A 72,089-nucleotide genomic window follows, 5' to 3' on the forward strand; every position below is an offset into this window, starting at 1 on the left:
TGGGGTTACAGAGAATCAGATATGACTGAACAACAACTGTTTGTTGATGGTGTTTTTGACATTGTCAACTTGGAAAAACACAGAACCACTAATTTGTCATAAAAATAAAATCTTTAATCACGATCAGAGACAAGTCCTTAATAACCAGCTGCCACACAGAGCCAAGTGCTAAATACCACACAGAGCCAGAGCCCTGGGACTCTGGAGACAGTGTCCCTGGGAAAATTCACTGCCAAAGATGATTTTCCAAAGAATAATAGAACATATGGGTTTTATATACCTTTTGAGGAACTAAGGACAGGGACATATGCTTATTGGAAAGGCTTCTAGCTTATCTCCTTTACAGATAAGTGGTTGTTGATGGTTTTAGATAGATGCTATTTATTCCACTGTCATCTTAATATATCCTAATAATACTCAAAGGCTGTTCAGAGTAGGGCTGACTCCCAGAGAGAAATAAGAAATTCCCTAGAGGATTCTGAACTGGGGGGATTTTATTCTTGGGTTGGGAGGAGAACTGGCTTGCAGCTGTTAGATTCAGCCTAGTTTAACAAAGATCTATTAGGCATTGCTATATGCAACTGACACATAGGCTTTGCTCTGGGGACATTATGTCACCTTGTGTATCCCAACCAGGCACGTAATTTCTGTAGATAAATTGCCAATTTCTTCATTGTTTCCCCACCTTGAAAGGAAACAGTAGATGCAGGAAAGAGTTGAGAAGTTTGCCTGGGCCTATTGCCCCCTTTACTTCAACTGAATTTAACAAATTCTTTTCAAAGAACAACTATGCTATTGTGTAAGGATTTATAATGAAATCTTTTAGTGCCTGAACTCTCTCGACTCAGGGTGGAAAGAGCACTGGCCAGAAAGAGAGGAGACTGGGTTGTAGTCTTGCAAAATAACTGTGGGAAGATCACTTCTTCACGAAACTCTCATTTTCCTCATCTATAAACTACTACAGCAATTGGATTAGATGATCTCTAACATTCTATGAGTCTTTGATTCTGAAAATATATCTAATATTAATTAATGTTAATATTGGTCACAATTAATATTAACATTAATCCAATAATCTCTTGATTCTATAGCAAGCTCCAAACTCCTAATTCAAAAAGTGCAGAAAAGGTTTCCAGATAACCAGAGTTGATGGAATTTGTTGTAGGATTTTCCCCGAGTCTCTTGTTTGGAGTTGCAAAGAATGAATACACCTGTTCACCCACTCCTAATGATTTGGTGAGTCCCAATGTAGGCAGCTCTTCATCTGGCATTCCGGAGAGAGGAAGAAAAGGACAAAAACTCAAATCACCCCATGTTCCTTGTAAGCTTCGTCCCAAACAGCTTTTCTCTAGCCTCCTCATATTTGAAAGAACCTTAAGAAACCACTAACGATGTTCCTCTCAGTTGTCTGCAGGACTGCTGTCATCTTTCCCTTCAGCCAGCTGAACAAAGATTCCTGCTCTCAGAAAAGGCTAAAAGCAATCATTAAAAGAAAAATCATGTTTTTGCTAGAGCCCAAGTTCCCCAGGCTCCTCTGATATGACAGGATGACAGCAAAGGGATTTCAACAAACCAAGTTCTGGGAAGCGCTAATGAGATGGAGAAAGGCCAAGCTGTGCCCCCACAGGAATCTAGAAACATGACCACCTGTTCTTCCCACTCCTGCCTGTCCAGCTGCTGGCACCAGAATGTTTTGGCATGAGACACGGTGTGGTGAACATCTCAGAAAGGACAGCTGTGATGGAAAGGACTGATGAGAGCCAAGGCTGACCTTACTAGCTAGAGACCAGAAGGGAAATCATCTCTCTTGATCTCTGTGTTTACCAGACAGCCAGTGACAGAGAATCAGTCACTGAGAAGATGTTGGCCAAACTGCCCTTAGGTGTATCTAAGAGGCAGTCATATAATATAATATTCAGGGATCTTGAAACATCTCTTGAACCGTTTGATTCTAATGTTGTTGAATTTTTTATAGGTTTTTATCTTAAGTCTTATTTCTCCATGATTGTTAGCTCCCACTTTAGACATTTATGAAGCCTGTTTAGAGCCTGGTAGAGTGCTTTTGCAGGATGGAAGCCCTCAGTGCTTGTTCAATGAATTTCCTTCTATGGCAATATTGAAAATCCTAATGCTTCTGTTTGTAATGTACTTTCACACATACACGTTACCTCATTTGAGCATGACAAGATGAAGGAGGGAAGTTAGAGGAAATAGAGAAGGACTAATAGGACTTGGATAAAATAAGGTCTAGAACTTTGGGAAGCTGAGTCAGTCTGACAGCAACAGTAAAGACTGGAGCCTTAAAAAAAATGCATGTTTTCTTTTGTAGTGATGGATTATCTTTACTGGGACTAGGGCTCATAAAGACAATTTAGCCTTGCTGGTAGTCTAGGAATAGAAGTTGATCACTGACTCCTTTCTGATGAGAGTATACAAATTACTCTGTTTTTTGTTTTAGAAATGGGGCACATCCAAGATTGAGTTGATCTGGGAAAAATCCTAACTGAAATATATGCAGAGCAGGGTTCTTTATATGAAGAAATTTATGATTAGCACAAATATTTTTAGTTCCATTTTACAAGTGAGGAAACCGAGGCTCAGGGAAGTTAAGAGACTTCCCCAAGATAATATAGCTAGTAGCAGAACTAGGCATCTAATGCAGTTCTCTGGACTTCAGGCTTTTCCTAAGGACAATACATACTGTCCTAAAGGCCTCCAGTGGAAGCTTATGACATGGATGACTTTAGGAGGTTTTGGCTTACAAGGCTAGCTCTCTGGAGCCTGCTTATTTTTGGCAGTCAGTCAACAAGTATATAGTAAGCAAACATGAGATGTGTGAATTTAGAGACATTTCCATTTCAAATGTCCCTGTGGACTATTTGTGCCCAACTTGGCAGAGAGCTTTCCAAGCTTGTATTGGTTTGATCAGCTACAGTTGAACACATTGTACATTGACCCCAACCTTTTGGACCTCTTCGATTATGAAGGACAAGAACCATCACATTAAGTACCCACAGTGTGCCAAACACTATGCTTGGCCCTGGAGATACGAAATCAGAAATGAATAGTCCCTCTCCTCAAGGAGCTTACATTCTCTTTGAGACCGTATGAATGAGATAAATTCTGATGAAGGATGTAACAGCAGTGGGAAACAGAAAAGACTTCATTTGGAAGGTAATAGTAAGTGGCATTTTGAAGGAAATAAGGGAAATAAGAGGCAAAAAGGAAGAGTCAAGCAAAAATTTGGAGATGGGAGCTGGAGTTCCATGGCAAGAAGGCCAGTCTAGTGGGTCCACAATGTACAGAGAAGGGAAGAGTGTTTAAAAAGTTGGAAAGGTAGATTGGAGCTAAGTTGTTAAGGCTTTTAAGAACTGAACAGGAAAGTTTCTATTTGATCCAAAAGGAAATAATTAGAAATAAGTTGATAAGTTCATGATCAGACCTACATTTTAGGGAAATCGTTTCATTTTATTTTACTTTTTAAAAATTTATTTAAGTATTTTTCCATGGTTACATGATTCTTGTCTCCTTCCCTTCTTCCCTCCCCACCTCCCAGAGCTGACAAGCAATTCCACTGGGCTATACATGTATTATCACTCAATACCTATTTAGGAAAATCATTTTAGCAGCTGTGTGGAGGATGATTTGGAATTTGGGCAAGATTTAAGGCAGGGAGACCAATTTGGAGGCCACTGATTTGGAATTGTACAGGAGAGAGGCAATGAAGGTGTGATCTAGGTTGGTGGCCATGGTTGTGGAAAGGGACAGAAGATATGGAGGCAGAAATACCAAGATTTTTCAAGTAGTCAAGTATGTGTGGTTGAGGAGAGTGAGGAGTGGAAGACAGATAAAAGCAATTTTAATGGGGATACAAAACAACCAAGAAAACCAAGATCTTGCAATCCAATACAGGAATTACTTTTAGCTAATATTGAAGATCTTTTTGACACTAATGCTTTACAATGCTCCCTGCCCCCTCCAAATTTCCCTTAATAACAAAGAATACCTACCTTTTAGGGTTGTGGAAATCAAATGAGATAATATTTTTAAGCGCACAGTAATCACTTAATAGATTCTTATTTCCTGTCCCCTGCCCTCAAGTTTTAAGAGCTATGTGATCTCCAGTCAGTAGCGATTTTGTGCTGAGCCCTGGACTTCTTTCCTTATCACTGTATACAGAGGCTGAGGTTAGCGGAGAGTGATGACCCCAAATGTCTGACTCATCCTGAGTTGAGTCCTTTAGAACAAGCTATGTTGGAATTAGTCAGGGGCAAAGGTGAAACTGGCCTGCATGCCTGAGTGGAATGGGGCAGAGTTGCCCTTGTCCAAATTCCTCAAAGGCAACAACCACATCTCTTTTTCTTGCATCCTTCCATAGCATTTAGCACAGATGCATAGTAGGTACCCAGTCCATATTACTGGTTGGCAAGAGGTTTGGTAATTTTTGTTTTCCTGCTTTTGTGAGATGAGGGGAGGATGGGAGAATGGTAGGGAATGAGGTTATTTTCTCAAGTTTGTGTCAATTAATCTGGGAAGAAGAGCAAGGTAAAGTGGGAAGGAAGTGATGCCTTCAGGAACCGATGTAGGGAGCAGAATTCTTGGATGGGTCTCTGCTCAGGCAAGCTCCATATCAGTGCCCATTTTGCTTCCCACATGTGGAGGAATAACTAGGGCAACGTCTCCAAAGAAGGAGCTCTCCTCAGCTTCTAGTAGTGAATTTTGGGCTTGTCTCTAATGCAACTACATTGCCCTCTTCAGTGCTACCCTGCTCTGTCTCACCCATTATTGTTCTTTCTTGGTTGCACAAGATGAGGGTCCTTCAAGACGATGAAAGCTTAATGACCCAGGACCCACACTGAATGTGAAGGCAAAATCCTCACCTTATCCCATTCCCTTCATTCTCCTCTTTCACTTCATGGTGCTTATAGGCACACTTCAGTAGCAAGCTCTTTGATCCAGGTTGCTCAGTGACAAATCCTCCCTTCCATTACCCTCCTTTCTCCTCACTCACTTTTCATTGTTTGATGGGAAAGAGTGATCAGCCTGGATGGGAGGGGATCGCATTATCTTTCTTTCCAAACTACCTTTTCCCCAATTCTATTTCCATTAAGTGAATCACCATCATTCCTGTCTCTCCCACTTCTTAATCTTTTCATTATTCTTGACTCTTCACTCATCTGAAATTACTCTCTGCAAAGTCACCAATGATCTCTTAAGTGTTAGCTCTGATGGCATTTCCTCAGCCTTCATCTTTCTTGATATCTCTACAGGGACACTGCTGAGCTCTCTGTGATGCCATGACCCTCTCTCCTCTCTGTTTTCTCTTGGTTCTTGTCTTGTCCATCAACTCTGCTGTTCCAGCCTCTACCTCATCCCCTCACTAGGTGTACAGCCCAAAGCTCTGTCCTGTGACCTCTTATTTCTCCACCCTCTCTTTCAGTAGAGTTTCCTTATTATCTCTATGTAGATGAGATGGCTCCCAGTCTCCTGAGCTCCCAGAATCCAAGACAGTGTCTTCATGAATGAGCCACTCTTCCTAGGTGGGCAATGTGCCATTGACAAGAAATTCCTATGGCAATTTCTCACTTTCTTTGTGTCAAAGGAGGTCAATCCACCTCCTTGGCCTCACTGAGGGTTAAGGTAGCTAACCAGAAAGAAGGAGTACAAGTTGTAAGCCAGTAGGTGAGCTTGAGTAGCAGAACTTTTCCATTTTATTATTTGTAAACTCTTCTTTGGTAAACAATAAGACAAGAAATCAAAACCAAAAAAAGGGAAAAACCAAAATGGAAAAGGCAAGGCAGGTCACGTTCGCACCACGATCAGAAACTGGAAGAAGAAACTAATTATGCCACCAGCTAGAGGAGTTGGATGAGACTTAGGGAACCAGTTAGAAGAGGGACACAAGGGGAGCAAGATAGACTGTCACCCTATTGGACGCAGTAGCCTAAATCATACAACAGATGAGCTCATGCATCACAGCAAAGAGAACTAGGGCTCCTCTCCCCTAATCCAAGTCACAAGCAGAGTGCAGCAAGGCTAGCTGGGGGTAGGGAGGTGCAGGGTTGGGGCATAAGTGATGTGGGACAGAAGGCCCAGTGGACATCCATCAGCTGTTGCTCCTTCCTTCCTCTCTTGCTCTCTGAGTGTGCTGTGCTGGGTAGCAAGGGGTGTTCAGGGGCCTCATCATCTCTAGGTCTCAGTGGAAGCAGCAGGGTAGAAGGGAGAGGAGAATTTGGAGGAGAGAAGGGGACTAGCCCCCCACTTTTTACATGGGGGGCTCACTACAGAGCACAATCTCCAGGTCCTTGCGGTAGAGCTTCCCAGCTTCAGCCAAAGACATAACACTCTTTCTGTAGCTTGTGAGGTTCTGGATATTCATTTCCTGGGAGACCAGAGGAGAGGGAGAGAATGGGAGAGGAGTCAAGAAAATTGGCCACTTAGGAACGCAGGACGATAACACCTTCCACCTCCCCTTCCTCACTGCTCATAGTTGAACCCTTTCTACAGCTAGAACCACTCCAGAAGAATACAAAAGGCTGACCTGAAACACCACTTGAATATCCCACTGAACTCGGGAATCTGAGTCTTTGCTTGGACTCTGATCCACAATCTAATCCTAGCCCTAATCTTGATTTTTGAAACAAATCCCTTTCACTCAGTCTCCTCCTCCAGACAAACAATCCATGCCCCTGAAGGTCTTGGAATATTTGATAGGGTCAGTGGCAATCTGAGACATATCCCACCATCCTTAGATCTAGGGGGATCAAACTTTCAAAGGACTCTGCTGAAGGAAGCTGTTAGGGCAAACAGAGGTGCTTAGATATTTGCCTCTCCTGCAGTGGAGACTAAAGCCCCATATCATATCACCCAATAGCTTCTCTTGGAATGGGAACAAATGTTTAAGTTGATTACACTTGTATGTGGAACCTGTCTAAATACCAGCCTCTTTAAAATGGGTTAAGTCCATGTTAAATGGAGGTCAATTTTAAATGGGCCATCTGGACCAATTTATACTTTTGCAGTATTGTTTTGTAAAGCTAAATTAGGGAAAGAGTCCAAAGTTCAGAATAGCCACTGGGACAGAAACCCATCAGCAAACAGTATTAGAATATTGTGTAATTCATTTTTTAGAAGTATTTCAGACAGGGGCAGCTGAGTAGCTCAGTAGATTGAGAGTCAGACCTAGAGACGGGAGGTCCTAGGTGCAAATCCAGCCTCAGACACTTCCAAGCTGTGTGACCCTGGGCAAGTCACTTGACCCCCATTGCCCACCCTTCTTACCACTCTTCCACCTAGGAGCCAATACACAGAAGTTAAGGGTTTAAAAAAAACAACAAAAAAAAATTTCAGACATCACTTGGTATGTGTGCTTGGTCACCATGGTGGCCAGCAATAGAGACATTGGATAATTCCTGGAAGCTAAATACTTAGTAGTTACCCTATTTGTCTAGTAGATTCATGTGATTACCCTCATTTTGCTGAAAACAGTACCAAAGAGGTGACTGACTGAAGGACCAAGCCTATTTATCACTGTGCGTTTCTTCGGTTCCCTGAGCTCTGCTGCCCGCCATATTGTTTTATGGCAGCGACCTCTAGCATCTTTTCTCTGTGGTTCCAACGTGAACCACTTGGTTTATTTGAGACTTGCCCTCTTCATCTTCCTGCTTCCCTGCTCTTCTCTAGCTTTTTGGCAAAAGGTGGCCTGCAAACATTCGAACACTTCTAAGGCCATCTTTTTGAAAAACTGTGAGCTGGGAAGTCAAAGTCAGCATCTCCTAGTGCAAGACCCTGCTCTAAGCCTGGGAGAGCCACCATTTAATTAGGACAGTACTCTTTTCAGTCTGTCCTGTGCCAATTGGAAGGCAAAGAAAAAAGTGAGGGAAAAGCAGGTATCCTGTGCTTGAGACCCTGAGCTTTTTACAAGTCCACACTGCAGGGAAATAAGAAAGTGTGAGGACTGGGCATTGAGGTGAACCTAGAAGCAGGGAGCTGCTTTTCTGGGTGTTTTACACAGAGCTGGCCAAGGATCCATTTGGATGCTCTCTTTGTGGGACTTCTTGGGAAAGGAGATAGATGGCTTGATAAAGCTGTTTCTAGAGGCCCCAAACATGTATAAGAACTCCACAGTTTCCATCTCCTGGCTTCTCTGGCTTCCTTCAGCTCCCATCTAAAATCCAACCCTAGGAAGCTTTTTTCAATCTCTCTTAATTAATAGAGATTGTCTTGTCTCTCTCTATGTTACCAACACAGCATAATGCCTGGCAAAATACAGGCACTTAATGTTTATTAACAAAATCCCAAGAGCTCCCACCAAAATGACTCACGTCTTTGAAGCATAAGGATCCACCATAATTGCCTCTCCTTTCCCCAGACTGGGTTCTAGCTCTATAAATAATTGCCCCTAGTCTGTACCATCTTCTCCCTTTAAACGACCAAACATCAAGCCTGCAGAGTGGTTGTGGTGGAAGGTTCTTCAGGTGAGATGATAGCATTAATGTCCTGTGCTCCCTAACTGTGGGTCAAAAATCAAATGTTCCTTGGAAAGTGGTACTGGATGGAAGCAACCACTCAAAACTGAGAACATAGCTCCAGGATGTGTGTATCATGCTCCCCATTAAAGCTTAGGACTGATCGCTTCACACATCTGAGTCTAAACCTTTTAGCTATTTTTCATGCTATAAGTTACTAGGAAGGTGGAAGTATTTACAATAACATTTGTGTTTTTGTGGGTATTTGGAGGACTGTTGCGCCCACTCCCATAAGCATATTCTCCATTTTTATCCCAGTTCACACTCCTTTTCTTTTTCCTTTTTAAGCCTTTACTATTGCTTTCTTAGAATCAATGTAAGTATTGGTTCCAAGGCAGAAAGAGCAGTAAGGGCTAGGCAACTGGGGTCAAGTGACTTATGTAGGGTCATATAGCTAGGAAGTGACTGAGGCAAGATTAGTACCCAGATCCTCCTGATTTCAGTTCTGAGCCACCCAGCCGCCCCGGTTCTCCTTTTTAAAAAATAGAATTTGTTGGGGATAGTGAGGTGGCTCAGTGGATAGAGAGCTAGGCCTGGAGGCAGGAGGTCCTGGGTTCAAATGTGGTCTCAGACACTTCCTAGCTGTGTGACCCTAGATAATTTACTTAACCCCCATTGCCTAAAGCCTTTACTGCTCTTTTGCCTTAAAACCAATAAATAATATTAATTCTAGGACAGAAGGCAATGGTTATTATTATTTAAAGAAAATTGTTGACATTTTAACTTTTCCCTCATTCAGATTTGAACCAAGTCTATTGTTTCCCCCTACTTCTCCAAGATATTTTTTATTCGCCCTCAGAAGTAACCCTCTAGTTCACATCTTAGTCCTACTTAGACTTTGTGAATCTTGGCTCTCTAGTGGCTTCCCCAGCTCTTGCCATCCCACCGGGTTCAAAATACTGCCACAGATTTGGGTTTCTCTGGCAGTGACTTTAATTATTTTGCTTCCTCGCTTGTTTGGAATTACCAGACCATTGGCCAACCCATCCTCACCCTCTGCTCTCTCCCCTACGCCATCTAGAAACATACCCACATATTCACACTACTTAGAGAGGCATTCTTGGGAGTTTTAATTCTTTCTAAGCTTTTTTTTCCCCCACACCCCATACCAGTTCAGAGCTATGAAAAGAGTTAGTTAGAAAGGCAACATAATTATGGGAGGGCCATACTTGAATTTAGGGGTTCTCATCTGCTCCAGGAAAATAAACTTGCTGGTGTCCCCTTTTTTCTTACTTGGCCTCTCCTTGAGCTTATCCTGTTGGCTGTTTCCCACTTCACATCTGTCCCTTCCATCCAAATCCCCTTTCACCTAGGAAGCTTGCTCAGATTAGACAATTTGGCTGGTATAAATCCTCAGATTTCTATGGGATAGGCTGTCAGAATTGGGGTTCCTAGTACCACCCCTGAAAAAGCTCCCCCAAAGACTTCCTCCTCACCTTCTTGTTTTTCTCATACAGATCCTTCAGAAGGGCGTCCAGTTCATTCTCGTCAATGTAGCCACTCCCGTCCTGTGCAAGGAGTGCAGATGCTTGTCAGGGGATCTCTAATAATTCCCTCATCCCGCACCCATCCTTGTTCCAACTCAAGCTCTAGGAACCTCATCTTCCCATAACTCACCACAAGGGGAGGAAATGAATGTTAAACCAACTAGCCAGTCTAGTCAGTTCAGTCAAATAACAATTTTAATGGGGAAAAAAGTCAGTCATTCAGTTATTTAAACTGGCCATCTATTTTCCTCAAAACAGTTCTTCTGACACATGGATTACTTTATTCTCCTGTTATTATTCTCTAGGACCGAACAGATCGCAGAGTAAAAAAAGGTTCAGAGCACTTCCTGGATGCCATTCTTGAGATGGGGTTTTAAGAGAAAGTTAAAGATGCCAAGAGCACGTATTCAGTTTCCTGAGACAGGTGTGAGGGCTGCTACCACCATGTCCCATGAAAGATGTCCTTGTGTCAAGGAAAATGATCAATGGAGTTGATTAGTCTATGGGGAGCTAGATGAGAGCAAGACAGCCTAAACCTGACAGGATATTTCTGATCGTTTTTCTTCTGCTCTGGGGGTTCAGATCCCCTGTCTCTGGTGTTCCCCCACTAGATATAGCACCTTGATTGCTTTTATGCATTCTGGCTTTCTTTTTTACCTTGTCATAAAATGTGAAGATCGCATTGAACTCTTCTGAAGTCAGCTTCATGCCCTGTAAGGATCAAATATGAATGACTGAATAAATACAAATAAATTTAAAAGGCAGGGGAGCCTCGTGGAAGCAAATTTCAGTAAGAAGAGGAAAACAGACACTGAAAAGGGAAAGAAAAAAGAACTGTTTTACCTGAAATTTAAGGAGAAAATTTTCCTGTACAGGCAACAGTCTGGAAGGAAAATGTTAGAGTGTAGATTAGACAATAGACAAGAGAAACTGAGGTAGGGCAAAGGATTCTGGGAGAGGGTTAGTCTCTACAGAGAAGTTTGAAAAGTCCAAATATAGGAGAAAACAAATGAAATGACTTGGTGGAGATCATGTAGCACTATTTAGTTTTCTCATTTCTGGGAAATCTCATCCAGTCTTTTTTTTTTTTTTTAACCCTTACTTTCTGTCTTAGTAATAATTCTAAGACAGAAGGGCAAAGTCTAGGCAAACAAGGTTAACTGACTTGTCCAGAATCACACAGCTAGGAAGTATCTGAGGTCAAATTTGAACCCAGGTCTTCTTGACTCCAGGCTTGGTGCTCTATCCACTGTGCCACTTAGTTGCCCCCAATCTCATCCCCTCTTGTGACTTCCTTTATCATTTAGTTTAAGGCCAAATTTATATCCCAAGCAAAAATTCTTATTTCTGAATTTCAGTTCTGCATTTCCAGGTTCCTGCTAGATATCTCTATCTTTTCAACATTCTCTTTGGAAACATTTCAAATATAACACATCCACAGCAGAACTCATCCAGTTTTCTTATTAAACTCATTCTTCCTCCTATGTTCCCCATTTGTAGTGGATGCTACTGCTACCCTCGTACTCATACGGGCTCAAAATGTTAGCATCATCCTTGATTTTTTTTTTTTTAAACCCTTACCTTCCATCTTGGAATCAATACTAAGTATTGGTTCTATGGCAGAAGGGCGGTAAGGGCTAAGCAATGGGGGTTGAAGTGACTTGCCCAGGATCACAAATCTAGGAAGTGGCTAAGGTCAGGCCTGGCTCTCAATCCACAGAGCTCCCCAGCTGCCCCAACATACTCGATTCTTCCCTCTCCCTCATCCCAAATATCCAATCAATTGTCAAGTGCTATTGATCCTACCTGTGAAATATCTCTTATCATAGGTACCCTTTTTCCATTCACATTCATCACTCTTATCTCAAGCCTTTCTCAACTCTTTCCTGGATTATTAATATAGCCTCCTAACTGGACTCTCAGCTTCTATTCTTCCCCTCTTTCTTTCATATTGCTGCCCAAGTAATCTTTCCAATGTATAGTTTAATCACATAATACCTCTCAATTAAGAAAACTGCAGTATTTCCTCATGGTCAATGGGATAAAACAGAAATTCTTTGGCCAGGCATTTGAGTCCCTTTAGCTTTAATTTCTCCTTCTAGCCTTATTTCGTGGCATTCCCATTCAAATGTTCTATGTTTCAGTAGAACTGGACCATATATTTTCCCTAATTTCTTGATGCTCTCTCTTATCTCTGTCTATCCACACAATATCTCCAATTCCATGAACTCCCCTCCCTCCATTATTCCTCTTCCCATTCTTCTCCTCTGGCAAGATCTACTTCAGGAAGCATCTCATTCATGAAACCTTCCCTGAGCCTTCCAGATAGAAAATATCCCTCCTTCCATGAACTTCTTAGGCCAGTCGTGATTTCTCTTATGCACATTATAATTTTCTAATTTATCTTATAGTAATTTATATCCCTGCCTCTTCCTTTCCCCCTGTTCCTCATGGTTGGAAGCTCCTTGTGTTATTTTTCATCTTTGTATTATTAGCCCCTAGCACATAGTAGGGACATAATGAATATTTCTTGAATTTGGCTAGAAGATGCCTTTCTTTTTGGTTGGCCAGAAGTGATGAGATCACAGCCACAGGCAGCAGAGCTGAGGACTTGTAGGACACTTGTCATAATGACATTGGAGGTATGAGGTGGTTCTTACCGGGACATCTCTGAGAGGCCCAATTTACCATCTCCATTTAAGTCAAACATACGCAGCTGTTGAGAAAAGAAAGATATTTGGGTTACTGGTTGGCAAGCCAACTGGCTAGCCCCCTTCATGTATGCATTCGAATCTGGCAAAGATCCATCTGACACTGAGTCTTTCAAACTTCGGCCATTTTCCAGCTACCTCCTGTTTAACAGATATTTTCCAGGTTTTGTTGGAAAAGAAAAGGAAGGGGATGATGTGCAGAAATGCCCTGAGATTGCTTACTTCCTTCTGAGGCTGGGTGGAGGTCAGGAACATCATCAACATCACTTAGAAATGGTGCCCAAGTGAGAGCAGGGAGCCTACAAAAGCTCCGTCCTCTCCTTTCTTCCTATAGTAGAGAAGCTAAGAAACCTGTTTCTCATCTCTCAGTAAGCTATAATTGGCTTATTTTCAGAGTCTTGCCTAGCTCTCTTCCCTCATCTCTTCCTTGCTGGAGCAGCTGTGGTTGCTATGGAAATGGCCAGTCCCCAAAGTCTCCTGCTGGCTTTGGGGTTTAGACGGGTTTAGATTTTTCAGCTGGTTCTTGAAAGGATGAAGCTTGGAGGGTGGGGAGCAGCAATTGGATGTCACAGGCATGGCTGAAGTAAGGGTTCTTGGGTCTTACATAACTGGTATTCTAGAACTCACTGAGGGACCAGAGCCCCATCAGCTTGGGACAAAGACTGTGTTCCAGTTTAATTCTTCTATCCTAGGAGGAAGCTTTGTACTTACTATGGTCTGTGTATACTCTTGGAGCTTGGGCTCATCATAGGGCCGGTTAGCTTTCTTCAGCAGATCTGACAGGAATCCCTGAAAACACAGAAGGAATCAGTGACCCAGAAAGCCTACAGTGACATTGGTGGGATTAAGTAATAGTCCTGAAGACAACTGGCCTGTCTAAGGCACGGGTAGGAGAGCAAGAAGAAAGAAGAAATGTGATAAAGAGGATAGAGATAGGTAGAGGAGGTCGTGGAAGGCTATCAATGATTTCCTCAGGTTGTCTTTGCTTTAGTCAATGATTGAGAATTTGCTCTGGTCAGGGACATGCCTGCCCTGCATATCTGGTCCAAAGGGAAGGGCATGTCTGGTTGGGTTACATTCCCAGTCTCTCATTTCTTCTCCCAGTTTCGGAGTGGCAGGGAAGGGGGCCAGTCACACTCAAATTTGGTACCCAATCATTACACCTGGAAATTAGAAACCCCAACTCAGGAAAGCTCCCATCCCAGAAGAACATCGCCTCTCCAACACACACCGTGGGTGTGAGCACACTGCTCCTTCACCCCGTCACCCAGAGGATGCGTCATCTCACACCTAACTCTGTGCCTGGCCTAGAGCTGAGAAAACTGAGAAGTGTCTTGGCTTTCCAGGTGGGAATCTTCTAATTACCCTTTTCACAAGATGTGCAGTGGAGGGATCAAACCTGTTTATATTCTTTTCAAGTCTTGTCCCTCCTTCTTCCTACTTTCACCCCACAGGCAACCTTCTTCCCCAGACTCCTACATCTTGTGAATATAGTAAGATGAACAATAATACATTACCCAGGAACATCCAGGCTTACAGGCGCCATCTTTTCATTTTCCATTGCAACTTACCTTGAGTTCATTGGCTTCGATGTAGCCACTTCTGTCAGTGTCATATTTCCGCCAAGCCTGCAAAGGAATTATTGGACCGTTAGCAAAGAGAGCCCCATATGGCCATCAGTATGCCCACTCTTTTGTGTTTATTGTTTCACCACACTGGGTACAGGGCATCTTATCACACAATGTCAGCATTGGTTGGAAGAGAGAAAAGACCTTTGAGAACCCAATCAGTTCTTTAGACTTTCAGGCTCCATTTTTTGACTTATCCTCTCAAATATTTGTCTCCCTTTCTTTCTCTAGGCTATCTCTTTCTCACCTTTGCCTACACCCTCTAGGCCTTAGCCTCTCAAGCCAGCCTCCCAATCCCAGTTCCCTGGAATTTTGTAAACATTTTTGCTGCCTCAACCCTATTCGGAAAAATAGATCGACACTGGGGATAAGCAGACAAAATGAACACACTCCTGGCCTTTCAGGAATTTATATTATCTTGGGATGAGGAGGGTGAGAGTAGGGCAGGTCCAGGATAAATGTACAGGTTTAAAAGACAGATGCAAAGTATATGAGCAATGACTGAGTAGGTCAGTCAGAAGGCATTGGGAGAGGAGGTGATACCTGAGCTGATAGTCGAAGGAAGACAAGAGTTGGGGATGAGGGAGAAAAGCCATTCCTGGCATGTTTGGGAAAATACTTCTTCATGGAGAGTGAATTTAGAATGGAGAGTCTGGGGAACAGGAGGCTGCAGTGGTTTGCCTGTAATACAGAAGGAATGAAATAAAGCTGGAAAACCAGGCTGGAGTTAGATGGTGAAGGACCTTAATTGACATGCTGGGGAGTTTATATTTTATTCTAGAGACACTAGGGAACCATGGAAGATTTGTGAGCAGGAGATTGACATGATCAGACCTATTCCTTAGGTCACTTTGGTAGCTGAGTGCAGGATTGAAGAAGGTAGAGCCTAGGGCCACAGAAACTATTTGTTGTTATTCAGTTATGTTTGATCCTTTGTGACTCCATTTAGGGTTTTCTTGACAAAAATACTGGAGTGGTTTGCCATTTCCTTCACCAGCTCATTTTACAGATGAGGAAAATGAGGCAAGGAGGGTTTAGTGATTTGCCCAGGGTCATATGGCTGATAAGTGTCTGAGACCATATTTGAACTCTGGTCTTCCTGATAACCAGGTCTGGTGCTCTATCCACTGTCACTTCATTGCCCAGGGAGAGAGATTAGTTAGACTATTAGAATAATCTTCGTGAGGGTCTTGAAGGGTATCTGTATGTGTGTGTGTGTGTGTGTGTGTGTGTGTGTGTGTGTTGGCCATGTAATTTGGAGGGAAAGGGTGGATTTGAGAGGAATGTGAAGGTAGACTGACACAGACCCACAAGCACTGTATATAGTATGAATGAGGGGTGAAGGAAAAGGAAGAAATAAGGATGACTGAGGATATGAACAAGGGAATTAAGGGAGGAAGATGAATATGATTTTGGACAGGCTGAGTTTAAAATACTGATAAACTCTGGAGATAGAGATAACCAACTTGAAGCTGGATATGTAGGACTAGAATTTAGGTCTTCCTTCCTTCCTTCCTTCCTTTCCTCCCTCCCTCCCTTCCTTCCTTCCTTCTTTCCTTCCTTTCCTTCTTTCCTTCCTTTCCTCCCTCCCTTCCTTCCTTCCTTTCCTTCCTTTCCTTCCTTCCTTCCTTCCTTCCTTCCTTCCTTCCTTCCTTCCTTCCTTCCTTCCTTCCTTCCTTCCTTCCTTCCTTCCTTCCTTCCTTNTGCAAGTACATTCATAAATAAGTCACTTTAATTCAACTCAGAAACTTCTAATAGGTCACATCACAGAAGTCTTCAAATAAAATTTGATTATTTCTTGGAGAAAGGATACAAGACTTTGTGCAGATTAAACTAGATGATCTCCAATGATCCTTTTCTTCCTTCCTTCCTTCCTTCCTTCCTTCCTTCCTTCCTTCCTTCCTTCCTTCCTTCCTTCCTTTCCTCCCTCTCACTTTCCCTTCTTCCCTTCCTTTTTCTCTCCCTCCCTTTCTCCTTCCTTCCTTCCCTTCCTTCTAAACACTCTTAGCTTCTGTCTTAGAATCAATGCAAAGTATTGATTCCAAGGCAGAAGAGTGATAAGGGCTAGGCAATGGGGAGTTAAGTGACTTGCCCAAGATCATACAGCTAGGAAATGTCTGAGGCCACATTTGAATCCAGAAGCTCTTGTATCCAGGCTTAGCTCTCTACCACTGAATCACCTTGTTGCCCCAGCCAAGTACTTTCTTCATAACAATGTTGTAAATTAAAAAAAATCTTTTTTTTTCTTTCAATGTGGCTAATGTGGAAATATGTTTTGTGAGACTTCACAAGTGTAATCGAGTATCATATTCCTTGACTTCTCAATGGATGGGGGAGGAGACAGAGGGAGGAAAAGAATTTGGAACTCAAGAAAAAGAATTTAAAAAGAAAACCCCAATTCTGTAAGGTAGTTGGTGCCCCCATTTTAAAGATGAGGACAAATGACTTATCTGTAAGTCCCATATCTAGCAAGAGTTGAGAACTGGGATTTGAGCCCACCTCTTTTCCCCCTCTTAAAGTTACTGCTTTTTCTACTGAGCAGAAAAACAAAGCCTAGTAAATAGCTTCAGTTCTGTGTTGCAGCAAACTAATTGGAGGATATCTGTTTGGGAGAACGCCTCCTTTCTTCAAGAAAACCCTCACACCCAACTCCATTGGATGATTCCTGGGTGGAGGAAGAATGGATAAATGCTTCCTTTAAAGGATGGAAAAGGGACATCCACACCTTTTTTTTTCTGGTGAAAGAAGCCAGTGACAGGAGACAGAAGTGGGAGGGGGGCTAGCTGGCTGCTGGAGAGAGGACCGCTCAGACCCCAGGCTGCTCAGAGAGTGAAGTGTCTGCACCAGATTTTGAAATGAGATCATTCCAAGTCCCAACTTTTCCTTCCTTCCTTCCCTCCCTCTCTCGCTGGTCTTCGCTGGCTCTCATCCTTTAGCATAATGCCATTGGATCATTATTCTTTTGTCATTGGAGATAAAGAGTGAGCCCGGAGGCTTTTGAAATTCCAAAGGAGTCCTGATGCTGGGCTAAAATTAGAGAGAGCCTCAGCGCCCTGAGCAGGTGGGATTCATGTTCTCTGAGAGCACAAACCTTTCAGTGCTTTGGAGCAAACCTATTTCATGTTTTTGGCTGATAAAAGCTGAAAGGGGGAAAGACTCCGGAGGGGCGGGACCTCAGGAGGCTATTATCCCGGGACATCTGCCTTTTAGCTATTGTGCCGCTCCGGAGGGCTGAAGCCCGAGATGGATTCCAAACCATTTCAGCCACGGACTGAAGGAGGATGATCACAGATATTTGGCCTGCTTTCAGCTCCCTTTTAATCCGTCTCCACGCTCTGCTCAAATTAATCTTGACATTCTGGTTCTAGATAGGACTATTCTTCACTACCTGCCCTCCCTCTTTCATTTACTCTGTATAGATCTTGCCACCCCTGTTTAGAAAGTATCCCTTTAATTTTAAATTTAATTTAAAATTTTAAACCCTTACCTTCCATCTTAGAACCAATATTGTGTATTGGTTCCAAGGCAGAAGAGCAGTAAGGGCTAGGTATTGGGGATTAAGTGACTTGTCCAGGATCACACAGCTAGGAAGTGTCTGAGGTCAGATTTGAACTCAGGACCTCTCATTTCTAGATCTGGCTCTCAATCCACTGAGCCACGCAGCTACCCTCTAGAATGTATCCCTTAAAAAAAACCCCAAACTCTTACCTTGTATCTTAGAATTGATACTAAGTATTGGTTCCAAGGCAGAAGAGTGGTAAAGGCTGGGCCGTTAAGGCTAGGTGACCTGCCCAGGATCACGCAGCTAGGAAGTGTCAATTCAGATTTGAACCCAGGACCTTGTGTCTCTAGTCCTGACTCTGTCTACTAAGGAATGTATCTTTCTTGAAGGCAGGGACTATTTTAACTTTTCTTTGTATCCTAGAGCTCAACACAGTGCCTGGCCCCTAGGAAACATTTAAAAAATATTTGTTAGCATACTCATGAGGAAAAGAAGGAACTAGATATGAAAAAAAAATAAATTATGGAGAAGGGATGTTAGATCGGTTCAAGAGGTAATTGGTGTATTTGGATATGGGCCGCCCGGAGCTGTTTCCTTTGTTTAGTCAGGTGAATAACCCAGCATAGGTGACCCTAATCCAAGTGCCAGCCAGGAATGTACTTGGACTTCCTTGAAGGAAAAACGAGTTAAAGACGGTTTTTAGTTACACAGCAGACAAAGAAGACCACCGATGTATTGGATTCTCTCCCGGCTGGCGCCGCTTCTTCATGGTGCTCCCATCTGAAGGCGAATGCCAGTTGTGATGCCAAGAATGGTGGGATTTTAAGTGTGTCCCCCCACCCTGAGAAACCGTTAGTTCCTTGCCAATGTGTATTCCCGATGAGGGTTTCCTCGAAGGGTTTTTGTTTCTTGGGTTCCATTTCTAGTCATTTTTTGGCCATGAATCTTGGTGGTAGGACTATTAAATGGACATTGAGTTAGCACATGATTAAAACAGTAACATGAACCCCATTTTTGAAAATGGCTGTTTGCCGGAGAAGACCCAGAGTGTAGGCTGTGGGGATGGTTTGAATTTGGCATTGAGTGATCAAGTGAAGGACAGGCAGATTATTAGCAAATAATTACTGGTCTGTGTGAGCCCTGCTCAGTTCTGTAATACACAAAGGCCATGTAAGATGTTGGAATGCTGAGGTCATTTTTTAATAGATAAAGAATGGGAAACTTTGTCTAGCAATATCCATGGACGCTGATGAAATGATTTCTGTAGTCACACAATGAGTCTGAAGCAGAAGTAAGACTTGAATTCAGGACATTTCCTTTTCTTGGGCCTCGGTTTTTCTATCTTTAGCAAAAGAATGCATTAGCTTAGAGGTGGGAGGTCCTGGGTTCAAATGTGTGACCTTAGGCAAGTCACTTAAACCCACTGTCTAGCTCAGGGGTCAGCAACGTATGGCTCTCGAGCCATATCTGGCTCTTTTGAGGGTCAGATAGGGCTCTTTCTGCAGGAGCCATAAAGTCCATTTTTTTTCAGGCGCTGTTATAGGAGCGGCACTGTGAGCACTGGACGGCTCTCACGAAATTACATTTTAAAAAATGTGGCGTTTATGGCTCTCACAGCCAAAAAGGTTGCCGACCCCTGCTCTAGCCCTTATCGCTTTTCTACCTTGGAACCAATATATAAGGGTTAAAAGATAAGGGTTAAAAAAAAATCAAGACTGCATTAGCCCCCTCCCTTCCTTTCCTCAGGGGGTTATAATGAAGGGGGACAGAATGGCTGCAAAGTATTTCAAAACTCCCTCAAGAAAATTGTTGGGTCATCCCAACTGGTCATTAGTATATTGTGCTGAAGGCCAACCTCGGGGCCTCCCCAGTCCCAGAGGAAGCCCAAGAGCTTGGTTTCTTGGATCACCCTGTTCTCCTTGGAACAGGGCTCTGGGCTATTTCTCCAAATGAATGGCAACTTCAGGAAGTGTCTGTCTTATGGGAGGAAGAATAGCAGGCACGGGCCTCCCAGGACACCCCAGAATTTACCTCCATGAATTCTGCACTGGAGCCCACATGTTGCCTGAAGCATAGCAGGAAGTTTTCCTCTGTAGGCAGGATCTGAGCCAGCTGAAGGGAACAGAGAAGAGGCCTGGGTGAGCATTTCCTTTCACTTCCCATCCTTCACCTGGCTGCTGGGAGGTCAGTCGGCCACCTTGCCAAGGTGGCACCTTTTTTTGCTTATTCCCTTTGAAGTAGAGGAGGAGGTGGAAGAGGATACCTCCATCCCTCTAAAGTCCTGGGATACAGGGGCAGAGTAGTAGCTCTTTAAAATGCAACTAACCCTCCCAGGGAAGGGCTGTAATTCAGTTAGACTGTGAGTGATAACAGCTTATGAATGGAAAGCTTTCCCTCTTAGGTCTTAGAGCTAGTAGGGACTTCAGAGGGCTTATGGATGAAAAAACTTAGACTAGAAATATGAAGTTCTTGCCCAGGGTTACATACCGGTATATAGCAGAGCCAGGAATGGAGCCCTTCTTTAACATCAAAGCCTGGTTATTAGCAAGAAAAAAAATCCTAGATGGGCATCTGGGACATGGGCTGGGAGGTGGGAGAAGCCCACTAGGAAGGGTCCAGTGATAGGCAAGGTAAGGAGGAACTAAGTCACAGTAGCTGGCATTTATATAGGTTTTAAGGTGTGCAAAGCACTCTACATGTTTTATCATTTGATCAAAAGTGTTTGGTGTTTGTCTATAGCGGTGGCTCCGATGTATGCTATTAAAAAAATCAACCCATATGTGCACACATGAAACTGCTAGTCTTGTGCCCCAATTTGCCCTGCCACATCATTTTGACTTGGGCCCCCTTCTATATTTGGAGGAGAGAAAGAGAGACAGAGACAGAGAGAGAAAGGAGAGGGATGGAGAGAGACACAGACACAGAGAGAGAGAGAGACAGAGACAGAGAGACAGAGTAAGAGAGGGAGAGGGAGGGAGAGAGACAGAGAGATAGAGGGAGAGGGATAGAGAGAGAGAGACAGACAGAGACCGACAGAGACAGGGAGAGAGGGAGAGGGATGGAGAGAGAGACAGACAGACGGAAAGAGAGATAAAGACAGACAGAGACAGGAAGAGAGGGAGAGGGATGGAGAAAGAGACAGAGACAGAGAGACAGAGTAAGAGAGGGAGAGGGAGGGAGAGAGAGAAAGAGAAACAGAGAGATAGAGGGAGAGAGGGAGAGGGATGGAGAGAGAGAGAGAGAGAGACAGACAGACAGACAGACAGACAGACAGACAGACAGATAGACAGAGAGGTAGAGACAGACAGAGACAGGGAGAGAAGGAGAGGGATGGAGAGAGAAGCAGAGACAGAGACAGAGACAGAGAGGCAGAGTAAGCGAGCACTCCTGCCTGTATTGGGCAGAAACTACCGAGAGTGGGACAATCTCCCCCAAAGAAAACCTAGTAAATTTCCATGATGTTAGGCCAAGGGACATCAAGCAAGTTAGACTATTGATATTTTCTCACTTCCTAGGAGGGTAAAAGAACAAGATGAACAATAATAGCTTATATAGTACTTTAAGGTTTTCAAAATAGTTTATCTGTATTATCTCACTTAATCCTCACAACTACCCAGGACTGTTCTTATTTTAGAGATGAAGTAATTCTCCCAGGGTCACAGAGCAGGGATTCGGACCTTAGGTGTTCTTACTTCATCTCAATGATGCCATCTCTCAGGAAGCAAGTATGAATTTCCCCACGCCCATTGGGTTCATCCCATCCTGTGCTCCATCTGAACTTAAACCCCAGGCTTTCAGGGTAGCTCCAAAGCCTAAACCAGTGAGGATAGATGGAAGAAGTCCTGAAAGACACCTGGGTCTCCACTTCTCCAACTTTTCACACCCCCCAGTGCCCTGGTGATTAGGACAGAAGAACTCACCTCTGCCATCTCAATTTTTCCATCTGAGTTCTTGTCATACTTCTGCATGAACTCCTTCATCTTCTCCCCAAAGTTGCCAGTCTTTGAGTCCTTTACAAAGACAAGGAAAGATGATCCTCATGGATCTTTTCTTTTGAACCCTTAGGCTACCCACAGAATTTCTCTGTGATGTGGCATTGGACGGGACAAGTTTATACCTAGTTGTTCATCATGGATAGTGGCCAACATTCTCCACATTGGGCTGTCAGGCTGGCTAATCTAGTTTGGGTTTCTTTCACTTTTTAAAAAATTGTGATCTCATTGGTATAAAGACCTCTTGGTGAGAAACTCCACCACCACTGCAGATCTTAGAGAATCGTCTGGGCCATTTGTCCAGGGTCCCCTAGCTAATATCTGTCAGAGGTTGGACTTTAACACGGGCCCAACTCTTTTTTCACTATGTGAGGCTGCCCATTTTTAACTTTTTTAAGACCCAGCCCTGTCCTAATTTCACAATTTCTAAAGGAAAGTACAATGCCTCAGCATGCCTGACTGAATAGTAACTGATTGTACTCCACCCTAAACCTTATGGAAATTAATGCTCTTGTACTTTAGCATTCCCCACAACCTACAGACATTATGCTGACATTGAATCCAACATCATATAGTGGTCATTCTGGCTACTGGGCAGCCAGGTAACACAGTGGATAGAGTGCTGAGCCTGGAGTCAGGAAGACCTATGTGCAAATCTAACTGTGTGACCCTGGGCAAGTCATGTAACCTGTGTTTTCCTACACCCACTAGAGAAGAAAATATCAAACCACTCCAGTATCTTTGCCAAGAAAACCCAATGGACAACATTGATATGCTGTGGTCCATGGGGCCAGGAAGAGTCAGTCACAACTGAATGACTTAACGACAAGGAAGGAGGTCATCTAATCCATTTAAGGCTGGGTTAGAATTAGAGTCTCTAAGGCAGCCAAATAAGTGAGGATCTCATCTTTCTATTACAGAAGAAGAAACTGAGGCACAGAGGGGACAATGTTACATGTTATTTGGAGTAGCTGGCAATAGAAGTAATTTCTGTTGTTTAGAAGAGGATTTCTCTTTGCTTGATCCTAATCACCTTCCTAATGCAGCTTCTGAACTATTATCGTTGTTCAGTCACTCAGTCTTGTCTGACTCTTCGTGACCCCATGGACCACAGCACCCCAGGATCTTCCATCCTCCGCTATTGCTTGAAATCTGTTCATCATGTTCATTGTTTCCATGACACTATCTACCCATGCCATCCTCTGCCATCCCTTCTTCCTTTTGCCTTCAGTCTTTCTCAACATTAGGTCTTTCCCAGGGATCCCTTTCTTCTGGAGCCAAAGTATTTAAGCTTCAGCTTCAGTTCTCTTGGGAGCTGGTTATTTAGTGGCCTTGCAAGTGTGCCTTTAGATGTTCAAGGATTAAATCTATTCACATATGGCTATCTAAGGAGCCGTTACTCTGAGCCAACTTTTTAATATTACAAGCCACTTTTTTGGGGCAAGACTTGATAGAATTCATAAAACCTTGAAGTTGGAAGGGACCTCAGAGGTCCTCTTTGTACCTGGAGTCATCTTTGGGGAAAACATCTGGTTTTCTTGTGGGAGGGGGCTCTCGCTCATGGCATGGACCACAGTGTTTTTCTCTAGGAAAAGTCTTACCTTAGGCCTTAGTGATTATTTTTTTTAAACCCTTACCTTCTGTCTTGGAGTCAATACTGTATATTGGCTCCAAGGCAGAAGAGTGGTAAGGGTAGGCAGTGGGGGTCAAGTGACTTGTCCAGGGTCACACAGCTGGGAAGTGTCTGAGGTCAGATTTGAACTTAGGACCTCCCATCTCTAAGCTTGGCTTTCAATCCACTGAGCTACCCAGCTGCCCCCCTTAGTGATTATTTTTAATGAATGAACCTCTGTTGGTCCCATCCTCCCCATTGGGATATGATAGAAATAATCTCATTATTCTTGAAAGTAACTTTGAATTCATTTTAGGCAAGTCAGATGAACTGTAGGCTGGACTAGACAACGAGAGTCTGACCTCTAGTGTCTGCCCAATATATTAGCTCTTGATGCCCAGCTAAGTGTATTAGCCTTGAATTGGATATAATGTGGGATTGGCCAGTGAGCCTAGTCCTGATGAGTAGGTGCAGATCTGGCACCATTCCCTCCAAGGAAGGCACTGAGGACTCTGTTTCCAAGAGAGCTCATTGGCTCACAGGCCAGTCCATCCAGTGGTGCTCATTCAAAGACATTTTTAGCTTTTTCTCTGACTCATTTTGTAGGTTTCTAACTACGAATAACTCTGAATGTAGAGTAATCTGGAATGTGCTCTTTAGCTGTTCAATTTAGGGATCAGCTGCTCAGTAGTATTTGAATCATTCTTCCCTGGAAAATAAAAACTCAGCTGGGCATGGAGGTGTGCAATTGTGATTCCAGATCCTCAGGTTGCTGAAGCTGGTGGATTATTGAGCTTTGGAGTTCTAAGATGTACTAGTGTCTGCCCTAAGTCTGGGACTAATGCAGTGAGTCCCCAAGAGCAGAGGACCCCCAGGCTGACAAAGAGGAGTGAATGGATCAGCAATGGGATGGCTCTATTCTTTTAGCCTGAGGGAATAGAGAAACAGAAAAGGGAAAAAGGAAGGAGGGAAGGGAGGGAGGGAGGGAAAAAAGGAGGGAGAGGGAAAGAGGAAGGGAAGAAAAGAAAGAAGTGTAGGAAGGTCCCGGCTTCTTTTACCTTTCAACAAAGCCATACAAGTCTTGGGCAGGGATCCTGGTCTGGCTTCTGCCCAGGTTCCAGCTACAGGCAGAAGAGAGTCATTGCAAGCAAGGGGAGAAAAAAAGAAAATTTGAACACAAACCCTCCTTACCATGCCAGCTCCTTTTCTTGCCTTTTCCAATTCTTGGAAGAAATTTTCTAGTTCTTTTCCTTCAATGTATCCATTTCCTGCAAGATGAGAAAAACAACAAAACACCAGCCATCAAGCACAGGGCCAGGGAATGATGCTGGAAGGGTGAGAGGGAAGCCTGGGTGATGCGAGGACTGGAATTGTCATTTTGCCAATAAATCACCTAATCAACCAAACAAGGATTCACTGAATATTTATCATGTGACTCTGTGCTAGGCACTGTAGGGGGATATTGCCCTTCCCTTTGAAGGCAGAACAGTGGAATTTGTAAGACACTGTTCACACACATGTGTGCGCGCACATACACACACACACGATAATACAGCATTAAGAGTTCTACATGGGTCAGTCTTCATTTGAGGTGGAATAAGAGAAAGCTTCATGGAAATCAGAACTTATAGCCACAGTGTGGCATTGCTGCAAGGGACCTCAGCTCCCTCATTTTAGTTCATTTTTAAAAAGGAGATTTTGTTTTTTTAATTAAAAATTTTTTTTAATTTAGAATATTTTCCCATGGTTACATGATTCATGTTAAAAAGTAGATTTTAAAACTAGGTGGCATAGTAGATCGAGGATAAGGCCTGAGTCCAAATCTGGCCTCAGACATTTCCTAGCTGTTTGACCCTGGGCAAGTCAATTAGCCCTGTTTGCCTCAGTTCCCTCATCTGTCAAATGAGCTGGAGAAGGAAATGGTAAACTCTAGTATCTGCCAAGAAAATTCCAAATGGGATCATGAAGAATCAGACAGCATTAAATAACAAGGACCCATGTTGTCTGGACACAACAGGTAACCGAACAACCCCCAAGTAGCATCCCTTCTCAGAGCCTGTCCCATGGAAAAAGTCAAGCTTTTTGGTGCTGTCTTTGCATTGTTGTAGTCATGACCATTGTTCTTTAGGCTCTTACCTTCCTCCCTCTGTTTCTCTTCATTCACATCTTCCCAGGTTTCTGAACTCCTCCCAGTCTTTGTTCCATAGAGCCCAAGAATATTTTATTCTATTCATCTACCACAATCTGTTCAGCCATCCCCCATTGCTGGGCACAGATTTCATTTCTAGCTGTTTTGCTGCTTTGAATATTTTTCTACCTCTGGATCTTTTCTTATCTTCAACTTCTCAGGGGATCAAAACCATAATGGTTTCTCTGAATCAGAGGGAATGTGCAATTGAGTAACTTGTCAGGGATAATTCCAATTTTTTTTTAGCCCATTAGGGCTCTTATTTTACATGGGGAGAAACTAAGTCCCAAAGAAGTTGAGGAGCTTGCCTAAGAAAATAGAAATGTGATTAGGAAACATAGTGTCCTGATTGGAATGGGCTTCTTCAAAGGCAGGTAGGTGGGAGAGGGGATAGAGACCTGGGACTAGAGTCAGGAAGACTTGAGTTCAAATCTAGCTTAAGACACTTCCTTGTTCTATGACCCTGGGCAAATCACTTTAACTGCTGCCTGACTCAGTTTCCTCAATTATAAAATGGGGATGATAATAACACCTACCTCCTAGGATGATTGTGAGGATTTAAATGAGGATGTATGTGTAAAGTGCTTAGTACGGACAATATCTAGCACCTAGTAGGTTCCTAACAAATGCTCATTGCTTTCCCTTTTTTCCCCCTCCAGGATTTGTAGGGGGAAAAAGAGTAAGCTGTCTCCTCTTGCCCTCTTGAGAATCTTATTTCTCAGTTCCTTCTTTTCATCTCAACCAGGGGACTTTAGACTTAGACAACCTCAGAAACGGACCTTCATGTGTCTGGCACATTATTAATTACATGCTAAATATTGAACATGTAGAGAAATAAGTGACATAAATTATGGATACCGTCTGCAAGTCCAGGATAAAAATTTGAGGAGGAAAGGAAAAGAAGGATAATTTTTTCTTGGCATTGCATATTGGATGGGAGAGAAGGGCGGAGAAGAGAATGAGAAGAATAAGCCCCATCTCTTCTGATTAGGCTCAGGAGGCTTCTGGAGGAGGTGAAATGTCAAGACCTCCTTAAATGCCAAAGCAAATTAGTTCATTGGGCAGGTTGGTTGGGGAGGGGAAGGTGGCATTTCAGAGAACAGTGCAGTTGCTTTTTTAATGGTTCCCCTTGATGTAAAAGGAAAATGCACTGGAAATGGCATTAAATGGATCCAAAGTCAGAAGACCTTAATGGGAATCCCAGTTCTGTTATTTATGACAAAGTCTGTGTGACTTTGGGTTAATCACTTACCTTTTTGAGTCCTCATTTTCCTTTTCTGTAAAACTGGGCTTAAACTAGCTAATGTCTTCCAGCCCCAATTCTATGAACTGTGTATTTTCTCCCCTGACTGTCTTTGAGGTGATTGATGGCCTCAGACCTTATTCACAGTTTCCTTTTAGTCAAGAGGACACCATCACTTGGGGTCATATCCAACTGACATTCCTCAACTGAGGAATCCTAAGCCCAGAGGTTGAATGATTTACCTAAGGTTTGCTGGTTGATGGCAAATCTTTAAAAGTCTAGTACCCCCAAAGAGATCATAGATAAACAGACGTGTACAAAAATATTTATAGCCACGCTATTTGTGGTGGCAAAAAACTGGAAAACGAGGGTATGCCCTTCAATTGGGGAATGGCTGAACAAATTATGGTATGTGCTGGTGATGGAATACTATTGTGTTCAAAGGAATAGTGAACTGGGGGAATTCCATGTGAACTGGAAAGACCTCCAGGAATTGATGCAGAGTGAAAGGAGCAGAGCCAGAAGAACATTGTACACAGAGACTGATACACTGTGGTAAAATCGAATGTAATGGACTTTTGTACTAGCAGCAATGCAATGACCCAGGACAATTCTGAGGGATTTATGGTAAAGAACGCTACCCACATTCAGAGGAAGAACTGCAGGAGTGGAAACACAGAAGAAAAACAACTGCTTAAATACATGGGTTGATACGGACATGGTTGGGGATGTAGACCCAAAATGACCTCACCAATGCAACTATCAATAATATGGAAATAAGTCTTGATTGATCACGCATGTTAAAACCAGTGGAAATGTGCGTGGGATATGGGGGTGGTGGTGAAGGGGAAAGTAAAAACAAGAATCATGTAACCATGGAAAATTTTTCTAAAAAAGTAAAATATTTAAATTAAAAAATAAAAGTCTAGTACCCTGTTAGACCATCTCTAGACCAAGTTGGTTAGAGGTCCAGGTGGGCATGTGGAGTTGAAATAGAAAGCAGGAACAGGTCTGGGGCTAAGGTGGCTGCCCATTCATTTTTCTAAAAAACCTGAAAGCATCTACAGGCAAATGTCTTTCTTATGACCCCAGACCCTGCCCATCTGATGCCAGTCCTGTCCATATCAAGTATGCTGAAAACACTTGGCATGCCATTGTTGGGTCCTACTGGGATGCTATTAAACACTTAGAGGTTCTCTCATGGAGACATTGACCTATCATCCAAGTGCTTTACTGATATGGGGCTGGAACAGGTTGGAACCATGCTTGTGCCCCTTCTGGGTAAAAAACCGAGATTCTTAGTTCCACTCATAAGCAACATTTGCAGGGCTTCTGCCCACTAGGTAAGCCCCTCACTTCTGGGCATAGATAAGGATGTGGTTACCATAGTTACCAGTTTTTCCTAACCTTTTAACAAATCTGCTTCCCATGAACAGCAGCAAAGAAAGAGAATTAATCTGGGAAACCAAGGATCGTGGGTCTTTTATTTTTTCTTCTGATTTTAGCATGCTACAGTGAATTGTATTGGGTTAGTTCATTTGTCTTCTCTGTGCCTCTGTCTCCCCATCTGCAAAATGAAGGTAACAGTCTTTTCCACTGAATACTAAGAGATCACAAATATTTAGTGCTTCTTGACTGATAGATGCAGTTTTAAAAACTTGAAATTTTAAGGATATCTTTTGTTTCTTATCACCTTCTTTCCCAGCATATATCCTTCGCCCACACCTCCCAGAGAGTCTTCCCGTATAACAAAGAATAAAAAAGAGGGGGGAACAGGTTTTCAAAACTAGCAAACTGAAAAAAAAGGCTTGGCATTATTTGAAGTGTTCCACACCCCATCTGTGCCAAGAAATGGCTCACTTCCATCTGCTATCCATCTTCTTGGTTAAAGGAAAACCCTATCTAAAAGTCAGAGGCCGTCACTGTGCCACAGAGTTCCCCATCTCTGTCAAGAAGGCAGGGAGGTGTATTCTCATATTTATTTTTTGGTAGTAATTTTCAAACATGGACATTTAAATTTCATAGAATTCAGGTGAAAATGTTTTGTAGTTGTTCTGTCCATTTACATGGTTTTAGTCACTGTTTTCCTGCTTCTGTTTTTTTCATTTGGTTTCTCTTCATAGATGTCTTTCTGTATTTCTTTGAATTTATTTTATTCACTGTTTCTTACAATGCAGTAATATTCCATTACACTCATTTACTTGTTTAGCTATTCCCCAATGGATAGGCTCAATACATTATCAGTGCCAGAGAACCCTGCCATAAGAACAGAGAAAGAAGCCTCTTTGCATCCCTGTGAGATTTGTATTTACAAATATTGTTAGAATGAATGAGTTACATTCCAGTCTTAAAATGTCAGTCACTCTGTGCCTGGAAATCTCTATAGTCAAGTCAAGTCAACAAGCTTTATTAAATGTCAACCATATCCTAGATACTGGGCTAAGCACTGGGGATACAAAGAAAGAATATCTAATCCTCCAATTGTTGCCTCTTTGGAGCATCAGGAGTTGGGTCTCAGTTCCAAATGGGTATGAGATGGAAAAGGAAGTGAAGCCTGAGAAGTTCAAACAAAGAGACAAATCAAGAGTATAAGATCTCGACTTCTTCCCATTCCACATTCCTGGGATAGAAGCAGTCGGGGTAGGAATTCTCATGGCGGCACCAACCTATCATCCAAGGGCTGTGCTGATATGGAACTGGAATAGGTTGGAATCATGCTCGTGTCTCTTTTGGTTAAAAGAATTAGACTCTTGGTTGCACTCAACCAGAAAAGGTCAGGTCTGGACTCTGAGCTGGACCAGGATGCTTTATTTAAAGGGCATTTAAAAATGACTAGAAATGACTCGAAGACGGCTATCGTGCCTGTCCATGTTCTCTAGGCTAAACATCCCCACATGCTTGTAAGACAGCATCCAGGATTCTCCTGCCCTGGTCACTGTTTTCTGGGGGCATTCTGGGTCTTCAGCACCCTTCTCAAGCTCTGGCACCTGGAGCAGGCTACAGAAATGGCCTGATGGGGGGTAGGGGGCTGCAGAATCACCCCCTCTTGTTCTTTTCCCTCTGCCTCGTCTAGCCTTTGGCTTTTTGGCTTTCCTATTGACTCCCTCAGAGCTTGCAATCCATGAAATCGCCAGATCTTTTGCATATGAATAAGTAGCAAAGGGAGAGCCTGGGACTAGACAGGGAACTTGTAGGTGATCCACCCTTCCCACGCGAAGTTTCAGAGTCCAGATGAGGCTTCCTGTCCTCTCCAAAGTCTCTCCTCACTTCTCCAGCTGAGGCTTAGAGCTCCTGAATCCCTTGAGCAGTTATATCTGTACTACCCAGCCTACCACTTATGTGGCTTTTTATTTTGCTCGTTTGTTTGCTTATTTTAAACTCTTTTTGTCTTGGTAACAACTCTAAGACAGAAGGGCAAGGGCTAGGCAGTATCTGAATTTGTTTTAGTTTTCAGATGTACTCTGTGCCTTGTCATAAATCCCTTTAGGCTTAAGTTCTTGATCTGGAGGCCATGAATTATTATTTTTTTAACCTTTACCTTCCTTCTGTCTTAGAATTGATATTAAGTTCCATGGCAGAAGAGCAGTAAGGGCTACACAATGAGGGTTAAGTGATTTGCTCAGGGCCATCTAGTTAGGAAGTGTCTGAGGACACATTTGAACCCAGGACCTCTCATCTCTGGGCCTGGCTTTCTCTCCACCAAGGCCATGAACTTAAAAAAAAATACACACACACACACACACACACACACACACACTCTCTCTCTCTCTCTCTCTCTCTCATATATATATGTTTGATAATATTATTTTACTATAATTGGTTTCCTTTGTTATCCTTTGTATTTGTTTTATACATTTGAAAACATTATTCTGAAGAGTCCATGGACCTTACCAGACACAACAAAGGGAAGGTAAAAAGTCCTTAGGGGCCTGGATTGCCTTCTATTTCCCCAGAACCCACAGGGATCACAAGATCATAGACCTAGAGATAGAAGGGACCTCAGAGGCCGTCCAGGGCCCACAGGAGACCCTGCATCAGTTTCTTCTGTCCTCTCCTCCCTCCTTGCTTGCTGGTACAATAACCCATACCTCTCCCAACCTTTCTGAAGATTGGCATAGTCATTCCTACCCTACAGGCTTATGGTTGAAATTCTGAATATTTAAATCCAGAAAAAAGCAAACATGCTTTCTACAGGCTGAATAAATGCTTCACACATCTACATAGGCCTTCTTTTTCAATGTATCTTGATGTTCTTTTGATGAACAAGATGCAAATTTTCTTAAGAGCAAAAATAAAATAGAATGACCAGAAATAACCCAAAGATATCCTTTTTTTTTTTTTTTACTCCGGGAGGAAAAAATTCCATTAGCGATTACCTTCTCTTTTGAGAAATAAATTATTATTATTATTATTATTATTATTATTATTATTATGTTTGAAAAACTTTAATTAATTTAGAATATTTTTCCATGGTTCCATGATTCATGTTCTTTCCCTCCCTTCAACCATCCCCTCTCCCATAGCCAGAAATAAATTATTCAAAGATGTCCTGATCAAATTAGCACCCAAAGATGTTTCTCTCAGACAACAGGTTGGTTGTCCTGGGCTATCCCCTTCCTCATAAACCCGAGCCACGCAGGCCAGTTAGATCAGTCCCTTCTCCCAGGGTGGGATGAAACACACAGATAAAGAGAGAGACTAAAGATGTCCTTGAGGGCTGCCAACCCTTGTGTTTAGGCTTATCTGACCTACCCAGTTAGGTGGTCCAGCTGCATAGGCTGTCAGACTTGGAGGGGAGAAGACCTGAGTTTGAATCCCGCTTCAGACACTGGCTGTTTTGACCCATGGCAAATCCCTTCCCCTTTTCTGCCTCAGTTTCCTGGGTTATAAAACAGGTAGTTCTTACATCACAGAATTGTCTTTAGAATGGAGTGAGATAATATAGCGAGCGCTTTGCAAGTCTTCAAGGGTTGTATAGATTCTAGCGATGATTGTTACTTGAGTATATAGAAGATGCTCTGGTTCCCTTTTTGTAACTCATACATATGGATCCCTCCTAGAATCCGTGAGCCGTCTGGCAGTTGGGCTCTTGTTTTCTGGAGGGAGCCAGCAGTTACATATGCAGCCTCATTACCTAGAGCCAGACGAAGATGGGTCCCCAAAGTGGGTGTCTGGGAGGTGGTCTGAAGACACCTGTGTCTTCTTGTAGCCTCCTTGTATGCATTTGTTAATTTAGTTTGCATCTCATTCAATACATTTTCTAGTTAGAGCAGCGTGGCATGAAGCCTTGCCTATATTCTTTGAAATCTGGGTATTCCCCTTCTTTCGTGTCTGTATCATAATACTTGCCAGAGGGATTCAGCAAATTGAAACAAATTGTCCGGCAAATAAACAAATTTTAACCTGATCCTCTGGGGTCAGTCAGGCTGAAGGAACTCCAGTGGGATGGAAGCCCCCGAATCTGGTGATGCTCAGAGGCTTTCTTTGGGCATCAGCCTGGGACTGGGAAATGGGAGGGACAGAAGCCCCCGAATCTGGTGATGCTCAGAGGCTTTCTTTGAGCTGATGCCTGGGAATGGGAAATGGGAGGGACAGAAGCCCCCGAATCTGGTGATGCTCAGAGGCTTTCTTTGGGCTGATGCCTGGGAATGGGAAATGGGAGGGACAGGGACTACGAGTGAAGGGGGACATGCTAGGATGCCACAGAAAAGGGAAGGGGAGAAAGGCGAAGCAATAGGTGGCAAGAGAAATGAGAGAGGCAAGATGTAGCAGAGATGATGATGATGATGGAATATACATCATTGGAGAGAGCCTGCCAGGGCAGTGGCTGAGACACTGTTCTTGAAGTGCTCCAAGCTTGAACTGCTATTAATTGATGCTCCTTGGGGGTTGGGACCAATTTCTCAAGGGCTTCCTTAATCCTGGAAACCTCTCAGAGGGGACAAGTTGGAATAATTGCTTGAGTCTGGAGGAGGAGTAAACAAGGCGTGCTGGGTAGGGATACTGGCAGAGAGCAGGGTGGTATGGTCAGTCCTCTACCTCCTACCAGTGCCCACAGGCAAGCCTGGGGAGCCTTGTTTGTTTAAAAGAAAAAAAAACCCAACAACTCCATTTTGGCCAGCTCAGGATGAGAAGAGGGATTGGAGGTGGGAGTAGTATTTCAGAAATAAACAAAGCCTTCAAAAATGATTGCTACCTCTGTCTAAGAAAGAGAAGGGTCTCTTAGTGAGATGAAGAGCCTTCCACATTAGCAAGGGTACGCCCCAGAGGGCAATAAGGTAGACTGGTAGGTGGCACATTAGATAAAGCTCTGGATATGGAGACAGAAGACTTAAATTCAAATCCTGCCTCAGACCCTTATTATCTGTGGGATCTGGGGCAAGTCACTTAACCTATATGCCTCATTGGCTCATCTGTAAAGTGAAGAAAATAATAAAATATGAAAACATTTTAAAGAATAAAAATAAAATAATGAAAAAACTCAGGGTCATTGTGAGGATAAATGAGATTGTAAAGTGCTTTACACTTAAGATGTTATACAAAGGCTAGCTATTATTATTATTATTGTTGCTGTTATTATTATGTCCTCACTTCTAAACCATCAGGCAGTTGTCCAGTTGATTCTGAGAGGATGCTCTTTAGCCAAACAATAAACATTTATTAAGCACCACCATGTTCCAGGCACTGTGCCAAGTGCCTGGGATACAAAGAAAGACAAGAGACAGTCCCTGCCCTTGAGGTATTCACAATCTTAAAAAAATTTTTTTAATCCTTACCTTCTGACTTAGAATTAATACTGTGTATTGGTTCCAAGATGGAAGAGTGGTAAGCGCTAGACAGTGGGGGCCAAGTGACTTGCCCAGGGTTACGCATCCAAGAAGTGATCAGATTTGAACCTAGGATCTCCAGTCTCTAGGTCTGGTTTTCAATCCACTGAGCTACCTTGCTGCTCCCAGGAATTACAATCTATTAGGCCCTCCCTGCTCTGACATAAACTTGATGTCCTCAAACAGATTCTCAAATTTACTAACTATGTGACTGTGGGGCGAGTCACTGGACCATTCTCTGCCTCAATTTCCTTAAGTGTTGGATAGGAAGAGCCTCTCCACCTCCATTTCAATGCCCCTCTGATTCTATATCATCTCATAATTTGAGATTTAGGATTTCTTTCAGTGGTATTATTAGCCTCCAGATGAGGACCTCTCCTCTCCCTATTCAAGTCAGCATCTTCTCTGCCACTAACTGTTGTAGAGAGATGCCTAGAAGAAAGGTTTCAAAATCGGCATACTGGCCCGTGACAGGACTTGAACTCTTGTCTTCGAGGCCAGCCCTTTCCCCACTAAGCTGCATTGCTTCTAGCGTGAGAACATTGTGTAACAGTTTTAGGCCAGGATCTTCTGAGCTGTGGTTTCTTCCTTCCCCCCTGACTGCTGGTCCAGCTAGTATTTTTCTCCCCTTAGCATCATGGGAAAGGCGCTGCCCTTCCAAGCATCTTGACCTCCCTTTGCCTGTGAGACAGGGAACATGGTGGATGCCAGCCTGCCTCTTTTGAACATGTGTTGGGTTTTATAGGGTAAGCAGAAGGCATCACTTGCCTCTGACCTGACAGCAGCTGATTTTAGCATGTAATAATAATAATAATAGCCATTAGCTTTGATAGAACATCTTACATTTTGTGAAGCTCTGTTCATATGCCATCTTGTTTGATCCTCACACCAACCTTGGGAGACAGGTGCCATCATTATCCCCATCTTAACAGATGAGGAAACTGAGTCTAAAAGAGGTTGAAATGGCAACTTGCTCAGGGCCATTTAGCTTGTAAAGTGCACGAAGGGGGCAGCTGCGAGGCTCAGTGATTAGAGAGCCAAATCCAGCCTCCGACACTTCTTAACTGTGTGACCCTGGGCAAGTCACATAACCCTGATTGCCTAATCTTTGCCACTCTTCTATTTTAGAACTGATACTAAGACAGAAAGTAAGGGTTTAAAAAAATAAAGTACATAAAGTAGGATTTGAACTAGGGTCTTCCTGACTCCACGTCCAACACTCTATCCATTGCTTCACCAAGCTTCCTTCATGTAGCCTTTATCAGGGCAATGACATCTTAACACTGTTCCCATCCCATCATAGGGAGGAGAGCAAGGATTGCCAAGCAATGGCATGAATGTCTATAATGGCTCGAGGCTGCTTTTTAGGAACACTACTGTTTTCCCTGCCCACTTTTGAGAGCCTGAGCTTTTCTCTTACACCAGCATAATGGAGAGGGTGAACAGCAGCAGTCACATTGGAAAGGTTGCTCTAGTAGGATCTAGAGTAGGGGTTCTCATCCTTTTTTGGTGTCCTGGGGCCCTTTGGTGACCATCTAATAAACCTTTAGACTCTTTATTGGAATAGTTTTATAATGTGCTAAATAAAATACAGAGAATGACAAAGGAAACAATTATATCGAAATTCAGTTAAAAGAAATCTACAGCATAGAAATATTTTATGTATAGTTAGACACACACACACAAGTTCTGAGACCTCAGGCTAAGAATCAGTGGAATAGGCTCATGGACTGGATAACCTTTTGATTTGGTTTCTGGCTCTGCCGCTTCCTTGCTTTGTGACAAGTGCGAGGTACTTCTCTCCTACTCGAGCCCCAGATTTCCATTCTCAAAAAAAGGGAATCAAATATCTGATCCTTCTCAACGCCAAAGTGGAGTCATGAGAGTCAATGAATTAATCAATGTGCATATATTACATCACTTTGGAGAAAGCTATTAAAATGATGGACACATCTCCCTGCAAAAGACTATTCTCCCCCTTTTTTTTCCTACCGAGGAGACAGTCTTATTCCCAAGGTTTTAGAAGGGTAACCCAGAATCAGATGCACTCATAACTCAGTTTCCAGCTTTTTCGAAGGATCTACCTCTCCATTTGTTTACTGGGTGAAGAGAATGGGGAGTCAGTGCCTCTCACAGGTGGTAGGGAATTGATAATTGGACTCTAGTGAGCCCCAGGTGCCCCTAGGAGAGCCAGGGGACGCTTTCTTGGAATGTCTCCGAGGGCTTGAGTGGCAGTGGGAGCATTAGGGATTGGAAGGGTGCCAGAGCTGAAAACAAAATAAAAACCCCACCATTAAGAAGAGTCCTGGAGGGGTCCAAGGAGAAGGCAGGTGGGATGGACAAAAGAATAAAGGAGGAAGTCAAGGAGAGTCAACAGAAATTGCACAAAGTAGGAACCTAAATACTCAGCACAGACTCCCTTTATCGAATTCCAGGCTAGTTGAACCCTTCGGTTGTCCTCCTCAAGACATTTTTCATCTCTGAAAAGTTGTCCTATGATTTTAATCGGATCCCTCCAACTTGTTAAATTTACATCCACTGAATCCCAGGATAGATAAGGTAGGAAGAATGCCAGAGGTCATCCAGTCCAGTGGATGATCAAAAAAGGAATTTCTCTGTAACATTCTTGATAAATGGTCATTCAGCCTCAGCTTTGAAGGACTTCAGTGATAGGGAACTGCTGTCCCTCCCTCTTTTGGACAGCTCCAGTTGTTAGGATGTTTTTTTCTTACATGGAACCTAAATCTACCTCTCTGCAACTTTTATCCATAGTTCTTATATCTGCCCTCTGGGGCTTTACCAAAACAAATCTAAGCCCTCTTTCCCTCTGGACATCATAATACCTCTAGTAGCTACCTCTTACGGTTGTTGTGATTCTCAAATGAGATCATGTGTTGCAAGCATCAAATTAGTACCTTGTGACTGTTTGACAAAAGGCAGGGTTGGTGTGTAAAGCATTTCATTTTGACAAATCTTGAGGCACTATGCAAATATCAGCTCTTATTTTGCTTCTTCTTCTTTCACATGATGTTCTTTAAGTTTCTGAAGAAAGTTATTGTATTATCCTCCCTCCACCCTCTTCCCCACAAACCTTTAGTTTCTCCAACTGGTCCTCACAAGGATTCACCATCCTTGTCGATTGTACTTGGCATGAGCCTTATGTAGTCAGTATCTTTCCTGAACCCAGACCTTAATGTAAGACTCCAAGTGTAGGTGGCCTGACCAGGGCAGCGTATAACAGAACTGTCACACTTTTGTTCTGGGCATGATGTCTCTTTTATTTTTTTTTGACTGCTACATCACACTATTGACTCATTGAAATTGCAGTCAACAAAAAACTCCGTATCTCCCCCCCCAAAAAAACCCTATTGTCTAGTTAGCCATGCCTCCATCATCCTGTACTTGTGAAAGTGAGTTTTCCAAGTGAAGAAATTTAGATTTATCCCAATTTAAATTTCATCTTGGTAGATTCATCCCATCATGCTAGCTTGCCCTGATTTTGTTTTGTGTCTTGACTCTGACATCCGTAATGACAGCTACAGCTAGCTATTCTTCTCAGCTTTGTATCCTTTGCAAATTTCCTTTCCACCAAGAAACTGATAAAAAGGTTCAACAGCACAAGAATCTGTGGACTGTTCCATTAGGGATCCCCTCTAAGTTAACATCAGTCCATTAATGACTACCCTTTGGGTCTGGTCATTCAGCCAGTTCCAAAGCAAGTTAATTGTACTACCATTTTGCCCATATTTCTTCACTGTGTTCATGAGGCCAACATGAGAGCTGGTGTCAAATTATTTGCTCAAATGCTTTCTCAAAAAACACCTGAGGAATTGCAACTTCTGTACTTGATTTAGAGAGAAAGTGAATGAGGAATCCTTTCCCTTTGCCCTCTTGGTAGTATGTCCCATAAAGATGAGGGGAATCAGTGAATAGAGTATAGGACTTGGAGTTAGGAAGACCCAAGTTCAAATGTAGCTCCAGACCCTTATAAGTTATATGACTCCAGGCAAGTTACTTCATCTCTCAGCCTCAGTTTCCTTATCCATAAAATGGGGATAATAAAGACACATCTCAGAGCATTGTAGTGAAGAACAAATGGATTAATATATGTAAAGTGCTTTTCAAACCTTAAAACAGACGTACTAGTTATTATTTATTAGACTAGGGCTTTTGGGGTAGAGAGGTGTGGCCTTTGTGGGCTCCTGAGGCTACTTGGGGGTCAGCCATTCTCAAGATCCTTCTCTGGGTTGATTCATCTCCAAGGAATAAAGACAACTACTCTAGGTCTGAGCCTCTGAGACCCTGTATAAGAGAAATTACAGACTAATTCTTTTTAATACTCTTGGAAACTACTGTCTGGCCCAAACAGATGAGCCAAGTGGCACAAAGAGAAATAAAATCAAGACAGGACATCTAGGTTCTAGTCCTGGTTAAACCTCTACTTTATTCTATGCCTTGGGCAAAATTTCCAACTAGTCTTCCAATTTCCTCATCTGTAAAATGGAGAAAATCAATCTGGTCTGGCTTAGACATGATGTGGGAGCGCGCATGGATATTAAGGATGTGAAAGTGCTTTGAAAGTATAATCTGTACAAATGTCATTGTGTAATTAATAACAAGGGTTTTATATGTTCCCCATAAAATCTAAAGGGGGAAAAACATAGGCAGTTTATCAAAACTGTTCAACAGGAGAGGATTGGCATAATCTTGGCTATCTGGTAAATTTCTTTCAATCACACGCAAGCCTTTGGAGCAGAGAATTGAACAAAGGATCCTTAGGGAATTGCACGCATCATTTGAGGACAGTTCTTCATTTCTTAAGTCCCTTAAGAGACTTTATAGATACATACTTTTTGGAAAGATCAATCTCCCTTTTGTTTCTCTGTCATCCCCAATTTGACCAACTGGGAAACTGAGGCATTATGAGGCAAACAGCATGTGGTTATTCTGAGGCAGAACAAAAGATTGAACCTAGAGCCCTTGGAATTCAGTCCTTCTTGACTTTTCTAGCTTCTTTCTTTCATTGTGCTCATGGTGGGAAAAATCCAAGTGGGCTTCAGAAATTTAAGTTCTCCTACTATGACCAGTTTCCCCAATACCCTAATCTTGCTGAGGGACACATTGCTTAAATGGGACACTTTTTCTACTGAAAGGATTTTGGGTGCTCCCTTCAGCTAGGATCTCTGAGCAGAGAGCTGGTTTTGACTGTTTTGGAACAGATGGAGGAGATTTCCTTGGCCATGCAAAACCATAGCAAGAAGCTTTCATGCCTGACTAAATCACAGCTCTAGAGAACCCTGGAGCTTCTGAGCTGGAAGGAACGTCAAGAGGGTGGCTTGTCCAGCCTTTATGTAGATGAATGTTTCTGGACCTTCCAGTACTTTTGGCTCCCTTTCCCATTCTGCTAGATCTTCAAGGAGAGGGGCCTCTCAGCTTCACCACGGCTGGAGTGCCCTGCCCAGCTCTTGGGGGTGCCACACCCTGCACTGCTTCCACTTGGGAAGAGATGAGTGCCCATGTTAAGGATTCCTGATCTAAATGGGTTTTGGATTGAGGTCACAGCGGCTGGCATAGAGGGACCAGAGTGAGGGCAGGTCTTAAAATCCCAGAAGCATCCCCCCTGCCTCCCCCACCCCACCCCCATGGTCACAGGTTATTAGCAGGCAGTGTTTGTGCTCAGTTAGTAAACTAAAGGCAGGATCTGGAGGATTAAAGGTGGGGGGATTTTCCGGTGTGGTTTTCATTTTGGAAGGGGGGAGTGCAGAGGTCCTGACTCTCCACGCAGTGACCTTAGGGACAGAGGAGCTAGAACCAGCCAATTATCCTCTCTGGGAGCCGTGGCTGGAGACTCGGTCCACCCTCTCCATCTCTCTAGGAATGTTCTAACTTGCCCGCAGTGGAGAGGAGAAAGCCAGAGAGAAGCATCCCTAAACTGCTTTGGGAGGAAAAGTTGTTTGGCAGTTGTCGACGAGAAGAGACGGACTTGGTCCCAAAGGCAGACCAGGTGTGGAGCCCCAGGAGCCCCGGGACGGGAATGGACACACACCTCTCCTGACCGGCATCTCCCTGAGCCCTCCATCCCCTACCACCGTCTCCACCATCAGCACCCAGGGTTGGGTTAGAAAAATAAAGTTCAGTTCTTACTGACCGTCAGCATCAAAGTGCTTCCAAATGTCCAGGAACTGGGACGCCGTCACCTCGGCCAAGTGCAGGTAAGGAGGCTGCTGCTGTCCTGCCATGATGGATGGGTGGGTCGGACCAGTGCTCAGCGCTGCGCTCTCTCTGCGGCTCCCGGGCTCTGGATCCCTAGAACTGCATCCAGCCCAGGCGCTTCTCCTCCTTTATATAGAGCCTCGGGAGAGGGCGCGCGGGGAGCCGCCCCCACTAGAGGGCGCACGGAGGCAGCGAACAAGCCTCCGGCTCTGGGAGGGATGGATGGGACTGGGCAGCGTTGATCCTGAGGGAGGGAACGCGATGAACCTGGCCCCAGAGGACTTTCTGACGGCCTGCTCTCCTCCTCTCCATCCTGGTGATCTCCCCTTGCTCACAGTCCGGGTCTCGGACAAGAGGGACCCGCATAAACTAATGGTGGGATCCCGAGGGAAGTGGGATGGACCAGCTACTTGTCCCCAGACGGTCTCCATCCTGCCCCTTTCCGTCCTGTTCTAGCTGTGGAGGGAGCATGCGGGTTCACTGGGGTCAGGCTTCACAGAACCCTGGAGAATCAGAAGGGGGGGCGGGAGGGAAGAGACCTAGCCCAGTTCTGCTCTCTGGGGATTTGGCCGGAGTCTGTCCAACCTCGGCCAAGGGAGGTTCTGAACCACCTCTTGGAGAAACTGAAGACTTTTAGTGCCGGTGCTCCCTCGATGGGGACGTTGGGATTGCCCTTGTGCCCTGGGCCATGGAAGCAGAGCCCAGGACCTTGCCATCAGCAAAGCACAGCCTGATGGATGCCTGCCTTACGCTGCAGCTTCTTGGCAGCTCGGTACCCCCTTCCTGCTCCCCACCTGCTCCATCACTAGGAACAGCAGAGTTGTGAATTAATGCTCATTAACATGTGTTAATGAGTGTTAGCTGAACAGTCTTCAGAAAAGAGGAGGGAAGAGAAGGAGGTGAATCAGAGAGGTCAGTAGGAGAGAGGAGAGGGTGGAGAAGAAGAGATCTTTTCTGTTAAGTGAAGGGAAGAACCCTGAAGGAGAGAGGCTGGGTCATCCCGATGGGTGTGGAAACCAAGGCAGAGTACTTTATACTCCTCTTTCTCAACATTTTTTATGGTTGAGATGTACATGAAGGGCAGGCAGCCTTGAAGTGGAAAAAAACAAACCAAAACAACAACCAACCAACCAATCTGGGCCCTAGTTTTTCCATCTCTAAAAGATGGAGATTTCGACTACATTATCTGGAAGCCTCGTTCTAGTTTGTATTCTATGAGGAACAATACTAGTTTACATTCAGTCTACAAAGTGTTTTCTTTCCTCAAGCAACTTTGGGAGATGGTTAATACAAGAATTATAATCCCCATTTAGAAACAGTAGCAGAGAAATATTAAATGACTTGCCCCATATCACAAACGTAGTCCCAGATATTCTAATTCTTAGGTCAGTACTCTCTCCATGAAACTGCTGCTGTAAATGACAAAAGGACCTCCTGGTCTGAGGGCAACTACGGGTACTGCTGCAGCTGTGGTAGTGATCCAAAAGGGAGAATGGATTACCTTACTGATGGAAATTATAGCATGATTTATGTCTATATGAATTTTTAGGACTTTAAAAAATGCCAGATGACAGGAATTACTTCTTTCCTGTTTGATCCCTCTTTGACTCTGCCCATCCACATGGTTTTTTGTATCCACACTGGTTGCATTGTATCCATAGTGGTCACCTCTATTTGCTGAAAAAGGGGAGAGGAAACTTGAATGAAGTCCTTCCTCAGGGAATTGAAGACTACTTGTTCCTACATTCAGCTAGCCTTGGTCACAGATGCCAATTTTCCCCCAAGGGGAATGGAATCAACCTTGTGGCTTTGGTAGGGGTAAACTTTTAAGAAATTCCCTGGCCAGCACCATCCTGGAAAGACAGTGGATCATGAAGGTTGGAGCCCCATAGGAGGGCAGTCTCCTACAGGGAACATAGAGTGAGCAGAACAGATTTCTGAGTTATTAACTGACTCATCTAGGGCCAAAGACCAATGACTTCTCATTTCTCTTACTAGGAAATGGAGAGCGTGATACCTTTTTCCAACTGCATATAGAATTGTGTAAATTGGACAGATAATGCCTAGAGAGATGCTGAATATTGTTACAGTAGAATTAAGATGACATTTAAACCTGATCTTGTAAGCATCCATAGACTCTTGTTTTGAATTTCTTGAGACCTGACTTCAGCCATTCTGTACTCTTTCTGGGAAGTGCCACTACTGGATTTCTCTAGGCCCTAAAATGGGCAAGTTTAAGTCTTTGCAGTTCCCTCTGCCCCTGTACTTATTTCTCTACTCAAGGGATAGTTGCTGGAGGGTGATGAAGCTCTCTTTCATACCCCTTCCCCAGCACACAAGACAAGCTCTGATTGACTGGGGAAGGTCAAGGAGGGGAATCCCAGATTTTTGTGTTTTCAAGGTCCTTATGTGCCAATAGGTCATTTATCCAGTCTCTAGAACTTATCTGGGAGGGAGGGATCTAAGCCAATGATGTCAAAATCGACCATAAAAAGGTGCCATTAAAGCATATATAAGGATCCCCATAGGCCACATATTGACTTAGAAAACTACATATTAACATTATGTTCTATTATATTTTTATTTCATTCTTTCCCAATCATATTTTAGTCTACCCCCATGTTTGACACTTCTTGGTATAAATGTTATTACCCCCATTTTATAGAAGAGGAAACTGAGGCCTAGAGTGAATAAATGAGTTCACTAATCACTCTGCTAATAAGTATCAGAGCCAAGACTTGAACTTTGATTGTCAAGAAGAACACAGGAACTTTTCTTGATTTCCCTTGCTATTTAGCAAATACTCATGTTTCTGTGGGACAACTAATGTGGAATTTTTAAGTCAATTAGACAATGTTCCCAAGGCCAAGTTCTCTCTGTGATACCAGTGTTCCCAGGGGTTGAAGCTTAATACTCCTCCCACTACCATCCTGGGAAAGGGTAATTGAGGCCGATTCACTCCATGCCCCTGATCAAGGAGCCCCTTTGCCCTCTGGAGGCATTCTCTTCTCTCCTTTAATCCTCCAATATGACTCTCCATAGGGAGAGGGATTGCTGTTATGATGGGCAGCAGGAGTAAAAAGGAAGGGGAAAAAAAACCAAAACAACTCCAGGCTGTGCATTCACCTGGCTGTGGTTTGAACATCTGGTGGTATTTTTGGTTTCATCAAAGAAAAACATTCAGAATCTAGACCCCCATCTCGACTGCCTCTAAATAGTCTTTCCATCCTTAGCCCTTTTGCTTTTGGATACTTTTTCTTTGGTTTTGTTTCTGGTCTTTTGGGACGGGTTAGAAAGGTTGAGCCTGGCTGCTGAGGGTGCCAGCAGAGCCAGTCTTGCCTCCCAGACTTTCAGATGAAAGGGATGCAGGAACACAGTGGTTTCCATAGAAACAGGTGTGGGGAGGGGGGGATGGTACCCAGAGGAGGGAGGAGGACCCATTAGGTAAGTGGGTCTGAAGGGAAGAGGGCGAGGCCGTGAAGCTGAGTTGGTTTGTAAATCTATGAGCATCTCGTTGCCCTCAAGGGGTTCTGGATCACCCTGATGAGGGCTGAAGGCTCTCTGTCAGAAGGCTTAGAAGAGGAAGCATGCTACTCCGGTTGTTGAAGTGTTAAGAAGCAATTTTTTTTGGTCCCCCTTCTGCCCTTTGCTGGTACTTTCTATTAATGTGGCTGCAGGAACAAAGCCACACTCCTCTTGAATGCAGTCCGTTGGGCCAGGGAGAGCTAAAATCTGAATGCTCCAGGGAAGTTTTAGATGATCCAAGAACCAAAGGTGTGTGACGAAAGACAGTTGACAAGGCAAGTGTACTGTAAACATGGGGGAAAACCCAAATTCCCAATTAATGGAGTTCAACTATGAATTGAAAACCATAAGACAAAGGACTCTGGCCGGAACTAGATGAACTGAGTTCCCATCCTATTGTCAACACTTTGGTTGGCAAGAAGAGCTCAGGAAGCTTTTCTTGATTTTATGACCTTGGGTAAATCCTATTATTCTTCTGGGTCCTATCTGTAAAATGCATCTACTAATTCTAGTCCTCCCTACAGCACAGTGTGAAATAATGGAACTCAGCACAACAAACTAACATTATTAAGTGTCTACCGTATGTATAGCACTGTACCTCAAGGCTGTTGTAAGGATTATATAAACTGAGAAATGTGATGCTTTTTGGAAGGAAAAGTATGTGGAATTATGAATAAGGAGAGAGGGAAACAGTCCTTTCCTGTGGCAGCAAATGAATCCAAACTTAGCAGAGACCTGATAACAAACTGCTGGGTTTGGCCTGTGCCTGGAGGGTCTGGCAGTGTGTCCTGCCTGGGCACTGTTAGCAAACAGACCTCTTCCATTTCCTGGATAAATAGGACTTCCCGATGACAGGGGAAACTGGGACTCTTACCAAGGACCAAAAAAGGGCTTTTTTTTTTTCCCAAACAGACGGGTGGATCTCTGGGAATGTCCAGTCCCCAGGACTCCCTGAGATACAGGGAGGGCTTAGGTAGGCCTGAATGTCTCAGACTGAATGGACAACTACTCCCTATAGGTCTTGTGACCCACAGCCACTTAGGAGAGCAAGGGAACTTTCTAGCCTCTGAAAAAAGTCATTCTGATACATGAGACCCATGGATCCAAGTGATGCAATCCCTTTAGCTCAGGAAAGAAAGTAGCTTTTATAAAGGTAGGTAATGAAGCAATCAGCAAAGCAGAACCTCAAGAGACAAGTCATGGCCAGGTCCAGCTCCCTTCTTGAGGTTACCGAGGTGTTTGCTGAACCATCTTGGTGCTTCTCGGTTCTTAGTAGCAGGGCCTGCATATTCTTTCTCCCACTGCTCCAGAGATCTGCTCCAGGCTTGCTAATTTATATTTGGTGAATAGAATATTCTATGTGTAAAGTGCAGGGAAAAAGGAAAAGAATTTATTCATTTTTAAGTTCTAGGCCCAATAAGAACTAAGTGACTTCAGACCCAATTAGCCTGGGTAGGGGACAGTGTTGTCCTGATATAACCCCTTGTAAATTGGAAGGCTCAGGGTGTGGGTAAGCTGGATCAGAACAGTCAGGCTGGCCAGCATTTGTTGTACCTGAATTTTGTGCCAAGCCCTGTTCTAGACACTGTAGGGCAGGGTTTGTTTATATATGGTGTGGAAGCTTTGTTTTTTAAAAAAATATTTTGTATTTCAATATAATTATTTCCCCTTGTCATCCTCTGTATTTTATGCATTTAAAAGCATTATTCTGAGAAGGAGTCCATAGGCTTCATTGGACTGTCAAAGGAATCCATGATACAAAAAAGAGTTATGAACCCTTGCTCTAGGGTCAGATAGAAGAGAGAAAATAATTACAATCATATTTAACGTTTTATATGCATTTTAAAGTTTGCAATGCACTTTACATATGTCATCTTGTTTGAGCCTTACAGCTACCTTGTCGGGAAAGAGCTCTCTTAAAATCCTTAGCTTATAGATGAGAAAACTGAGGTAGGCAGAGGTTAAGTGACTAGTCAAGGATCATGCAGCTAAAAAATGTCTGAGTTGGGATTCGAATTCTGGTCTTCCTGACCTCTAAGCCCAATACTCTACAAAACACATCACCTAGTTAAATGGAGTCAAGTCAAGTCAATTAGGATTTGTTAGTTAACTGCCTTGTGTCAGGCACTATGTTAAGGGCCAAGAATACAAGGAATTGCAAAAATGATTCCTCCCTTCAATGAGCTAATAGGGGAGACAATATACAAACAACTGTGTACAAATTATACATACAGGGCCACTTGGAGATACTCTCAGAGGGAAGGCAGTAACTAGCATTAAGAGGCACACCAAGAAAAACTCACAGAAAATGGGATTTTAGCTAAGACTTAAAAGAAGCCAGGAAAGCCTGGAGCCGGAGATGAGGAGGGAGAACATTCCAGGTATGTGGGGTGGCCAGTGACAGTGCCCAAATCTGAGATGAAGTGTCTTGTGGGAGGAAGAATAAAGAGGCCAGTGTTTCTGGATCTAATTGCCTAGATGAAATCTCTACCCTTAGGGGGGCACTTGGGTAGCTAAGTGGATTGAGAGTCAGGCCTAGAGACAGGAGGTCCTAGGTTCAAATCCGGCCTCAGACNCGCGCGCACACACACACACACACACACACACACACACACAGAGTTATACTTTAATGGAAGGAGTGGTTATGGTTTTGATGGTAATCTTTAATTTTATCATTATATTCAACTTGAGCTTATCATAAGGAAAAGAAAAGTCTAGCTTGCAAGAAAAGAATGCTAGCTATAAAATGGGGAAGTATGTGCTCTACTCTTTGTTCTGACACTGCATGACCTTAAGCATGGTACTGCATTTTCTCATCCCAATCAGTTATTAAACATTTATTGAGCACTTACTATATGTGAGGCTCTGAGCTAAGCATCAGGGAAATAAAGACAAAAGTGAAATGGTTTGCCCTTAAGGAGCTTATATTCTAATGGTGGAAGCAACATGTTTCTATCTGACTGTCTACAGAATATATGTAAAATGAATAGAAGGTTGGGGTTAGGGAACTAGGACAGACTTCTAGCAGAAGGTGGTGCTTAAAGGAAATCAAGGATTCTGAGAGTGTATTCCAGAAATGGTGGACAGCCATTACAAAGACTAATGACGGAGCCTTATGTACAGGACCATGAGTAGGCCAGTATGGCAGATGGGGAGTAAGGCATAAGAATCTTGGAAAAATAGGAATGAAGAAGCCTGATTGTGAAGACTTTTAAGTTTCAAACACAGGTGTTTACTTTTGATCTTAGAGGAAATAGGGAGCCATTGGAATTAGCTGAGTTGAGGAACAGATCAAATCTGTACATTAGAAAAATTACTTTGGCAGCTGTGTGTTGGGCTAAATAATTAATCTCTAAGATCCCTTCCCACTCTAAAATTCTGCCTTCAAATCTAATGCAAACAACAGTTCCCCTACCTCCTGTGCTGATATTTATTTAGACTGTGTTCCAAAGTCAGAAAGACTTTTTAATTTACAGGCAGATCTTGTACATGTTGGAAAATGGGGTAGTTCTTTTTTTCTTTTAAACCCATACCTTTTTAGTATCAGTTCTAAAATAGAAGAGCAGCAAGGGCTAAGCAATCAAAGTTAAGTGACTTGCTTAGGGTAGTACAGCTAGGAAGTACCCAAGGCCAACATCTAGGTCCTCCCAATTCCAAGAATGGCCCTTTATGGACTATACCACCTAGCTGCAATTTTTAAAGGTTTATTCATTTGTTTATTTATTTTCACCAATTAAATGTAATAACAATTTCCACATCAGTTTTCTGAAGTTATATGATCCAAACTGTCTCCTTCCCTTCTTCTCTCCCCTCTTCCAGAATGGTAAACAATTAAATCTGGGTTATATATGTATTATCACACAAAATTTCCATATTATTCATTTTTGTAAGTGAATTATCTTATAAAACCCAAATCCCAAAACATATATCCAAATAAGTAAAAAATCATATGCTTTCATCTACATTTCTACTCTAGCAGTTCTTTCCCTGGAAGTGAATAATATTCTATTTCATAAGTCCCTCAGAATTGTTCTGGATCATTGTATTGCTGATAGTAGTTCAATCTATCACATTTAATCATTCCATAATATCGGTGTTACTGTGTACTGTGTTTTCTGAGTTCTGTTTATTTCACTCTGCATCAGTTCATGTAGGTCTTTGCAGTTCTTTCTGAAATCATCCTGTTCATCATTTCTTATAGTGCAATCATTTTCTATCACCATCATATACCACAATTTGTTCAACCATTCCCTAATTGAGGGACATCCCTTTAGTTTCCGATTCTTTGCCACCACAAAAAGCAGCTATAAATATTTTTGTACAAGCAAGTCTTTTCTCATTAAAAAAATTCTCTACTAGGATACAGACCTAATAGTGGTATTACTAGCCCAAAGGATATGCATTTTTAATAGTTTTTTGGGCATAATTCCAAATTATCCTCCATAATGGTTGGATCAGTTCACAATTCCACTAGCAATGCATTAGTGTCGAGGTTTTGTCACATCCCCTACAACATTTATTATTTTCCTTTACTGTCATACTGGCCAATCTGATAGGTATGAGGTGGTACCTCAGAGTTGTTTTAATAAGTGAGGGCAATTCTTAAGCTTTGACCTCATCATCTAGATAACAATCAATCTAATGGAATGGTTATTTGACACAATTAAGATTTTCCATCATCACATTCAAATGCCCACCTTGACTTAATGGAACTTTTGCAATATTTGTAGTGGTTTTGAGAGGATAGCTGTATCCAGATAGTTGTTTTATTTATAGTAGATAGAGAGGTGGAAAAATTATCTTTAACTTCACCTAGAGAGGAGACAGTGATATCCTATCAAAACCCAATTGAATATTCTTTTTTCCAAAAAAAAAAAAAAAAAAGGAACTTAAACCAGTTTCTATGTTGCCATGCTCCTTCCCTTTTCCACATCACCATCACTGAGAAACTGTCCACTGTGCTGATCATGGCACTCTAGGATATACTTAATAACAAGTTTCATAAGCCAGCCCACTTCTACCATTCCAGGCTTCTCACATCTTATTTCTTAGGATATACTCTTTGATTTAGCGACTCTGCCTGCTTTTATGCTCCATGAAAAGATATTCTATCTCTTGGCACCAGGCATCTTCTCTGGCTGTCCCCATGCCTGGAATGCTTTTCTTCCTCATCTCTGCCTAATTTCCAATCAAAATTCCATGTTCTAAAAGAAGTCTTTTCCAATCCTTCTTAATTTTAGTTCCTTTCCCCTATTAATTATTTCCTATTATTGTGTGTGCTTGAGCGTGTGTGTATATAGTCTTCCCCCATTAGATCTTGAGCTTCTTGAGGGAAGGGACTTTTTTGTTTCTTTTTATGTCTCTAGCACTTAGCACACTGGCACATAATAGGCACTTAATAAGTGCTTATTGACTGATTGTTGTTGGTACTCTAAGTGTCAAATTCTTGTCCAGTGACCAAATGAGTAGACACTTCTAAAGGACTGGAGTCATATAAATCTCAATATCCTCACTATAAATGAAATCAGATGACATTGGAAGACTGCAACTAAATGGAAGGAGGGGCCTTGGTTTTTTTTTTTTTTGAGAACTAAATAAAAGAGTTGGTAGAGACAGCATTATCATTAGAGCCAGTATTATCCAAAGACAACAAGAAACATGATTTCATGGGACATTTCATGGGAAATTTGGTCATCATCTCAAAACTGCGATGTTCATGACAAGCATTTGCAAAAAGATCATCATGAAAATAATTGTAGCTTATGCACCAACATCTGTTGCAGAAGATGAGAAAGTAGAAAAGTTCTTTAAAAAGCTTAAGACCTTTAAATTAAATTAATTTCTATTTTAATGCTTAATGATTGATGCAATATTGGGCATAGGAGAGAATGGGGAATGATATTTTTGAAAACATAGTTCAAGTAGGCATAAGGGATTTACCAGATTTATAAATTATATTGAATTTTCATTCCTGTAGATTAGGAAGCTTTCTTGAAGATGAATTTTGTGAGGTACTGGATGTGATAAACACCAACAAATATGAAAAATGAAATTTATTTTATTTTAACAGATGGAAAGATCTGATTACTGATATGGGAGTTATTTCTGAATGCCCATTGTCTTGCAAGAGAAAGATCAGCATCAATACAAAATGAGAAAAAAGTATAGAAATGAGAAGGCATGGTATGTAATTGGGGCATCTCCAATCTAAGCTCTAGAAACAATCTGTTGGTGCTGAAAAATTAGAAGATAAAAGAACAGATACCAACACAATTACTGTTTCTCAAGGAAAATCAGTTATATAAAACAGTCTTTATAATAAGGATATTAAATGATCTTGTGTTCCTTGAGAGTAGGGGCTGTGTGTTTTTACCTTTCCTTGTATTCCTAATGCTTAGGACAGTGCCTGACATTTATTGCTTAATAAATGCTTATTGATTGACTAAACAATCTTGGAAACTGCCTCAACTAGCAAATACTAGATCTATTGCTAAATATATAGCAATGGCAGTCAAATTTATAATACAGATTTTTTTTCAAAATGTTTTGGAGGAGGATGGTGGGAGATTATGAGTAATATTACCTGATAAAACAATGAGCATTGATAAAAAGAAAGACATTTGCTGAAAATTAGACTATGACAGTGACAAATACCTTTGGTGAACACATGTACAGCAACATTTAAAGACGGAAATAGAAAGAGGACAATAATTAAATGAAAAATGGAAAAGATCAGTAGTCAAGATTTCTGCAACAAATTCTTTTATCAATAGCAATGGAACTGAAGAAACTAGTTGACTCAGTGGATTGAGAGCCAGGCTTAGAATCAGGAGGACATGAGTTCAAATTTGGCTGGAGACACTTCCTAGCTGTGTGATCCTAGAAAAGTCACTTCACTCTAATTGCCTAGTCCTTCCTGCTCTTCTGCCTTGGACCTGATAGTTAGTGTTGATTCTAAGAACAGAAGGTAAGGGTTTAAACAAATTGCAATGGAATCACCACATTTGGACTTTAACTTGTCCCCAGTGTACTTTTTCTGTGGAAGCAGAAATGACATTAAAGAAAATAAAGAAGAAAATTTAATTGAACCAAATTAAGTACACACAGAGGAGCTAAATGAAAAGAATGACATAGTTGGGAGGTTGTAGAAAGATTAATTCCTCAAATATCTGAAAGAGGGCAATATGCCAAATGCTTGGAAAAATGGACCTTATAATTGCCCCAAACTGGTAACCAAGAAAATAGCCATAACTATCAGCCCACATAGCTACTTCCCTATCTATTTGATAGAAAATCTTTACAATAATAATCTATATAAGGGTATCCTTGATGAAGATGCAAAGAGATTGGGTAGGATTCTGAAAAATTATATTGTACAGCACATCACCTCATTATGATCACATAATTGACTGAAAGTTTTAGATAATGAAGACTACTGTGTTGATTGTTTGGCAATAAAGAGATCGTGTACTTTGGTAGAACAAAGGGTAAGTCAGAGAACAAGCATTTATTAAGTGCCTACTTAATATTAGGCACTGTGCTAAGCACTTTACACATATTATTTTTCATTTACTTCTCACACCACCCCCGTGTGGTAGATGATATTTTTATCCCCATTTTAGAGTTGAAGAAATTGAGGTGGACAGAGATTGAATGACTTGCCCAGAGTCACAAGGCTGGGAAGTTCTAGCAAAGTATCACCTTAAATGTTCTCTTCCAACTAGGTTTCTCTTATGGTATACAAGATGTTTTTAGAAGTTTTAACAACAGAGGTAACTTTGACAACCTTCAGATTATTACTTAGTGAGGCATAAAACAAGGTGCGGTATGACTGCCAAAGATATTTGCCCCTATCAACAGTGGTCTCCAACCTTTTTGGATTACATATCACTGTCAGTGCATCCCTACATATGTATATATTACTAGTTTATATATTATGTATATGTACCAATTTACTACTAATTAAGTACATTATGAAGTTTACAAAAGTTGAGATAAAAATGGATTACATAAAGATAAAACCACCTTCCCAACCTTTGGCTGGTTAATCATAGACCTCTTAGGGTCATGCCAAGTGTGTGGGGCAGCAGGACCCATACTTTGGCCACTACTGTCATAGGGGATGCTCAACACAAGTACATACAAAAGAAGGATTTTATAGATGACAAAGTCCTCCAGATGCTCCTGTTTGCAGGTTTGCTAACCAATTGAATCAAGCCTGGGAACATTATAAAATCCCCTAAGTAATAGCCATAGTCACTCAAAAGCATTAAGCCAAATCCTCCACACAGGAAAAAAACAAGACGAAGATTGGTTGTGTCAGGATCGATTGATCAGCTAATAGACATTTATAAAGGTTCTACCCTAGACCAAGCACTGTGCTAGGCAATGGTGATACAAGGACATAAAAGAAACAGTCTTTGCTCTCAAGAAGCTTATATTCTATAAGAGGAAACAACACATGCACATAAAAGCATATAGGAAATAAGTTTATACAAATTGTGGATTTCATTCGAATAAGGATCTCCCAGTAAGCAAACCCCTCTACCAATGCATATCATTCCCTTGTGGCAATTCAGAATTTTAGAGTATTGCCTAAGGCACCAAGAAGTGAACCCCTATTTAGTGTCATAATCACTATGTGTCAGAGGCAGGATTTTAACCCAGGTCAACCTATTTCCCTCTTCCATTTTTCAAACTCTTTGAAAAAGCTATCTGGATTAATTTCTGCTACTTCCATCCCTTTTAATTTATGGCTTTTTTTTTTTTTTGCATTCCGGCTTCTGATCACATCACTGAGCTGAAACTGCCCTCTCCAAAGTTATCAATGAACTCTCTTCATTGCCAGATCTGATGATCTTTTCTTAGTCCACAGCCTTCTTGATGTCTCTGTAGCCTTTGACACTGTTGATTGCCCTCTCCCAGGGGATACTTTTCTCTGCATTTTAATGAAGCTACTCTTTTGTGTTTCTCCATCTACTTTGCTGCTCTTCATGGATATCATGCATGATCCAACTCTCACTGTGCCCTGAAGCTCTGTCCTTGTGTCTCTTTTATTCTCTTTCTCAGTGACCTTGTCAGCTCCCCTAGGCTTAATTACAGTCCTTGTGCAGATGACTCTAAGAACTTTCTCAGTTCTCCAGTCCTGCACTGCCAAATTCCTATTGAATGTTTTAAATTGGATATCCTAGAGACATGTCAAATTCAATATATCCAAAATGGAACCTATTATCTTTCCCCCCTGCCCATTCCTCTTCTGAGCTTTCTCATTTATGTTGAGGGCATCACAATTCTTCCAGTCACAGTGTTGGTGGCATCCTTAACTTCTAACTCACATTCATCCACATATCCAGTCAGTTGCAAAATGGAGCTATTTCTACCTCCGTAACAGCTCTCACACCCTTGCCCTTCTCACTATTCACAACACCTTTGTTAAGCCCTCTTCATCTCTTGCCTGGACTACTGCAATTATCTCTTAATTGATTTCCTTCCTGACGTCTCTCCTCTCTCCAGTTCATTCTCCACCCAGCTGCCAAAGTGAATTTTCTAAAGCACAGGTCTTCCCAGGTCACTTTCCCACTTAATAAATGCCAGTGATCCGCTATTGACTCTAGGATCCAATATAGATTTCTCTGTTTGGTTTTTAAAGCTTTCTGTGACCTGGCCACTTACCTTTCTAGCCTCATTAGATATCACTCCTCTGTCCACACTCAACTGTCTAGCCAATTTGGCTTTCTTTTTAGTATTCCTCACACCCCTCACTCTTTTCCTTTTTCTGTATCTTTGTCCTGGCTCTCCTCTCTGGCCTGAAATGCATTCCCTTTTCACCTCTGCCAAAGAGAATTCCTTGCTTCCATTATAGCTCATTCCTGACATTTCCCAGAGAGCCTTTCCTGAAACCTCTAAATGCTCCAAACCTCCTCAAACTTTTTTCCCACATAAAATCTTTTTTTTTATTATAACACTGAACAGTAAGGCCACAACACTTCAGTAAGATTTTTAGAGTGTCCTTCTCATACTAAGTCATATAAATACATGTTGTCTCCACTGATAGAATATAAGCTCTTGGAGAGAAGGAGCTGTTTCCCTTTTTATGTTTGCTTGCCCAACACATCAACCTTGCTTGGTTACAAGTACCTCTTGGTACTTGTTGACTGCTTGACTTGCTCCTGAGAAAATATACGCAGAATAAACACAAGGGTGTTTTTAGAGAGAGGCACAAGCAGCCATGGACATCAGGAAAGGTCCTATGTCAGGGATAGCTTCTGAGTTGAACTTAAAGGAAACTGGTGAGTCTAGGAGACTGAGAAGAGAAGGTGGCGTATTCCAGGTATGGGGGAAAGGGTCCTTTTCCTTGATAAAGAAAGATCCTACAAGAGCAAACTTCTCCCATAAATAGATCCTTAAATAAATGTTGTCAGAATTAAGTTGAGGAAATGAGTTACCATATCAGAGAGATGGAAGAACTCACACAGGTAGAAGCTGGAAGAGATGAGGTAGGGTAGGTAGGCCTTTAAACACTATGATCCAATGACTTAGGGAGGATGGAGGAAGGATTCTCTAAAAGAAGAAACTTTTCCAAGAATCCTGTGTATTGGTGAATCTTTGATCTTATCAAGGTAAATTCCCACCGAAGAAATGGCTCCCAACCCATCCGCACCCTCTCATTCTGTGCTATATTTCTCCACATCTTCCTCTGATCTTCCACAAGGGACCCACCCAATGAGATCTTTGAGATCTCTTGTCAATGCATGTTCCAAAGAAGCACATGCACTATCTATCCATTGATCTCACTTCATGACTGACTCACAAGTTCTCTGATGATATCCTTACTTTATACTATGTCTTCTAGACAATACTTATCATTTAAAACATTTCATCCTCTCACACTCACTATTGTCTTTTGGGTAACATGTAACTTTAATTCTCTAAAGACTAGGGCAGTATAGGAACTCACAACCATACAGCATTACTGGAAGAATACTGATATTAAAAAAGATGGGCCTTTGAGGTAGCTCAGTGGGTTGAAAAAACAAAAAAACAAATACTACCTTGGCAGTTTTATGGAGGATGATAATATGCCAATGGATAAACATCTTATAGAGATGGATCACTAATACTTTTATACAATTAATTATTATATTAACAAATTATACAATTAATACTATTTGGAAAAGATACAGTTTAATGTCCTCAAGTGTCTCCCCCAAACAAAGGCCCATCTTTTTTTTAAACTTACCTTCCATCTTAGAATCAATACTGTAAATTGGTTCCAAGTTGAAGAGGAGCAAGTGCTAGGCACTGAAGGTTAAGTGACTTGCTCAGTTACACTGAGCCATCTAGTTGCTCCCCTTCCCCCAAGGTAATATTTGCAAAGAGTAAGTCTGGCCATGTTGCTCCTCTGTTCAAGCTCCTAGGCCTCCCTATTACCTCCAGAATCAAATATAGGATCTTCTTTTGAACATTTAAAGCCCTTCAAAACCCATCCCCTTCCTCCTTTCCAGTCTGCCTTCACTTTCCTCCCATCCTCACACCATAGTAGTCAAACTGGCCATATTATTATTATTTATGCCAAGAATTCTATGTCCTGTTTCTATGTCTTTGCAATGGAGGATGCTAGTGACTCAATATATTTCCCCTGCCTCCAGGATAATTTTCATTAAAAAAAACTCAAGGGAGTGATCAGTTCACAACCCAAATAATTTGATAAAGAAATCAAAGCCATCAATAATCATGAAAAAATGTTTTAAATCCTTCTTGATTAGAGAAATGCAAATTAAAACAACTCTGAGGTACCACCTCATTCCTACCAGATTGGCCAGTATGACAGTAAAGGAAAATGATAAATGTTGGAGGGGATGTGGCAAAATTGGGGCACTAATGCATTGCTGATAGAATTGTGAACTGATTTAATTTCTGTGGAAGGCAATTTGGAATGATGCCCAAAGAGTTATAAAACAATGTATAACCCTTTGATCTAGTAATACTGCTACTAGGTCTATATCCCAAAAAGATCAAAAAAAGGGAAAGGATCTGCTTGTACAAAAATGTTTATAGCTGCTCTTTTTGTGGTGGCAAAGAATTTGAAATTGGAGGAATGTCCCACAATTGGGGAATGGCTGAACAAATTGTGGTAAATGATGGTTGAATTTTAGTTGCTATAGGAAGCTAGTGTTGGATTGACTTTGATGGGAAGCCCTCTTTGTTGTATCTGGCATCATATGAGTAATTTTACTTGACTAGAGGGAGATTGACCTTGGGTGTTATTTGCCAAGCGGCCCAACACAAATCAAGGACACCTCATGGAGTCCTTGTCCTTGGAGCATCCTGGTCAACCTTACCTCCCTCTCCACCTACTTTTCCTTCTCTCCACCCCCATGTTGAGTGGACTAAATATCTGTTAGGCTACCCGCCCAAGGCTATGTGTGTTTCTTTCAGTCTAGTTCATCCTCTACAGAGGGAGCAGTTCTCTATCCTCCTCCCAAATAACTAAATGTTGAATTTGCCAGGGGAGAATTATATAACCACAGATTCCCATGGGGTGGTGAGAATTAATTGATCTGATTTTATGGACCTAATATTTACTTTTCAAGGGAGGGGCTTAGCATTCCATCAGAAGAGGTGACCTGTAAGAGAGTTAACCCTGGAGGCTTGAATTGCTGCCAAACTGTCACCCCAAATGGCACTCCATGGATCTGACTAGTGTGGATTAGTGATTGAACTAGAGCATCAGCTTAAAATATATTCTTCTATCTGGTGAGCATCCCCCACCATCTGGAGAAATGCTTTTCTTACAAGCCAAGGCATTGCCAAGTAGTACAGCAGGCTCTCTGTGGCAGCAAAACACACCTGTCACATGCGTAGATGCTGGTGCTAAGTAAGACGGCCTGATGAAAATGCTATAAAATTGGGATAACAGAAGCCATAGACCTGGTTCAGAGGTCATGGCTCCTTGCTATTTTTGCAATTCACACAAATGTTCCAGGCTGGATATTTCAAAATAGTTGGGTGAATGGCCCATCATGCATTAGGACAACCTTTCCCAAGGTCACCTGGGCATTGCAATATTTCACAATCCAAACACCTGACATGAGGCAGATGGTCCTATTCCTATCTCATAATGATGTGTTTACTTCTCTTCATCTTCTTCCTGACATTTATGAAGTATCTGATCAGAAGAACAAAGTGAAATCAGAGGAGACTTATTTGCTATCAGAGCTGATGAAATCTCTTCTCCCTGGTGTTGATTTTTATGGGGTTCAGGGCTCTGCCCAAAGCTTCCTCCTAGTCTTTCTTTTATGCACGCCTTCTTTCTTCCTTGGATGATGGCGTTCCAACAGCTCTTGGCTTTCCCCCGAGGGTGTCTCCATCTTCAGATTGGTGGATGAGAACAGAGAACTGTGATTTCGTGTCTTCGCTGGCTGGAAAGTGGTTTGAGGACTGTATACACACATTGGTCCCCAGAAGAAGCGAAGTGTTTACGAAGGAAGCCTGAGAAGCAAAGCCTCTAAATTCAGCATTTCTGATAAACATTAAACACCTGCTGCAGATAAGACACAGCACAGGAGATGATACAAAAGATGAAGAAAGCACAGTCCCTGCCCTCATGGAGGTCAGTCCAGTAAAGGGGACATGGCACATGCACAAATCTCTCTAGTACTCAATAAAAACAAAAGAGAAGCTGAAAAGGTTTATGTAAAGTTTGAGGCAGGAAAAACTATTTCTGAGTAGAGAATCAGAGAAAACTTCATGGAGGAGAACAATTCCGAGGATGGGGAGTGAGAGACTTTGTCTTCATTCTCTAGAAGTGCTGGGGGATTCATGCACACACATATACCCATCTTTATCCATTTAAGTGTATTCTTCATGTATATCTGTAACATGCACATGAATGTATGTATTATCTATGAGAGAGGACTGGATCTGTGATATTATTGAATAGGAGACTAAAGAAACTCCCCTTCTTTGCAGTTTAGAACATTAGATGCTAGTCTGGGCACTGAGCACTTATGTGATTGTTCAGGATTGCACAGTTGGTATCTGTCGGAGGCTGGATTTGAATCCTGGTCTTCTTGGCTCCAAGGCAGGCTCTCTGTCCGAGGTGCTGGATTGCCTTTCTGTTTCATTGTCTCTCTATAGTGAGTCTATAGTGAGTCTCTTTGAGTATTTTGTAGCCCTTAAATTGATATATTCATGTGATATTATTATTATTAGTCTCATATGCTGCTTCTGCAAGAAATAGGATGAGAGGAACTTAGACTACCAAAATCAGGACATGTATTTACTATGGCCACAAATTAATGACTGATTTCCTTGTGATAAGAACAACATCTTCAACATATGCCATTTCTACACAGCTCATCCATTTTGAGCAGGAAATTATTTTCATGTTACACAATTTACAATCCACTTTTTCTCCATAAAGACAAGTCATATAGGTATCACCCTCCCTTTCTCTCTCTCACACACTCTTATATTACTTTTATATTTGTGTTTTCATTAAGCATGTAGTTTTCATTGCTGGTCAGCAGAGGGAAGTGCAGCCAATGGATCATTTATTATGTATGAGGGAGGTGGGGGACTACCTAGGACATTAGGGGCAAGGAATGGGTATATGTATCAAATAGCTACTCTTTTTATTGAGCTACCACTTAGTAGAATCTTCTGCCTCTAAATAGTTTAAAGGACTCTTCCTCTCCTTTGTTGTCAGATTCCTATTCTAATACTTCTCCATCCTTCCCTCCTCCTGTTCCCTTCAGCTTCCCCCTATTCCACAGTGTCCATGCTTATTCTGGTCCTTACCTTCTCCTCCAATGCCCTTTTGACATTTCTCTACTAACCTCACACCTACCTAGCCTTCAAGGCTCAGGTCAAATCCTACCTTCTTTATGAAGCTTTCTCTGATTCCTTCAGCTCACCATTATTTTTCTCTGACTCTGGACTGTTAATCTCTCATACAAAAAATAGATCTCTGTCTGAGGTGCTGGGCTGCCTTTCTGTTTTATTGTCTCTCTTTAAGTAGAATTAGTCATGTTCATCTGTAGTGAGTCTCTTCGAGTATTTTGTAGTCCTTAAATTGATATATATTCATGTGGTATTATTATTATTTCTCTTACAAAAATAGATCACTTGAATACACACTGTGTTGTGGTGCTAACTCTTCCAAACTTCTCTATTATCTCCTGCCATCTCCTACTTATTTCACATCAGGTGCCTTCTGCCACTATCTTCTCCTTCAAATATTTCATATGAAGACAAGGATTTTCCTTCCACGCTGAGACTTTCCCCATCATGTTTTGTTATATTGTCAATTGGCATAAGAAATTAAATGGAAATTTGGGGGGGGAGTTTTTCAGAAGCCACAGATGACATTTGAAGATCATAAAGGACATGAAGATGACACAGAAAAAGTTTAAATGTGTATAGTATTGTATAATATCAATGAATTTTATTTTTTAATACCATAAATATATATAATTTCTTTTTTAAAGTTAAAATAAATGAAAAGGTTGAAGGTATTATTGAGGGTACTATCATCCTCCCAAACATCCAGATTTGCAATTGTCATCCTGGACTCCTTGCTTTCACCCTTCCCTCCCCACCCCTATATCCATCCAACTCTTGCTATTTCTACCTTTGTAACATCTCTTGTATATATTCCTCTTTTTCCTGACACTGCCACCATCACAGTACAGACCATTATCAACTTGTGTCTTGACTAGTGTCTGCTGGTGGGTCTTTCTGCCTCAGGTATCTTCCCACTCTAATTCTTCCTTCATTTAGCCATTAAAATGATTTCCTAAAACACAAGTCTGATTATGTCAACTACACTCCACCTCCCCCAAAAGCTCTACTGACTGTTGCCTCCAGGAACAAAAAAAATTGCTCTGCTTGGTGTTCAAAGCTCTTCATTATGTGGCCCCCTCTTCTCTTTCTAGCCTTCTTACACCTGACTCCCCCACCATGTACTCTTCAATTGGGTGACACTAGTCCCCTGGCTGTTCCATGAATAAGATACTCTATTTCTTGATTATGCATTTTCACAGGCAATCCTCTATATCTAGAACTCCCTCCATATCTCTGTTCCCTGCCTTCTCTGACTTCCTTTTAAAAAAAAAACCTCTTACTTTCCATCTTAGAATCAATACTGCATATTGGTTCCAAGGCATAAGGGTAGTAAGAGCTAGGCAATGGGGTTAAGTGACTTGCTAAGGGTTACACAGCTAGAGCAAGTAAATATTTGAAAACAAAAGGGCTCAGGTTAGCTCTGTGGCTCAGCGGATAGAACGCCAGGACAGACCTAGGGACAGGAGGTCCTGGGTTTAAATCTGGTTTCAGATACTTCCTAGCTGTGGGACCCCAATGACTTACCTTTACCACTTTTCTGCCTTGGAACTGACACTTAGTATTGATTCTAAGATGGAAGGTTATTAAAAAAGGAGGGGTGGGCTCACGGTGATGCTGATGTTGCTTATACATATAGCACGTGTCGTTATAGGATGGGTGGGACCTAAAATACCCTTTGGATATGGATTAGGCTGTTATAGAGAGAGCTGCCAGTCTGATAGACTGGCTCAGCTAGGGAACATATTTGTTTAAAGCACAATTCATACTGATTTTAGCAAATGTTCCTTTGCAAATATGAAAGGCTGGAGTCTTTGATGATAGGATCATGGAATCCTAGCTCTAGGGCTGGAAGGGACCTCAGAGACCATCTGGTCCAACCCACTCATTTTACAGATGAGGAGCCTGGGGCCCAGGGAGAGGAAGTTACTTGCTGAAGGTCAGTCACCCAGGGAGTAAGTGCCAGAAGCAAGATTTGAGGCCAGGTTCTCTGCCTTCTAGAGCCAGTGATTTTCCCGCTGTCAGCAATGGTATTTCACAAGTGTTCTTTTAAAAAGAAGAGCAATGCTGGATATGGTAGCACCAGCTTGTTACTGCTGTGCAACTGGGGAAGCTGAGACTTGTGGATCTCTTGAGCTTGGAAATTGAGTTATAATAGGGCTAAAGCTTATCTAGTGTCTGAACTAAATCTAGCACTAATGTAGGAAGAGCAGTGGGGCTAACAGCTTGCCTGAGGAATAGGGAACTGACCCAGGTTGGAAACAATGTAGGTCAAAACTTTCATGCCCATCAGTCCTAGAATGGGCCTGAATGGCTGCTGCACTTCTAACCTGAACAAAATGGAAGACTCAGTCTCTCAAAAAATAAATGAAGAAAAAATGGGAAGAGGACAGGAATGGAGGGGGAGGAAACAAAGTGGTGGTCACAAAGCCTGTGTATATCAGAGGACAGAATTTGAGTCCAGGTTGTCTTGATTCTGAGGCTGTTTCTGTATCCACCATATCATGCTATCACTATATATTGGGAGTTTCAGAGTTGATTTTGTCTTGTATGATAATGAGTTTCTGGATATCAAGTGGCATAGCATCCAAATTCATAAAGGAGAAACTGGCAGAGCTCAAGAAGGAAATAGATAGTAAAACCATAATAGTGGGAAATATAAATATTCCTCTTTCAGATCTAGATAAATCAAACCAAAAAATAAATAAGAAAGAGGTAAGAGAGGTGAACGAAGTCCTAGAAAAATTAGATTGACCATGTAATAGGGCATAGAAACATGGCAAACAAATGCAAAAGAGCAGAAATAATAAATGTAACCTTCTCAGATCATAATGCAATAAAAATAATAATTAGTAAGGGCACCTGGACAGGAAAATCAAAAACTAATTGGAAATGAAATAATATGATTCTCCAAAACCAGTTAGTCAAAGAAGAAATCATAGAAACAATCAACAATTTCATTGAAGAGAATGACAATGATGAGACATACTACCAAACTCTGCGGGATGCAGCCACGGCAGTACTCAGGGGGAAATTTATATCCTTGAGTGCATATATTAACAAATTAGGGAGGGCAGAGATTAGTGAATTGGGCATGCAACTTAAAAAAACTAGAAAGCAAGCAAATTAAAAATCCCCAGATGAAAACTAAATTAGAAATACTAAAAATCAAGGGAGAAATTAATAAAATTGAAAGTAAAAGAACTATTGAACTAATAAATAATACAAGAAGCTGGTATTTTGAAAAAACAGATAAAATAGACAAAGTACTGGTCAATCTAATAAAAAAAGGAAAGAAGAAAACCAAATTGACAGTATCTAAGATGAAAAGGGAGACCTCACCTCTAATGAAGGGGAAATTAAGGCAATCATTAAAAACTATTTTGCCCAATTATATGGCAATAAATATAACAATCTAGGAGATATGGATGAATATTTATAAAAATATAAATTGCCTAGATTAACAGCAGAAGAAATAGAATACCTAAATAATCCCATATCAGAAAAAGAAATTGATCAAGCCATCAAAGAACTCCCTAAAGGGGCTTCTTTTGCATCACTTCCTGTGGCTTCCTCTTAGTTTATGTGTCCAATCACAACAGACACTTTTCTTAGGACTGCCCAGGAGACAGTCAATAAATTTTGATTCCTCACTCACTCTAGCACCTGTGGGTCATAGACCTCCCAACTTGTGAATTAAGTTGGGATGTTCTCACCTTTGGTGATTAGATTAAGGATGGGTAGGGCAGATTTAATTTTATTATCACATAGTCTACACCAGGCTTTGTCTCCTTCCTATATTTCCCACTTTCACTATCTCTACCTTGTTGTAAATAAAAACTACTAACAGTCATTTTGACTTAGAGGCTAATATTTTATAAAGGGCAACCACTTTTATAACCCTCATATTGAGTCAAAACCTAACTTTAATTGTTACAACATTCTTATACTATTATTTGTTTAGCCATTCGCCAATTGATTGCCCTCATTTGGTTTCCAATTCTTTGCTGTCACAAAAAGTACTGCTATAAATCTTTTGGTGTATATAGGGACTTTCTTCTTACTGATGACTTCCTTGGGGTATAAGCCCAGTAAAAGAGTCTCTGGTTCAAAGGATATCACATTTTAGTCACTTTATTTCATAATTCCAAATTGCTTTCTAAAATGGTTGTTTTATTTCACAACTTCACCAACAATGCATTATCAACAATGCCTCTCATTCCACAGTTGCCCCAATATTCAATGTGGACATTTTTGCCAATTTGCAGTGCATGAGGTCAAATCTCAGGGTTGTTTTGATTTTGATTTCTCTTATTATTAGTGATTTGGAGCATTCTTTCATTAAATGAGTACTTTGCAATTATTTTGAGAACTCTTTGTTTATAACCTTCCACTTCTTATCTGTTAGAGAATGGTGATTGTGTGGAATACATACCTACACACATATGTTATTGTCTTTTGTATTGGAAGAGGACTAAAATGACATCACTATTGGCGATGTCTTTTACTCATGCATAAATTGGATTGCCCAAAGTAATTAGCCTTACTCTCTCCTCTAAAGTCATTGAAGTCTAGTGGCAAAACAAAAGTCAAGATGACTGATGATGGTTTGGGATACAGTGGATGACACTGGCTTCTTCATGTCTAACCAAGCTCTAAGCTCTCCACAACCCCTGTTTGTGCTGTCTTCATGGTCATTGAAACAAATTATTTTCATCTATTCTTTCTTCTGGAGGAAGTCTTCATATGCCTGCAGTAGACACATCCCTACCCACTGATGGGTTTGAGGCCTGTTGTTTACCTTCAACCTGGTATATTCCTCCTGCCAAGATGGTTTGCTGGGGTGTAGAAACTGTGCATGCTATAGCATCTTGGAGACACATATGAGAGTTGAGTGGTAGGTGGACACTAAAGGAGGAAAGAAGTCCTAGAAAGGGCTTGACAGATCCTCACACTAGAGGTACTAATCTTCCCTGAACACTCTATACATATTATATACATATATAATATCTATAACTATGTGTATATATTATTTATCTATCTTGGACATGAATCCTTATCAGACAAATTTGTACAAAGATTTTTTCCATATTTAATCACTTCTCTTTCTTATTTTGTGTGCATTCATTTTGTAAATGCAGAATTTTTTTCAATTTCATGTAATCAAAATGATCTATTTTATCTTTTGTAATTGGCTCTTTCTCTTGTTTGATTAAGAATACATTTACTACCCACATCTATGAGAAGCATACGATATACTTTTCTTCTAAACTTTTTTATAGTCTTATATAATATTAAGGTCATGTGTTGATTTGGAATGTATTGTGGAATATCATGTAAAATGTTGGCAGTCTAAGCCTAATTTCTGTCAGACTGCTTTCCAATTTTCTCAGGAGTTTTTATCAAAGAAGGAATTTTCCTTAGGTAATTAATATGTATCACTGTATCAAAAACCGAGCTCTATTGTTTCTGATTCTGCCCTTGTCTAACATGTCCTATTAATCTATCTCTCTATTCTTTTTTTGTAAACCCTTACTTTCCATCTTAGAATCAATATTGTGTGTTGCTTCCAAGGCAGGAGAGTGGTAAGGGCTAGGCAATGGGGGTTAAGTGACTTGTCTAAGATCACACAGCAAGGAAGTGTCTAAAGCCACATTTGAACCCAGGACCTCCCATTTCTAGGCCTGGCTCTCAATCCACTGAGTCACTTAGCTATCCCCAATATAATTCTTAATAATTAATCATCAATTTTAATTTTAATTTCACAGCTTGCAGAACTATGTGTCATAGTTTACAGCTTTGGGTTTTTTTCTAGAGGTGATCTATGAATTCTTTCAATTTCATTTTCTGTTAAGAAGTTCTGAGTAGTTCTCTCCTATTAGTATAGAAGAAAATGGGATGAGATGGTATCTATACTATACTAATATTATGTTCTTACTACCCTATTATTATTACTAACTTTTTATTATATTATACTCATGTTTTTTTTATAACCCTTATCTTCTGTCTGAAAATCAATTCTCTGTATTTGTTCCAAGGTAGAAGAGTAATAAGGGCTAGGCAATGAGAGTAAGTGACTTGCCCAGCATCATACAGCTAGGAAATGTCTGAGGCCAGATTTAAACCCAGGATCTCTTGTCTCGAGGCCTGGCTCTCAATCCATTGAGCCACCCAGGTGTCCCCTATAACCATTACTATGCTATATTATTAGGACATTATACTATTATTATATTTTATTATATCATACTATAATTAACCTAAACTATAATATACCATATCCATATTATATTATTATATTATATATAGTATGCATACTATATGTACATACTATTTATTCTATAAAACAGAATTCTTTATTCCTTTTTTAATTTAACGGGGGACCTGGAGGTCCTCTTACCATAGAGATATGTAGGGATTAACCAGCCCACAGAGACAGGATATAGAAACCATAGAGACAGGAAAGAGGAACCATACTGACAGGAACGGAGGTAGGAAACAGGTATAAAAGGGGCCAGCATCAGTTGGTTGGTTGGCCAGTTGCTGACAGTTAGGGCTGGAAGTTGAGGGGAAGTTGGCTGCTGGGTGTGTGTTGGATTGGTGGTTGGTGCTTAGTTGCTAGAATATAAAGGCGGGCCTGAGCTTACTGAGAGGGCTTTTTGATTTTAGTTTTTAAAGGGTTTTTGGCTTTAGCCTTTAGAGGCCTTTTTGGCTTTTAGTTTGGGACATTAGGCTTTTTTTTTTCTTGAACTTTTTGGAAGGTGGCTGGTCTTTGTTGACAAATCTAATTGGGGTCAGATTAAACACTGATTGGGTTGGAACTGTGGGGTGGATGTTATTAGTGGTAGATATAGGCAGTTTTAGGTAGTAATTATAGATAGTTATAGAATAATTAGTATAGACATTAGGAAATTTTCTTTCTCTACCTCTTTACTATATTTCTCTTCTTTACTATATTCATTTTACTATATTCTTTTACTATCTCTATTTTATTTTTTTTTAAACCCTTAACTTCTGTGTATTGGCTCCTAGGTGGAAGAGTGGTAAGGGTGGGCAATGGGGGTCAAGTGACTTGCCCAGGGTCACACAGCTGGGAAGTGTCTGAGGCCGGATTTGAACTTAGGACCTCCCATCTCTAGGCCTGACTCTCAGTCCTCTGAGCTACCCAGCTGCCCCTACTATCTTTATTTTAATTAAACTAAATTGTTAGTTGTTAAAAGCTGTTAGAAGTTTTCTCTTCTCAGGATTAAAAGGATAATATTAATTTACAACTCTATTATATTCTCATTAAAAGTTAAATTATTAAAAGTTGCTCTCTTACTTTGTCAAAACTCCTAATTTAACACTTACAATACTCTATAGTATATTATATCATATGTTACATTCATACTATATTATTAGCATAGTTATTATTATCTTAAACTATTACTATTCTATGTCATGCTGTAACTAAATTATATTATACTATACCATAGCTATTATTACACTATATTATTAGCATATTATACCATTAATATATCATGTTATACTATTACTATTCTACACCGTAGTATAACCAAACTAAACTAAATTATACTATACTATACCATGCAATGTCATGTTATCCTATGCTATGCTAAGCTATGGTCTTCCTCTAACTAAAATACATGCTAGGTTGTTGAGTCTAGTCCACCAGCAAACTGATTTGAAGTCAGACTGTCATTGGGGGTGAGGTAGAAGACTGGAGATGAAGGGGAGATAGCTATAGGAAGGGAAAAGAGATTAGAAGTAGCAAGGCAGCTCTTTCTCATCTCCTAGAGCTCTTCCATTGGATGCTATTATTTTACTCACACTGCTGTCTTTGTCAATAAGGAACTTAGAGAAGTTCCATTTTTTTGCTTTTCCTTAAATGCTCCCCTGCCACCTTTTGGATTATTAGGAGCATCAGTAATTCAAAACTCTGTGATTTCATTAATAGAGTTATCTCTTCCATGCCACTAATCATTACCCTGATGATCCTGGACAATTTTATCAGCAGCCTTCAAGAGTGGCTGTGGCCAAAAATCTACCATTTGTATATCACCTCACACCCAGCAGATTAGCCAATATGACAGTAAAGGAAAATAATAAATGTTGGAGGGGATGTGGCAAAATTGGTACACTAATACATTGCTAGTGGAATTGTGAATTGATCCAACCATTCTGGAAAGCAAGTTGGAATTATGCCCAAAGGGTTTTAAAAGACTGCCTGCCCTTTGATCCAGCCATACCACTGCTGGGTTTGTACCATAAAGAGATGATAAAAAAATGTTTGTGTAAAAATTGTGTACCACACTCTTTCTGGTGGCAAAAAATTGGAAAACAAGGGGATGTCCATTGATTGGGGAATGGCTGAACAAATTGTGGTATATGATGGTGATGGAATATTATTGTATTATAAGGAATGATAAACTGGAGGATTTCTATATGTGATAATGAGATTAAACCTATCCTGCCCATCTTTAGATTTAATCACCAAAGGTAAAAACATCACCACTTAATTCACAAGTTAGGAAGTCTATAACTCACAAGTGCAAGAGTGGGTAATGAATTAGAATTGACTGCTCTTTGGACAGTTCTAAGGAAAGTGTCTGTGGTGACTAGACATGTAAACTAAGAGGAAGGCACAGGAAGTGACACAAAAGAAGCAACTTTAAAAGGGAGTGACAACTTTCTGTAAGTCAGTTTTTGTTTGTTTTCCTAGAGTTGGATCTCAAGTTGGAGGCGCTGCTTGCTGGACCTGAGACCTGGGACTGTGAGACCTTGGTGAAACTGTTCTTAAATCTTTTCCTTAGAACTACACATGGCGAGTGAAGAAGGCTGACTACCTTAGCCTCCCTGGAGTTACTAGCCTACAGGAGGCTCCCTTGATTGGGAGAAGCCCTTGTGGCTAACTCCTTGTTAATTGACTTTTAGGCTCTCTGGCTGGGACCTCTGGAACCCTTCTGGAGTAAAGCCAGGAATTGAGTACTGTAATGGATGATAATGTAATAGATAATATGATGATGATGGTAAATGTGAGTCACCAGGGGCCTGGAAGCCTGTAACTAAACTAGTAGGAGATTTTGGAGCTAGATGTTATCAATGATGAACAGCCTCAGCTGTGGCACCCAGTCAATCTCCACTGCCAATTGTAGGCTCCTTTAAGGTGTTTAGTGTGTGGCCCTTCCCTGCTGAAGTTAACTGCCTTCTTATTGGGTGAGAGCAGAACCCATCAGGAAATGGGACTCTACTTCCTGAACACAATGGAGGCTTAGCTTCTGCTTCATAGTAACCTCAACTTCTAAATATTCTCTCCTCTCCTTAGTCTCCCTAGCCTTGGTGATGTAGAAGGAATCACAAGAACTCACTGATTTAGGCTAAGGGATTTATTTTAACTGGAAAGGGAAAACTAAGGTAAGAGTGTTCAAGGTCTTATAAAGCTGTTGCTAGGGGCAATTGGCAAGTGTTGGCAATGGACCTAGAAAGTCAGGTCAGGCTGAGGGACCAGCCCTCAGCCAGAGATAACTTGACACTGGCCTGATGTTATTTGATCCACCAGCTAAACAGATGAAGTTGTTGAGTTGTTCTAGGGATGTCCCTAAATACTAGGCTACTCTGAACTAATTCCTGCCCACGTTCCACAACCCACCTCCCTTCAACCTCCCGGGGTCCCCAAGGGGAAGTTAGGGGTAGATAGGTGTCTGGGTGAGGTCAAGGAAATCAGAACCCTGGGGGCAGCTGGGTAGCTCAGTGGATTGAGAGCCAAGCCTAGAGACGGGAGGTCCTAGGTTCAAATCTGGCCTCAGACACTTCCCAGCTGTGTGACCCTGGGCAAGTCACTTGACCCCCATTGCCTACCCTTACCACTCTTCCACCTATAAGTCAATACACAGAAGTTAAGGGTTTAAAATAAAAACTAAAAAAAAAAAAAAAAAAAGGAAATCAGAACCCCAAGGTTGGGTTTGCAGGGCCTTATGTAGTCACATCTCAACTGTCAGTTGGCACCTGGGATGGCACCTGCCATTCCAGAGTTCCATTCTGCTAACTGACAGGATTGCCTAGGGTAATTTGCGAATGCAAGAAATCCTGCATTACAGTACATAGTCTAGTTCTTTAAGCTAGATCTCTTACTCTACCCTCTTCTCATCTCTACTTCTACTCTCTCTCCTATATTTTATAAATAAATTACTAAAATCATTTTAGAATTGATATTTATTCAATTTTGGCAACCATACCTTTAAATATTAATATCAAAACCAAAAATCCCCTTTTCCCCTTTTACATATATGAACTGGAAAGACCTCCAAGAACTGATGCAGTGTGAAATGAGCAGAACCAGGAGAACAATATACATAGTAACTGAAACATCGTGGAACAATCAAATGCAAAAGACTCTGTTACTAATAGCAATGCAATGATATCTGAACAATCCTGAGGGACTTATGAGAAAGAATACTATTCACACCCAGAGGAAGAACTGTGGGAGTAGAAACGCAGAAAAAAGAGCATGTGGTTCAATGGGCATATAATTGGGGGCTTTTGGTTTTAAAAGATCACTCTATTACAAATAGGAATAATATGGAAATAGGTTTTGAGCAATAATACATGTATAACCCAGTGGAATTTCTTGTCAGCTCTGGGAGGGGGGAGGGAAGAGGGGAACAAGAGAACATGAAACATGTAACCATGGAAAAATATCCTAAATAAATAAACTAATAAATTGAAAAAATCTACCACTTATAGCCAACCCCATAAGGATATTCTCTGAACTTACTCAAGTGAGCCTTGAATGACAGACATTGTGTTTCTGGGAAGGTCCTCGAGCTAGGGAGTCTTTTTCCTTCCAGGTCTGGTACTCCCCTGGCATAGGTTTCCAAGAACCAGAAACATTTCCATAGAAACAATTCGGAGGCATCAGACAATGTTAGTGGAAAACACAGATATGTTTACATTTATCTAGTGCATAATGAGAAATTTATTGATTTGACCATATGCCTTCATGAGGCATTTCATTTTGGTGCATTAAATTCAAGTCAATTCTGAGCTGGCTATTGACCTTAAACCTTTCTAGCTTCACTCAGAAAAAGAATCTTTTAGGCACTACATACCTTAGCGACAGATGACTGTGAATGGAGAAGTGTAGAACAGTTAGAAAATGGGAAGAAGCTCAGACTGAACCTCTTTCTATTTCTGCTTTAGCTCATTGTTCCTCAAACTCAATTTAATTGCTCAGACCCTTGAGTATTTTGTTTTATTCAGTGACTCAGATTTGGTGGATTGTTCAGGTGTTGTTATCCCTTTCAGTTAACTATTCACTTATAGAAATGCTCACTTTAATCACATTTGACTGAAGTTATAGTTTAATATGGGGGCATCTCAAAAATCCCTCTTTGACTTCTACTCACACCTAGTATGAGATGATGAGGGTTTGTATCAGGATGGTGGCATTGTCAGAGGAAAGAAGGAGATAAGATGTTAATATGAGAAATACTACCAAGGTAGAGATGATGGAGCTTGGTAATTGATTAGATATGGGGGGCAGTGGTCAGAGAGAGTGAGGAATACAGGATGACAACTCAGTTCTCCTCCCATGCCCAAAGGATGAAAGAGTCTAAGATCATTACAAAGAGACCCTCTTTTCTCAGACCTGCCCAACTCTCATAATTCCCAGTAAAGTCTGGGTGTACTTCTCCACATCATTCTGTCTCTTGCTGCCTCAATCTTGGCTTGAATACCTCTAATAACAGAGAACTCATTACTTCATAAATCAGTCCATTTTATTTCAAAATAGCTCTTGTTAGAAAGTTCTCCCTTCTGTTGAGCTAAAATGTATTTCCCTGGAACTTCCACCCACTGATCCTGATTCTTCCCTCTGGAGGCCAAGCAGAATAAATCTAACTACCTTTTTCTACATCTGCTGCTCTTCAGATATCTGAAGACAAGAATCTTGTTTCTTCTCTTTCCCCACCCTACACCAACACGTCCATACATATAATTACTTAAAATAAAATTTCAGAACATATGCATATAAAAAACGTTATCCTTTTCAAATACATTCTTTCTTAAAGGAAGAGGAAATGTACATAATCTATTAGGAAAAATTCCTCTCCTCTCTAAGTACATTTCTTTCTAGTTCCTTTGCTTCCAGGTGTGACATAGCCATCCATTATGTAGATATCCATTCATCACCATGAAAGAGCTGAAGAGACACTTCACATTATCACCAGAATGTTTGTTAATTGTTTAGAGGAGATACTGATTCCCCAAGCATCCTTACAGAGCAAACTTGTGATCTCACCAACTTCCAAGTGATGAGAAAATCCTTCTTTCTTAGGGCTGCTTGTACCTCATTCCCTATTGCCCTCAGCTTCTTACATTTGTTTGCCTACCAAAATACTTTCATGACCTCAGTGGAGGCAAAGCAATGGGGTCAGGAGCCTCGGATTTGGAGGCAGGAGAATTGAGGTCTTCTTTACCTGGCTTTACTAAGTTTCTAACCTCGGTCCTCCATTTCTCTATCTTAAAAAAATGTAGAGGATTCTTACCACCCTAGGATATGAAGTCTCCAGATAGAAAATATGTTATTTTTAAAAGATCAGCAACCAAAGTCCTTAGCTCTGATTATTGGAAGTAAAAGTCCATTTCAAAAGTAAGCATTGTATGAGATATGTGCTCTGACATAAATGAGATAATATATGTGAAAGTGCCTAGTGGTTGGTTACCAAGCTATATAAATATAAGTTATTAACATGATTCCAAACTAGATCATAGGAATAAGAAGTTTTTATTCCACTGAGAAAAATGGGGACATAAAGTCAAACAATAATAGAATTAAATGCCTCAGACCAAAACCAGTAAGAAAAGGGAACAGCGACGTTGATAGATAGAATAGAATTTATTTTTGCAGTATCCTTCACACAAAGGTACCCAACCAACCTTTTGCAACCAATTATTCTGTGTGTGTGGAAATGCCAGCCAGTTATAGAGGCAGTGATACATCACACAGACAGCACCTGCAGATGAGGGAGGGTGGTGATAATTATCAATGCCTAAAAGCTTTCGGCTTCGGCTGGCCGAAGCCCATGGCGGCATCAAAGATTTGAGAGCGATTACTCATTAGGCTCAAACTCAAATGCTCAATTACAGTCCATAGTCATCTTTGGGACTATTCGACTCTGGCTTCCTTCGCTAAGGATGCTCTGGGTTTTTGAAGTCCAGTGTATTTCTGATAAATGGAGAAAAGTAATATGGAGGTGGGCTGGTGATAATTGTCTGGATCTGAGAGCAAGATTCTCTCATAGGCTCTTTTTCAGAGTGAGGAAAAATGCAGAGAAACAGCAAGGCTCACTCACAGGTCAGATGGACAAGAACCTTACATTTCTGCCTCAGTAAATTTCCACTAACCTGGTCATCTTGGAGTTCATTTATCTCCCACGCCAGCATTCTCACGCTGAGCTAAACCAACCCAGAGGGCAATTAGACATTCTTTCCTGGGGTTCTAGAGAGTAACTTCCATTGCTTGCCCTTTATCGAGATGGGGCAGAAGTGGCCTGTGCCCTGGGTATTGTGCCTAATGGCTTGGAATCATGACTCTATGGCTGGCTGGCTTTGATGAAGTCATGGCATTCATCACTTCACCTTGATTAAAATCTTTGGTTAGCCTGAGAATTCTAGTCATGCTGCCATGGAAGTTGAATTGGATGGACTCAGTGGCAGGTCCCATGGAGGTCTTTGTTTACTGGGCATAGAATAGATATTCCCAGCTGAGGCCAGCATGTTCATCATGTGTAGC

The 72,089-nt window shown here is 41.5% G+C and overlaps 1 protein-coding gene across 1 annotated transcript; it reads right to left on the minus strand.

The window, feature by feature from the left end:
• Positions 1 to 6,265: 6,265 nt before the first annotated feature.
• CALB2 (calbindin 2) lies at positions 6,266 to 39,957 on the minus strand. Its single transcript, XM_044660467.1, has 11 exons — positions 39,867 to 39,957; positions 24,652 to 24,728; positions 21,777 to 21,866; positions 19,888 to 19,968; positions 14,298 to 14,354; positions 13,438 to 13,515; positions 12,676 to 12,731; positions 10,859 to 10,898; positions 10,673 to 10,726; positions 9,965 to 10,036; positions 6,266 to 6,382 (listed from the first exon to the last, which is right to left on the minus strand). Exons 1-11 carry the CDS (start codon positions 39,955 to 39,957, stop codon positions 6,266 to 6,268), a joined length of 813 nt encoding a protein of 270 aa, XP_044516402.1.
• Between the last annotated feature and the right edge of the window lie 32,132 nt (positions 39,958 to 72,089).

The sequence above is a fragment of the Gracilinanus agilis genome, chromosome 2, assembly GCF_016433145.1.
Source record: "Gracilinanus agilis isolate LMUSP501 chromosome 2, AgileGrace, whole genome shotgun sequence".
NCBI lineage: Eukaryota > Metazoa > Chordata > Mammalia > Didelphimorphia > Didelphidae > Gracilinanus > Gracilinanus agilis.

What these genes read in the sequence shown, in the direction of transcription:
- CALB2 (XM_044660467.1), bottom strand. Translation starts at nt 39,957, where the DNA reads ATGGCAGGACAGCAGCAGCCTCCTTACCTGCACTTGGCCGAGGTGACG. An exon ending in CCAGTGCAGAATTCATGGAG is followed by an intron (nt 14,355 to 19,887) that starts GTAAATTCTGGG and finishes ATTCCTTTGCAG; the next exon opens with GCTTGGCGGAAATATGACAC. An exon ending in TCTTCACATTTTATGACAAG is followed by an intron (nt 10,037 to 10,672) that starts GTAAAAAAGAAA and finishes CTCCTTGCACAG; the next exon opens with GACGGGAGTGGCTACATTGA.